Source organism: Saccostrea echinata, unplaced genomic scaffold (assembly GCF_033153115.1).
Source record: "Saccostrea echinata isolate AGI-Se365-2 ecotype Australia unplaced genomic scaffold, CSIRO_AGI_Sech_v1 ptg000028l, whole genome shotgun sequence".
NCBI classification, from domain to species: Eukaryota; Metazoa; Mollusca; class Bivalvia; order Ostreida; family Ostreidae; genus Saccostrea; species Saccostrea echinata.
Window position 1 is genome coordinate 17,944,225 of NW_026889777.1, and position 72,089 is coordinate 18,016,313.

The 72,089-nt window shown below is 33.7% G+C and overlaps 2 protein-coding genes and 3 long non-coding RNA genes across 5 annotated transcripts; all 5 read left to right on the forward strand.

The window, feature by feature from the left end:
* Window positions 1–4,584: 4,584 nt before the first annotated feature.
* On the forward strand, window positions 4,585–6,799 carry LOC133193844 (uncharacterized). The gene is made up of 3 exons (XR_009722023.1): window positions 4,585–4,851; window positions 5,639–5,759; window positions 6,558–6,799. It is a non-coding gene; the product is annotated as an uncharacterized LOC133193844 (long non-coding RNA).
* A 16,935-nt stretch (window positions 6,800–23,734) lies between these two features.
* LOC133194203 (uncharacterized) lies at window positions 23,735–25,831 on the forward strand. The gene is made up of 3 exons (XR_009722055.1): window positions 23,735–23,770; window positions 24,195–24,274; window positions 25,810–25,831. It is a non-coding gene; the product is annotated as an uncharacterized LOC133194203 (long non-coding RNA).
* Window positions 25,832–32,264: 6,433 nt separating this feature from the next.
* LOC133193589 (collagen alpha-1(IV) chain-like) lies at window positions 32,265–35,375 on the forward strand. The gene is made up of 9 exons (XM_061329549.1): window positions 32,265–32,284; window positions 32,372–32,379; window positions 32,501–32,553; window positions 32,992–33,088; window positions 33,196–33,318; window positions 33,486–33,791; window positions 34,336–34,505; window positions 34,987–35,024; window positions 35,285–35,375. The coding sequence occupies exons 1-9, from the start codon at window positions 32,265–32,267 to the stop codon at window positions 35,373–35,375; spliced, it is 906 nt and encodes a 301-aa protein (XP_061185533.1).
* LOC133193590 (uncharacterized) lies at window positions 35,286–51,131 on the forward strand. Its single transcript, XM_061329550.1, has 9 exons — window positions 35,286–35,737; window positions 37,259–37,464; window positions 37,739–37,835; window positions 43,814–43,994; window positions 45,216–45,301; window positions 46,361–47,154; window positions 48,342–48,481; window positions 49,127–49,314; window positions 50,335–51,131. The coding sequence occupies exons 1-9, from the start codon at window positions 35,572–35,574 to the stop codon at window positions 51,129–51,131; spliced, it is 2,655 nt and encodes an 884-aa protein (XP_061185534.1). The 5' UTR covers window positions 35,286–35,571.
* Window positions 40,350–42,293, forward strand: LOC133193845 (uncharacterized). Its single transcript, XR_009722024.1, has 3 exons — window positions 40,350–41,016; window positions 41,641–41,709; window positions 41,826–42,293. It is a non-coding gene; the product is annotated as an uncharacterized LOC133193845 (long non-coding RNA).
* Window positions 51,132–72,089: the final 20,958 nt, after the last annotated feature.

A 72,089-nucleotide genomic window follows, 5' to 3' on the forward strand; every position in this document is an offset into this window, starting at 1 on the left:
TAGAATGTTTCCTGTCAGTTTGTCTATGTAATCAATACCTAACTATTTTTGCAGTGTTCTAAGGATTTATATAGCGTAAGCATACTATGCCAAAATAGTTCACAGCTGTCTTTTTGAAAGGAAATGTGTAAAGCTCAAAGTTGGGTGTCGAACTTGCGATTATGAGATTGTCTGTCCCACGCATTACCATTACGCCACAAAAACCTATCATTAACCAAATGTATTTATAGCTAGTATATATACATAGTTTTCATAGTGACATTTGACACCAAAAAAAAATAAAAAATAAAAAATCAAAATAATGATATCACTGACAAGGATCTTGAAAAAAAATATCAAATAAATACTTAAATTAATGTATCAATATTCAAAATTGCAATGTAACAGGAGTCATTAATTAAAAATGCTTTTAGATATAACACTTGTTGAAAGAATTTAATGCATGTTCAAGAAAATTTTCATTTAGATTTAACATCCGCAAACAGCTTTGGGATTGAGAATTTTTATTAAATTGTCATATACAAACAACAGTCAGCATTATAATCAAATTAGTGTTATTATTTAGATGTACTTTGCTGAAATAGTAGTCAGGGTTTGACACATAATGCACTCTGATTTCTGGCTCGTGCATAATGTGTCAAACCCTGACTACTATTTCAGCATTGTACATTCAAATAACACATATATTATTATATTATATATTATATAAATATTGCATGTAGTTGAGTGTAACATTGAAAATTTTCTCCCATGGAAAACCATTGTCAACCGAGGCGCAGCGGAAGTTTACAGTGGTTTTCTTGGGGTAAAAATTTTCAATGTTACACTCAACTACATGCAATATTTATTATATTATACTGAATGTTTTATACAAAATTTAATACAATCATATAACAGTGAACCGTGCGCGCATAAATTCTGCGCAGTCACTGTTTTTTTGGAATATCACCCGTCATCAAGCAATGTTGACAGTTGCTACGCTGGAGGGCGTGGCTTCATCATTCAGCGGGTAATGGTGTTTTTAGCTGAAGGCTCAAGTAAGCTTTTCTGATCACTTTAAATTTTATCAGGCGTCTGTCTGTCTGTAAACTTTTAACATTTTCGACGTCTTCTCAAGAACCACTGGGCCAATTTCAACCAAATTTGCCACAAAGTATCCTTGCATGAAGGGGATTCAAGTTTGTTCAAATGAAGGGACACGCCTTCTTTCAAAGGGAGATAATAAAGAATTAGCGAAAAATTAATAGCATCTTTTATAAATCTTCTTCTCAAGAACCACAGGGCCAGGAAAGATGAAACTCATGTGGAAGCATCCTCAGGTAGTGTAGATTCAATTTTGTTCAAATCATGACCCCCGGGGGTAGGGGGGGCCACAATGGAGGATCAAAGTTTTACATAGAAATATATATAGGAAAACCTTTAAAAATCGTCTTCTCAAGAACAGCAAAGCCATGATGAGTCATATTTATATGGAAGCATCCTCAGGTAGTGTAGATTCAAATTTATTCAAACATGACCCCGGGGGTACGGTGGGGCCACTATGGAGGATCAAAGTTTTACATAGAAATATATAGGAAAATTTTTTAGAAATCTTTTCAAGAACAGCAAAGCCCTGATTGATCATATTTATGTGGAAGCATTCTCAGGTAGTGTAGATTCTATTTTGTTGACCCCCAGATGTAGGGTGGGGCCACAATGGAGGATCAAAGTCTTAAATAGAAATATATATGAAAATATCTTCTTCTGAAGAACTGCAAAGCCATGATTAGTCATTTTGATATGGAAGCATCCTCAGGTAGTGTAGATTCTATTTTGTTCAAATCATGACCCCTGGGGATAGGGTCGGGCCACAATGGGGGATCGAAAATTTTACATAGGAACATATAGGAAGAGATCTTCTTCTTAAGAACTGAAAATCATGTTTAGTCATTTTGATATGGAAGCATCCTCAGGTAGTGTAAATTCAATTTCGTTCAAATGATGACCCCAGGGGTAGGGTGGGGCCCAATGGGGGATCGAAAGTTTTACGTAAGAACATAGAAAAAATATTTCTTCTCAAGAACAGAAAAGCTATGTTTAATCATATTGATATGAAAGCATCCTCAGGTAGTGTAGATTCAAGTTTGTTCAAATGATGACCACTGAGATAGGGAGGAGCTACAATGGGGGATCAAATTTTTACAAAGGAATGTATGGGAAATTTTTTTAAAAATCTTCTCAAGTACAACAAAGCCATTTGTTATATTGACATGGAAGCATCATCAAGTACTTTAAATTCATGCCCCCCCCCCCCCCCCTCGGTAGTCTTTTCAGTACTGAACTGATTTGTGCTTTTGCCTAGTGATGTGGGCCATGGGCCTCTTGTTTAAAAAATGTTTCTCAACGAATTAGATTCAACTTATTTACATGAAAGTATAATATAATATAAATATGAATGACTCATAAAATGTGTTATCTGTAGAAAAGTAGTGACTTTTTAGCTCACCTGGGCTAAAAGCTCAAGTGAGCTTTTCTGATCACATTTTGTCTGTAGTCTGTCAGTCTGTCTATAAACTTTTCATATTTTTAACTTCTTCTCCAGGAACACTGGACCAATTTCAACCAAACTTGCCACAAAACATCCTTTGGTACATTGTAAAGGGGATTCAAGTTTATTCAAATGAAGGGCCACGCCCTCATTCAAGGCAGGGTTCGACACTAACAGTAGCCCGCTAGCCTGGGACACCTGAAAATTGAGGTCAGGCTACTAAACGTCTTTGAGCTTTTCCTGCAGGGCTACTGCAATTTATTACCAAACACTCGCTCGAAGCATGTAAAAATTAATTTAAAAACGCAAAAGTCCTGATTTTGTTACTTTCCGAATCACCCCGTGTTTCGCGATTCTCGGTAACTAAACTTATCGCTGTACATTGCACGACACACGACACAGGTAGGTGTGACGACCAACCAGTTATCAAAAGACTTATCAGATACAAAAAAATAGAGATAAACATTATGTGTTAATTAAAAAATTAGCAATTTAATTGATTTAAATTATCCTTATGGAAGAAATATTTGTGTTGAAAACGTTGCATGGTTTTCCTCATCCATGTCATAGCATTGTTGGTGGGTGAAACACGATGCATTAGGAATTGACAGATTGATAGAACGGCAATTTTAAAAGCTTCCATGAGCATTTATTGTTTTTGACAACACCTCAATATTAAAAAAAAAAATACTGCATTTGTGGTCCCCTACAGTTTGGGTTATTTGAATCACATGTATACATGACCGCAACCGAACAAATTGCTGAGTATGAGGGCGACTATGGTTTTAAAAGTTATTGTCGATCCCTGCAAGGGGAGGTAATTCAGAAATAGTGAAAATTTGGTGGCATGCTTTAAAAATGTTCTCAAGAACCACAGGGCAAAAAAAGTTGAAACTTAAAGAAAACCTTCTTTACATAGTGTAGATTTAAGTTTGTTCAATGATGACCCCCAGGGGTAGGGTGGGGCCACAACAGGGGATCAAAGTTTTATATAGGAATATATATAGAAAAAAATCTTCTTCTCTAGATGTTTAGTCATATTGACATGGAAGCATCCTCAGGTATTGTAGATTCAAGTTTGTTCAAATGATGATCCCTTAGGGTAGGGAGGAGCCACAATAGGGGATCAAATTCTTACAAAGGAATTTATAGGAAAAAAATCTTTAAAAATCTTCTGAAGAACAGAAAAGCCATTTGTTTTATTGATATGGAAGCATCCTCAGGTAGTTTAAAATCCATCCCCATCCCCCTTATGTAAACTTTTCATCTGTCTGTAAAATCTATAGCAAAGTTATTTAGCAGTTTGATTCTTACAGTTTTGGTATTTTTGGGCATAATTTTCTGTAAAGATTCATCTTTCTTGATGGCCTTTCTGGCATTTTCAGCAAGATGCCGAGTGTCGACAAAACGTCGCAGTTCGTCTGATAGTTTGCCCTCGGCATACAAAGACTCAGCGGCCTTGAATATTGTACTGTCAGGGTCTGATGTAATGTCCTTGACATTTAAATCATTCTCGAGAAGGTCTTCTATGCCCTCTTTGGCCCAGGTGAATTCGTCACCAATGTTTTTGGTCATGGGTATATTTGCCCCAGGTCTGCTCAGTGCACACATGGCTTGGATTGTTCTTGAGGTGCTGTCGCTCAGGACATATTTTGTTTTTGGTCACTAAAGATATTATCTCGTGACTACTGGTCACATCTTCTGCAATTAAGAAGACGGTCTGTGTAGCAGGCTGGAAGGGTGTTTCCCCCACCCCAGAGTAGAGGGAGTTATCATACATTCCATCGCACTGAATTCCTATATTGTTTGGGTTTGGGGCCCCCTGCAATTTATTAATATGAACTAATTTCTTACATCTTTTTTTCATATCATCTTTTTTCTTATTTAGGGTAACTACTTTTTGCATGATGGTGTTACTTGTTTTTTGTAGTGAAGACTCGGCCGGAGGCGGAGTGTTGGTGGCCATAAAAATTTTGTGTACAGATGAACTGCCAATGGGGGTTTGACTTAGACCTACTTGTAGGACATAGTTTATTGTTGCTGCTTTCCTTCCCTTGATTTGGATTGCACTTCCACATAGAGGTTGTGCATTTCTGAAATGTAAGGGCACCTGCTGCATTTCAGCTGTAGTCGAGTACCCAGGCCACGCCTCTCCTCAGAGTCCATGTCCCAGGTCAGGTTGCCATCACATCCTGGATTGGTCTTCCCATGTTTTTTGAAGGCTGTATTGAACATCCCACTTGTCTTTTGAAGATGGAGCAGTCTTTGGGAGTCTGTATCACACCTGCCGAAACCAGTTTTATATCTGATCACTTCCTATCCAGGTAAGTTCATTTTCAGAAATTAGAGTTACTCCCCTTAGACTATACTTGTTTTCAGAATTGAGACAAAAGACTCATCACGGTCTAGAGAAACTGGTTTTGTAACTTTTTTCCTCAAAGAAATGATCAATTTTAAAAATGTTACTATAATTTAGAGATATAATTAATTATGAGTTAGGGATGTGTGATTTTATCGGTATACCGGTATATCGCAATTCTTTACTGTGTGATACGTATCGTGATACGGAGACTAAAATACCGGTATTTTTCACATTACCATAATTCCGGAAATTGTTCATTTATTTGTTCAAACTATTGAATGACAATTACAGGAAATGTAAAAAAAAAATGTTGAAAACAGTTAAACAACGGCATCCAAACATGCTTTATATTAAAGAAATAAAAAGTTAAAAGTAGAGTTATGTTTTTATAGCATATTTTTAAGAACTATTACGGAAATTCATTTGAAATTGTAGTAAAAATTGTGTGTAAAAATATCACGATTTATCGTGATATTTTTTGGGGAAAATCATGATATATCACGATATGAAATTTTTGCCGATACCCACCCCTTTTATGAGTTAAATTACGCTGATTAATTTGACAGGATCTTAGGTATACCCCTTATTTCAGGCAAATTGGCCTTATATGGGCCTATTTTAATAATTAGAAAAATTATTTATTAATTATAGAGGTTTAATTTCATTATTTATTAAATTTTAAAGAACTGTAGTTATTACCCCAAGGGTTCAGCCTGCATCAAAGCCTCAGGATTCTCTTTCTTTTTCAGAGGTCTTGGCTGCAGCAACCGGTGGCACCCATGTCACAGCATCATTTCCTGTTCCTCACACACAGAGGGTGGATGCCTCACCACTTCCAGGTTTCCCGGTCTACTCTTGTGAATGGTGCAGGTGAGTTTTCTTCTTCTTTATGAAGTAATTTTCCCTTGTTGTGAGGCACTCATATTTGGGTTTAAAACCTTAATTATCCTCTTTTTGAATTTTCCCATCTTTGAAACTTGACTGAAAAATTTACTATGGATACTGTATGTGTCTGAAGTGAAATTCACTTGTGATGTGCTTTTTCCATTGCTCCATCAGCATCATGTCAAGTTAAGGTGTTATCATGCAATAATTTGTTATCATGATAGGAATTAGCCAGCAACCCTCGCTGCAAAATGTAGGTGTATTGAAGGGGGTAATGACAGTTTTACTGCTACAGAGAAAAAACAACACTACTAGATCAAATTATTTCTCATCTCTTTTGAAAACCTTCTCTTAATTGGCTGTCAGCTGCTTAGTGATTTCATTTTGAATTGTAAAATTAAATACATGTTAAAAACATTTTTTCTCAATAATTTGAGTTTTTTTGGCTATTTTTTTTAAAATCGGGTACAATATACTCTGAATGTGAAAATTACATGTAATCCCTCAAATCCTCTTGAAAACATAAGAAATAACATTGTTAGTTAATTACATATTTTATTTCAATAGTCACTTTAAAAAGTCAATATGAAGTTAACTTTCAATACATCTTCATATCACGGTTGCGTTCGTTTTGTGTAGGGGGGTTACATTGAATAGATAGTCATAATTTACATTTTTTTACATGTAATTTCTTCATGTTACATATTTTAAATGTACTATATACATGTTATCTGAAAATGTCAAATTGGGCACTTTTTCACTTTGTTATCTATTTGGTTATAGGAAGAACACCAGAATTGCCTAGGTAGAGGGGGCCGCCATTTTGGACACCCAAAGTTGTGCGGAGAAGAAAAGCTGACAGGAGTCCTGATTGGTCATTAACAGAAAATCTTTGTGGTGGAATTCGACAGTGAAATATAAGTGATAAAAATTATATGTGACTTAACAGAATGTGTAAAAAAGATATAGGACTTATAAAGGAAGACTTGAGATGAGGGGTGATATTTTGCTGGACAATTTCATTCAGTGCGAATCTATACCAGTTGTAAACAGGCCAAAATTTAAAGGATAAACACAATTTCATGATATATTTTTCGTGGTGGAATTTCGAAGAAGAGGTGTTGAACTTTGCTTCACAGTGACTGATTTTTTGAATATTGATTATAAAAATAAGTGACAGTGATTGGAATTTGTATGGAAGTCTATGGGAAAACATTTGTTGGTGTTTGTCCAGGTATCAAGAAAGTTTCCAAAGGAAAATGGCTCAGCAAAACATTGTCAAAATAAAAAAGAAGTGAGCTTTAACAAATGTGTAAATACTGAAAGTTTGTGTCAAAAAGACCCCCCCCCCCCCAAAAAAAAACACTGTCGTCGTCTGCTAGGCGGCCTGATGAACTCTAACAGAGCGAAACAGTGTATTTTAAAGTGTTATGTGATAAAATAAAGAGCTTACAAAATTTATAATTTTTTTTTCATGTCTTTAATGTTCATTAATCACATAAATCTACCATTGGTCACTGGTAGGTGTAATTGGTCAATAAATAATATTAATAATACCAAAGATAATTGATTATTAACATTAGAGTAATTTTAGTCATTTTTTCTGGCGTGTTTTAGAAGAGATGACTTAAAATTGATTTCACAGATATTTTGTACTATACATGAATTAAATGACTGTCAATATTTTTGGAGGAACTTGTATTAATTATGTTGCCTGTTTTTCTATACAGAGAATAAATATGGAGACTATTATTTAATGAATATTACAATATATATATATATATATATATATATATATATATATATATATATATATATATATATATATATATATATATATATATATATCTATGTATATAGATTATCCAATAAAAAGTCTCAGTGGTCAGAATAAAATACTTAACATAAAGAAGAAAAACACAAAAAACCTCAGTAAAGCTTTAGGCCTTTCATTCTATCTTCAGAAGCTTTACAAAATAAACAACAGTAGTTACATAGTAACGTTACACAATGATACGCGGAGTATATGACGTCGTAATTGTGAAGTCAAATGTACTATGACATCATAGTCAATTGCTCTTTGCGTTCAGGTAAAAAGTTCGGGAAAACTTCAATAAAAATACAGATATACATATGCATGCATCATTAAATTGATATATATACTAAATCAGATTGTTTAGCTTTGGTTTCAACGTACAAATAAAATGTTTTTCTTTTTGACGTCTACAAATATCATTTCCTCCTGTTACTTTATAACAAGGAAATATCTTAAATTTCTTTTGTCCACACACTTCTAAATGTTCACTAAGTGGTATCTGTCTGTATTCTGGCGTGTTGATATGCTGTTTATGAATATGAACCCGAGTACGGAGCGTGTTACTGGTCTCGCCAATATAATATTCACTACACCCTGGACAGGTTATAACATATAAAACATTTTGAGTATCACACGACATATTGGCGTTCACTGTAAATCTTAGGCCGTTAAAGTTATAACAAGTTCCTTCAGTTAGATGGTCGCAGGTTCCACATCGAGGATTTTTACATTTAGTCACTGAATAGTTTTCTTCAAAATTAGAGTTACATAGTAGTCTTTTCAGGTTCTTTGGTTGACGTCTACTTGAGATAAATTGTACGTTTTCATAAATTGGCTTTGTTGTTTGGTCCTCTTTGAGAATGGTGTTCAGTTGGTTAACAATGGAGTTGATGTTCTGATTCTGAGGATTATGAGTATGTACAAAGGGAATAATATTCTCGTTATCCTCACGTCCTTTGGTTAATAGTAATTCTGATCTTTCATGTTCCTTGGCTTTAAGTATTCCATTGTCTATAAGTTGGACTGGGTATTTCTGTTTTAAAAGATAGGTTTTAAGTTCACATAAACGAATGTCCCTTGTATCTTTTTCACTGACAATGGCGCATATACGTCTGGCGAGGTTATAAGGAATGGATGTTTTGGTATGATGTGGATGACAAGAACCAAAATGTAAGTATTGGTGTGTATCCGTCACTTTGTAATATATATCAGTAATGATCCTTTTGTTCTTTTTTAATAATGAGAACATCTAGGAATGGTAATTGATTTTCACTGGTATCTATAGTAAATTTGATGTTGGCATTCAATTCATTTAATATTTTATGGAAGACTTCTAATTTTTCGACACTTTCATCCCATAAAATAAAGCAGTCATCCAGGAATCTTTTCCATTTAGATTTAAGGCTGCTGGCTATATCTTCTCCCCATAAGGTTATGAGTTGTTGGTTAGTTTGTATTCTAGGTAACCTAGGGTAAGTGTTGCGTATGTTGGTGCAACTTTTGTTCCCATGGCAGTTCCTTTAGTTTGTAAAAAATGACTATTACCAAAGGCAAACCTATTATTTTGAAGTACTATTTTATTTGTACGTTGAAACCAAAGCTAAACAATCTGATTTAGTATATATATCAATTTAATGATGCATGCATATGTATATCTGTATTTTTATTGAAGTTTTCCCGAACTTTTTACCTGAACGCAAAGAGCAATTGACTATGATGTCATAGTACATTTGACTTCACAATTACGACGTCATATACTCCGCGTATCATTGTGTAACGTTACTATGTAACTACTGTTGTTTATTTTGTAAAGCTTCTGAAGATAGAATGAAAGGCCTAAAGCTTTACTGAGGTTTTTCGTGCTTTACTGAGGTTTTTCGTGTTTTTTAAGTATATATATATATATATATATATATATATATATATATATATATATATATATATATATATATATGTTAAGAGCGTCTTTGGTGAATATATCCATCGGGAATTTAATGTCCCCTTGGCAGAGTTATCCGGAATGTCCCCAAAGAGCGACTAATAATCTATGTGTGTCTGGATGAGCAATTAATGTTCGAAGTATTTTGAACGTGTAAGATCTAGAGGTGCAAGTTGACATTGAGGATAACCAATTACTTAAAGAATGCAGTCATTATGTGGAAATAGAATAAGAGAGGTATAGAAATATTCTGAAAAATGACAGAATATGAAATTTTTCTAATTACAAAAGGTATTCTTTGTATATGGAAAATAAAGTCCACTCTATGGAGTGTTGTGATTTATTACATTTTCAACAGTGAAATAGTGGGATTCATTTATTGAATAAAAGTGATATTCTCTCACAGTGTGAAAGGATACCAAAGTGATATTCTCTCACAGTGTGAAAGGATATCAAAGTGATATTCTCTTACAGTGTGAAAGGATATCAAAGTGATATTCTCTTACAGTGTGAAAGGATACCAAAGTGATATTCTCTTACAGTGTGAAAGGATATCAAAGTGATAGGATATCAAAGTGATATTCTCTTACAGTGTGAAAGGATATCAAAGTGATATTCTCTTACAGTGTGATCAAAGGATATCAAAGTGATATTCTCTTACAGTGTGAAAGGATACCAGAGTGATATTTTCTTACAGTGTGATCAAAGGATATCAAAGTAAGTAAAATATAATTTCTGGCCTGTAATAAGATAGAGATAGTAACTAAACCATCTTGATAGAGATTAAAACTGCCAATTTCTTCCAAAATATGTTGCTAAAATCCATATTACAATGTTTTTCATCTCACAACTGCTAAGCCTTGACGTCTCAAATGCTCAACTATGACGTCACAGCCTATTACATTGTGTTTTAAAAGAAAAGACAGAGGCAAAGGGAAAATCATCGAAAATGTAATAAATAGAAAATTCAATGTTTTGTAGTTGGATATGGAATTTATTTCACGAGTGGGACAGGATTTTTTGATATTTTCACGCAAACACGTCCTGAAGACGTAATTCGTGAAAATAGTAGCACTCGGGATCGAGATTCCGAAAATTCCATGAGAATAATTCGCCAAAAATTTTAATGGATGATTCATCTAATTCTTCAAACTCCATTTTGTCACCATGCTCATCCCCTTCAGCATCAGAACTAATGCGGAAAAGGGGAAGATCATTAAGATCAAGCTCAGGCGACGACAGTTACACGTCCGGAGTGAAATGTGGGAGGTTTTGCTGAAGACTATGTTTCAGAATGGGATATTTGTAGATTAGAATCTTTTGGAATCTTTTATGTTGGAAAAGCAACAGAATTGTCTGATTTATATGAATTAGCCCTGAAAGACTTGTATTTGGTACCTAGGTATCAAAGTTAAACCGAGTCCGTAGGACAATATCATTTTAACGATAGAACGTTCTATCTAGGTATCAAAGATCATGCTGCATTGTGGTCTAATCTGGAATTTCTGGTGGAATCAACGAAAAATTGCTTGCAGAGCTTAGACATCGATGAAGAATTTTCTGAACTTGATTCAATGGGTCTATTTGCTGTTGTAAAAGAAAGCGAAAAATGTTTACAAGCAATAGCAAAAATTAAAGAGGAAATGTCAACAAAAGGATCTACATCATCAGTGGATTATCTCTCCTGGTATGATTGCATTTATAATAGTCTTTTACTCTTTGTTCTGTATTCTATATTTCACTGAAAGGGGGGGGGGTATTTATTATCGAAATTTTTAAATTGACATTTGTTCTGACAAAGTTAATCGTACTGTGTGAAGTTTTGTCAGACCAGTTACATGCACTGAAAGGAAAATAAATAATTGCACTAAATTGCCCTTTATTGTTTTCAACAGCATTCCCATCTCACAATTTTCTTTTCTTTATAAGGACAGAGAGTCTTCAAGGGTCCTCCACATACACCCAGTTTATATTCTCATATTTCTGAGCATTACTTTTAACAAGCATATTTATCAACCTATAAAACTGGCTAGGAATTGAAGTATAATTAATTTAATTTATACTGATTTTTTTTTAGTTTAATTTTTTAAGTTTTAAGATTTTTTTTCCCATCAAGTTTTGATAAATAGCACAACAAATTTTGTTTTTTTTTTTTCGTGGCAGATATTTTTAAGCTCACAAAACAACCATGAGAACTTCATTTTATCAATCAACATTTTTTTTTAAAGAAATTAATAAAAGTTCTAAAAAAAAATCAATACATGTATTACTCATTTTCTCTAAAATACATGCATGAAAAATTAGGGAAGATTCCTGGTAGTATACATGGTATAGAAGAAACATTAATGAATTAAATTACTACAAGAAATCAAATAAAAATCAATTTTATTGATGTAGAAAAATCATTTTCAAAAATGTTCTTTTTCAGATTTATCTTTCCTGTTACATTTATAGAACTTAAAAACTTTGGTAAGTTTACACACATGTCATCATACTCGTGTTACACATTATTTGCAACTCTGAACATCTCTATATCAGTGAGCATACTCATGTTACACATTATTTGCAACTCTGAACATCTCTATATCAGTGAGCATAACTAGAAATGCACACTATCAATATTTCTGAACACATAATGAGATAGGTATTACTGAAATGCACAAATCAGTCTGCAAAAATAACAACTTTCACAACAGACTTTGTTGATGATATCACAACAGATTGATTAGCCTGAAAGTGTAAATGAACTAAAACGTTTTCTCATAGATATATACCTGTTATTTACAAATTATTATGCTACAAAAACTCAAAGGACTGCTGTTTTTTTTTTAATGATTTATTTCTTTTGGTCATGCCGTGATCATGCCATGTGTCCATTGTTTATGTGATTAGGGTGTCACTCTCAGTTTACTGCATATTTTTCACTTGAAAAACCTTCATCTTCAAGTGTGAACCAAGCCGGGCACCACGTTAAATCGAAGATTGCAACTGTCGTACCTTCACTCCTTTTTTATGTAGTAATATATGACATTTTTAAAACTTTCTTATTTCAGAGATTTTTTTTTTATTCTTATGTTATCGAGTTTATTCAGATACAGCTAGAAAAAAAACCCATAATACACAGAATACACCATCCTGAAACCAAGCGCCTATGGAAAAAAGAGGAACTTGCAATGGCATATTAAAATGATTTTAATAATATTGATCATTTGTTTCACTTTCAAAATTTCAAGATAATAGCTGCAGTTAAACTCAGTGTTACATGTGAACTCAGTCTTCAAAAGTATTAGGAGTTACGAGTGATCACCTTCACATTAAACATAAAAAACCACATGAAAAACCATCACATGAAAAAACACCTTCACATGGAAAACCACCATCACATAAAAAACCACCATCAAATTAAAAAACCACCTTCACATGAAATAACCACATAAAAAAGCACCACTTTCATATAAAATAACCACAGCATAACATAAAAAAGCACCACCTTTTCATGAAATAACCACATAAGGCAGCTATGGCGTTCCATACAGAACTGTAGCATTATGGTTTTATATTTTAGTCTTTGACCATAACGCTACAGATCCCATAATGTAAATAAAGTGTAATTTACAGCGCAAAATTTTCTGCGCATTTTCTAGACATATTCTATAACCAAACTGTATATTTTATCCACCACCATTTATAGTCGTCTCTACAGACCAATAAACTCGCTTGTTGCAAACTTGTTGTCAGATGGCATAATGAGTAGAGTGGAAAGAGTGCCATGTATTGCATTAAAAATTTCCAAACAATTTAGAGGAATTTTCTAACCCCTCCTGAGTTTTAACAGTCAATGTTTTTTTTCCTGGCTTATCATTTTTTTTTGGTGGCTGCCCCTTACCCCGTTTGATAAATGTTGCTACAGGCCTGTCTTGTGTTGATGACTCCCTCACACTATGATCCTCAAGAAAATAAATTACTTATTAGGTTTGTTACTGACTGTCTACAGAAATATATCAAGTTGATCAATTCAATAAAGAAAAGATTTTATTACCAATTCAACATATCGTGATACATATCGTATCGTGGCTCAAATATTGTGGTACGTATCGATACAGAAAAAGTTGTATCATCCCAGCCTTACTAATATAGGAAAACATTAGTAATCCAAGGTAAGTTTTGTAATTTAATTAATACTTCTGAGAACATATTGGTAGTCATACTTGAAGAAAAAATGCATATTGCGAATATTGAATATATTTACTTTAATAAGCCTAGGAATTCATTATATGATAATAAGGAATTAGGGAAATAGTGAAGTAAATTCACAATTAAGTCCCCACGACTTCGCTGTGACCAAGTTTTAGTGTACAATAACTGTTACAGTTATATAATTTATCATTAGTGGTCAAGAGTTTCACCACAGTCTAATATAATTTTAGTGTCTTTTTACATGAAGGTGGCAGAGGATAGTATCGGATTAAGTACCAGTCAAAAATTAGAAAAAATAGAGGAACCTTAGGTTTGAATGTATATTATTAATAGGTAATTTTATTGCTAGAATATTTTATGTGTGCATTTGGAGGGAATTGGTGGCCTTGTATATTCTAATGATATATGACACTTTAGTGTCACAACTACTGTTAATGGGATATGGACTAGAAATATGAAACTAAGATCAAAAATCACTCTTCCGGTATTTCACCAGAAAAGTGGGGTGGGTTCATAGGATGAATTGTAGCTTGAAAATGAGGTGGTTGAGCCATTATCTCTTGCTGTTCAATGGTTACTATGTACAAGTGTTGGTCTGCAATTTGTGTGGTAGCTTAGGGCATTAGCACGGGCCTGGAAGCAGTTGCGGATCCGGCGAAATAGTGAAAATAGGCTTAATTTACATGAAATTTTGAGATTGTCCCTGTGCCATCATTAGGGCTCATTGTGTAAGTTGTACATGTTTTATTCCTAAAAGCTTCAAATTCCTCAAGGGACTGGACCATACTATTATTACATGTAGAGAGAATTTAAAATTTTTCAATGGACATTTTAAAAGCAGCTCAATATTAAGGAAGCCGTCAGTCAAACGTTTTGATTGCCAAAAAAAACTGTAATCCTCTGCCACCTGAAAGATAGTCATCCCAGAAGAAAAGCAGACTAATAGAAAACTAATATCTATCCTCATTTCAATATCAACCTAAAAAAAATTCATTGAATCTTGCATTTCATCATGTTCATACTATATTTTCATATACTTTATTGGTGACTTAACGGTAATGTAAAATGATTTTTATTTTTACAGGCACATTTTTAGCATTTGGCATACTGGAATTTTGGAGTACGTTGAGTATTATTCTGACCTAATAAAAGAATTGAGGTTTCGTGGAAGATGTGGAGTGGAAGGGGAATTCAGTCAGCTTCTAATATTCTTCAGCAAGATATTCCTGTTGAATGCTATGTGAGTTTGTGTAATGCTTGAAACAAATTCAAAATTTAGTTAAACACTTTTGAGGCATATATCTTGTATATGTATGTTTCTTTTTAGCTCACCTGTATTGAAATCGCTAGTGACCTTTTCTGATCAGATTTTTTGGTGTCCATCTGTAAATTTTTCACATATTTTTTTTCACATATTTAACTTCTTCTCAAGAACCACTGGGCCATTTTCAACCAAACTTGGGTGAAAAGCAGGGCATAATAATAATAACCCTTGCATCCAGGTTCAGTAAAAGGACCCTGCCCCAATTGAAATTTGCTTTTTCCCCCAAAATTTTGAGTGACTCAGGTAATTATCTTAATGCTATCTGTTTTCCTCCATTGCTGTGCATCCTCGATCATCTAATGTACATTAACATTTGAACATTTTTAGCTTCTTTTCTGGGACCCTGAACCATTTTCATCCATTCTTGGCATATAGCATATATGGGTAAAGGGAAACTTAAAAATTGTGATTTTCATGGTCTTCTTTCTCCAGAGACCTGAGGCTAAAACCATCAAAATTAATTCTATCTTAAAAAAAATGTCTTCATTACTTGACATCAAGCAGTCATACTGTTAACATGATTGTACAGTAATAAGCATTGTGAAATTCATGAGTTAGGGGTATTAGAGTTGGATGGGCTCTATTGATCATATATTGAAAATCCATAATTTCTTTAAAAAGCTTCTCTTTGTTTCCCTGTATATCATGGTATATTGAACAGATAATGTAAGTACCTGGTTGAGATGTGCAAGTGTCTCTTGCAAAATTTTATGGCTCCTGGGTCAGTGGTTCTGGTTATAAGGCGGGGCTCTATTAATCATATAGTAAAACTGTATTTTATTTCTTTGAAAATATTTTTCTTTGCTTCTGGGTAAGCAAACCAGTGCATGGTTATGATTAAAGTTGTCTCTTCCAAATTTGTGTATTTCATGACCACTGAGTCAGGGGTTCTGGAGTTAGGCCAGCACTCTGTTGATTATTTAGTGATCTTCTGAAACTAAATTTTTTTTACAGTAGACATAATTAAACTGTACTGATTGGAGTTTTCTGATAATTGCTTGCTAACTGCAATAACCATGATAACAGTGCGTTGTGAAACCTGACCTATATTGTTGGCCAGGTAGCCGTATACCAGATACAGTAAAACTCGCTTATAGTGAACACGCTTATAATGAATTGACGTTTACAGCAAAGCGATTTTCATTCGCTGTGGTTTTTTAAAAATATTTTTTGAACTTAAAGAATATAATGAATTACATTTATAATGAAGCAAAATCATCCATTCCTGGCACTTCGTTATAAGCATGTTTTACTGTATATGGTACATTGTGTACCAGAATATGTCCAGAAATTGCTATAATCAATAATTTGGTACGCCCCAAAAATATTGAAAACAATACATTCTTTCTTATTTTATTGCATTCATCAGGATGTACATTTATTGAACTCATGCATCCTCTGCAAAATTAGTGCATAATTTACCCAGGATGCACAACAAAATGAATCGCTGAAAATGAGACAAAAAATACCACATCTTGTACAATAAATGATCTTCAATGACCAAGAGAGGCCAATGTGAAGGGATGTGTGATGGGTTTAGGTGCTCAAGCACAATTGTTTTGTTTAGACTGCATGGTGATAGCGATAAATGGGAGTGCAAAAGCTTTGACAAGTAAGGGCAGGTAAATAAATCTACTTTATATGTAACTGAATACTTAAATAACTATTTTGTTGATCCCTGATCATCCTATTTCTTCTGGACAAAATATCTTCATCTATCAGTTTATTTTGTTGTATTCATACTATGGACCATTTACATTGTTGTATTATACTCAAGCGACCATTAAGGCCCTTTGGTCTCTTGTTTCTCAGTATTGAGTAAATACTCATCTGTAGCAGGAATGAATTTTGTTATATAAATTTATGCCTTGTATTTTAAATGTAATGTTGTTATAAATGTTTTCATACATATATTTGTATACTGCCTTATTCCCCATATCATTTGTTTATATTTACAAACCTTCTCAGATAATAGCACGTGTTGCTTCCATCAAATCTTATGGGTAAATGTTTACGTTTGATGATCTAAATTCTCATTGGCTATCAATACGGAAGTTAACCTTTTGGGTGTTACTAATTTCAGTCAAAGTTCATACCCTTGGGCTGTATTCACTAGATTTTAAGTTAAAGTTTCTATTGTTTCCTAAGAGTATATAAACCTGTGTAACTGTTAGACACGTGGGGAAGCTTGAAAAGCATTAATTTGCTGTAAGTTCTCTCACTTTAATAAAGGTTTATTAGGTATATGTTAGTTAGGATATTTCTATATAAATAAGGGGTTTTTAGCTCATCTGAGCCAAAGGCTCAAGTCAGCTTTTCTGATCGAAATTTGTCTGTTTTCTGTCGTTGTTGTAAACTTTTCACATTTTCATCTTCTTCTCCAGAACTACAAGGCCAATTTCAATCAAACTTAGCACAAAGTATCCTTGGGTGAAGGGGATTTAAATTTGTTCAAATGAAGGGCCACACCCTTCTCCAAGGGAAGATAATTATGAAATAGCAAAAAATTAATGGCATTATTATTAAAAAATCTTCTTCTCAAGAACTAATGGGCCAGGAAAGATGAAACTCATGTGGAATTATTGTCAGGTAGTGTAAATTCAAGTTTCTTCAAATCATGACCCCCAGGGGTAGGGTGGGGCCACAATGGGCGATCAAAGTTTAACATAGGTGTTTATAGGAAAAATCGTCAAGAATCTTCTTCTCAAGAACAGCAAAGCTATGATTGGTCATATTTATATGGAAGCATCTGTAGGTGATGTAGATTCAAATTTGTTCAAATCATGACACCCAGGGGTAGGGTGGGGCCACAATGGACGATCAAAGTTTTCATAGAGTATGTATGAAAAATCTTCAAAAATCTTCTTTTCAAGAACAGCAAAGCTATGATTGGTCATATTTATGTGGAAGCATCCTCAGGTGGTGTAAATTCAAGTTTGTTCAAATCATGACCCCCAGGGGTAGGGGTGGGGCCACAATGGACGATCAAAGTTTTACATAGGAATATACAAGAAAAATCTTTAAAAATCTTCTCAAGAACAGCAAAGCCACAGTTTGTCATATTTACCTGGTATATGGAAGCATCCTCAGATAGTGTAGATTCAAGTTTGTTCAAATCACGACCTCCAGGGGTAGGGTGGGGCCACAATGAACGTTCAAACTTGTAGAGAAAAAAGTCACAGTTAGTCAAAAAATTATGTAAACATCCTTAGTTAGTGTAGATTTAATTTTGTTCAAATCATAATCCCCACTCCCTTTAGGGGTAGGTTGGGACCACTTCTGCATTTAAGCTTTTCAATACTAAACTGATTTTTCCTTTTTTCCTAGCCACAGTGCTCAGGTGAGCAATGTGGCCTCTGGGCCTCTTGTCTTAAATCCTTTGGAAGATAAATCAAATATTTTTCAAAACAATGTTCTAATTTAAATAACCTATAACTCTTGTTATTGTTTAAGCTGAACGAAGTTAGCTCCCTTTCATATCAAGTACATTACCTCCCTTCGTTCTTGCTGATGTGACATATTGTAAGTCATCTCTTGTTGTAAGTCATCTCTTGTTGTAAGTCATCTCTCATTATAAGTCATCGCTCATTGTAAGTCATCTCTCATTGTAAGTCATCTCTCGTAAGTCATCTCTCGTTATCTCTCATTGTAAGTCATCTCTTGTTGTAAGTCATCTCTTGTTGTAAGTCATCTCTCATTGTAAGTCATCTCTCTTTGTAAGTCATCTGTCGTTGTAAGTCATCTCTCGTTATCTCTCGTTGTAAGTCATCTCTTGTTGTAAGTCATCTCTTGTTGTAAGTCATCTCTCTTTGTAAGTCATCTCTCGTTGTAAGTCATCTCTCGTTGTAAGTCATCTCTCGTTGTAAGTCATCTCTCGTTGTTTTGGTAATTCGCTCTTGTCTTCATCATGATTGTATGATATTTGACTCTGAATTATAAAGTATGTAGTCTTAATTGTACCCACATTCTTGTTTAAATATGGCCATTTGGGTAACATTTTCTTCTTCAACGGTTCAATTTAACATAATATTTTCTAGCTGTTTGTAAACACCAGTGTAGTAGGTAACTACATTTATTTTTTTTTCTTTCATTAACAGCATTGTTTTCAGCATTATAAAATAGAACTATATATAGTATGAAATATTTACATTGAATATTTTTGCCTTTCTCTCTGATGAAAAACAATGGCTGTTTATCAATTGATTAACTCTAAACTCATGTTAGATCTGTTTTTTTATGCCCCGCCATGAATATGGCCGGGGCATATAGTGTTTGTCATGTCCGTCTTCCGTCCTTCCGTCCTTCTGTCCTTCCGTCTGTCCTTCCGTCACACTTTGCGTTTAGCTCTGTTCAAAGCTCAGTTTCAAAGAAACTATCCAAGATATTTTTATCAAACTTCATATGCTGATAGATATTGATGAGAGCTATGCAACTGCATCAACAGTTTTTGACCTTGACCTTTCCTTTGACCTTGACCTCACTTTTCTTGAATTAGTGTTTAGCTCAGTTTTAAAGATACCATTCAAGATAGTGTTATCAAACTTCATATGCTGATACATACTGATGAGAGCTATTCAACTGCATCAAAATTTTTTGACCTTGACCTTTCCTTTGACCTTGACCTCACTTTTCTTAAATTAGTGTCAAACTTAATATGCTGATACATACTGATGAGAGCTATTCAACTGCATCAATATTTTTTTTTTACCTTGACCTTTCCTTTGACCTTGACCTCACTTTTCTGAAATAAGTTTTTAGCTCAGTTTTAAAGATACCATTCAAGATAGTGTTATCAAACTTCATATGCTGATACATACTGATGAGAGCTATTCAACTGCATCAACATTTTTTTACCTTGACCTTTCCTTTGACCTTGACCTCACTTTTCTTAAATTAGTGTCAAACTTTATATGCTGATACATACTGATGAGAGCTATTCAACTGCATCAATATTTTTTGACTTTGACCTTTCCTTTGACCTTGACCTCACTTTTCTTTAATTAGTGTTTAGCTTAGTTTTAAAACCATTCATAATATTTTTATCAAACTTCATATGCTAATACATACCGATGTAACCTTTCAACTGCATAAACAATTTTTTTTGACCTTGACCTTTCCTTTGACCTTGACCTCACTTTTCTCAATTTGTGTTAAAATGTTGCATTATTAATATACCCTCGGCGGGGCATTCATGTCCTATGGACATATTTCTAGTTTAAGCCATGTCTTAACGTAGGTCGCGGGTTTGCTGACGTTGTTAAAACTAGGTACGCAGTTTATATGATTTTGGCGACTTTCTTGTGCACATTTGATTATGACGTCACAATGAAAAAGAAATCTGCGATGATATTCTTCAGTATATCATTAGGCCAGGTAAAATTAAACTTTAGATTCTCATCCCCGCCCGCCCCTCTCAAAGTGCCCCGCCCCGTTGTTTTTTATTTGGGTTCTTGGGTTTCAAAAGTATTTACATGTATTTTTTACTCAGCAAGAATCTGGGTCAAAATTTAAGAGTTATCTCCCCTCTGTATTAAAAGTCGCGTGGCGCTATTTATAGCACAAAAGTCATGGGAAGAATGGAGAAAAATCGGCAATAAAAGCAGTTTAAGATAATTTGCCAGGATAGAGAAGGCAGAAAAGCAAAAATAACATAAATACATTTAGATACCATCAGTGGCATGAGCAAGTTTTTAAAGAGATTTTAACCAAGTAAAAACAGACGAAGAAAATGACATCTGGTCAAGGTATAACTTAAGTTGTATGTGATTTTTTTTTTTTTTTTTTTTTTTTTAAAAATCGTCGGCAGACGTTAGAGGATAATAATGCTAAGGAAATAGTAAATCTTAAAACTGTTGAGCATAGGCTTTTCAGTAGAACATTTTACAGTTTTAGACATCCTGTTTTGCAAAAATGACATATTTTAATGTTGAACGTGTCAAGTCTCAAGAACGAAAGTATGAGGACAGTGGAAATCTGTGATATTTCACACAAAACAAAAGGAGTTGTTGATAAAACTAAAAGGTATTTGGAGAAAGGCTGATGAGAAGTCGTAATTACTACATACAGCATATGCAATTTATTGGGATCCGCACCCCATTTTGTGTGGCGTGTGCTGTATCTGTGTACTTGAAAATTCATTAATAAAAACTATAAATATTAATATTCTATAACAAGAATATTTGATAGATATTTAAAAGAATAAACAATAAAATATATTCATATTGGCATTAACATAATGTGAAAGTTTTGTGTAAGAAGGGCGTTATGTAGATATTTTCAATAATAAGAAATAAAAAATAAAATCCGCCCACCCGCCCCAATTTTTTAGCAAATTAGGATGAGAATCTAAATTTTAAATTTATGTGGCCTTATTTAGCTATAACTTTTCTTGGAATTGGTAGTTTAGTGTTATATTGTTTAAAATGTTCGACATATTAGGAAATATTAAAAAAAATCATTTAGGGCCTTTCCTGCAAGCTTGGAAAAACAAGTGGTTGTTTCTCGGCTTGTCGGAAAGGCCCGAGAAGTTGCGATTGATTTGTTTTCACTTGGTATCGTGAAACGATATGGACACAAGGTTCAACTGAACTTTTTTCCTTTGATCGTATTTGAATTATCAGTTTCTTTTAATAAGAAAGAAGCCAATATTTAAATAAATCACAAATACACCTGTTACATCAAAAGATTAAACTTTATTTTTAAAGAGGATATTTGATATATAGATGTACAAGTTTATCATAAATTAAATACTGCTAAGGTACGATGAAACATTAAGACAATTTTTTAGCGGCACTGACCTCCTGTTAGGGGACAACTATTTAATTCTGAGGGAGAGGTGTGTGTGTGGCAAATTTTACCGAGTCAGATTGTTCATTTTCATGTTGGTGAAGGACAGATTATTATTTCCGAAAAAAAAAAAAACAAGGACAGACTATTTATTTCTTCTTCACTGAAAAAAGTCTGACAAGCAAAAAAAAAAACAAAAAAAAACAAAAACAAAAAAACAAAATTGAAAACTCCCATTGGGGGAGGGGGGGGGGGGGGGGCTAGAACTAGTTTTGGACAGATTATTTATTTTCTTGCCCAGTCGAGGACAGATTATTTATTTTCAACATTTTCGAGGACAGATTATTTATTTCCAAAATCTGTACGTCCCCTGAAATGATCGTCCCCTAAGCAACAGCTTGCAATGCTGTTACATACAGATTTTATTCGCTACTTTGCTTTCCATGTCCAACAAATAGAATTAATGTTCTAAAAAAAACTGGCTGTTGATTACGTCAGATAAAATTGATTTTTAAATCCTCGTCCCATTTACATCTCTAAAAATGTGGTATTTAAAAATAAATATTTTGTTTTAATATATACTGAAAATATATTGTATTTAGCCGGGACGATATTTGGCAGAAATTCATAGATTTGAGCGCCTTGCTGAATGGTCTTAAATAAAAACATTTTATATACTTGAATCACTTGAATTAAAAGATACCGTTTTCGCCAGCACACTTGAAAAGAAAAATACACAGCTGAATGTAAAGATACGTCTAATCTACAAAAAAAAAGCAAAACAAAACAAACAGAAAAGAAACGGTAAGAAAACAACACATGAAGAAAGTAAATTGAAAGAGAGAAATTAAAGGATTGATTGTTGTTTTACGTCCCTTGCGAGAATTTTCACTAATATAAAACGTACAAAAAACCTAATCTGAAGAGAAACATGTCTAATAATCATTTCATTGTTATTGAATTATTATGATACGATTCACGGGTCACTTGAAAGCAGATAGACGTGAATTTCTTTTTTATAAAAATTATTTTAGCTTATTTTTCTGCACTGAATACCGGATAGATATTCACGACGTCAAGCATGGCGTCGCGATATTTTATGACGTCGTTCTTAAAAATGTAAAATTTTGCGATATAAAAGCAATTATCCACATTTAAATTATCGAAAACTAACCCGAAGACATATTAATTTTTTCACATTGATTTATTTCAAATCAATTCTTTGTTAAAATACCAAAGGGAAACAATTTCGTCTGCACCATTTAAAAAAGTTACTGATATTTTTTGAAACAAAATCTTGCCTCAAAACGAGCCGAAAACGACGTTTTTCTTATATAATTCAATAGAATAACGTCGAAAATGTAACGCCTACAATGGCATGTTTGGGATTTAATTACACAAAAACGATGCAGACAAATTTTATAAAATTTTCAGAGAATATAAAATGAAGGTAGAGGATTCATATAACTAATTTTCATGGTATGTTTTCGGACACTTTTGAATGGCCTGCAAACCTGCGACCTACGTTAAGAATTGGGTCTTTCATCAATGTGATGTATGGATCAATAAAACAATATTTAACATAATTTCCCCTACTTTATAGAATGATTTATACAGATTTACATGTAAACAATAACATTTATTTCTTTCTTTGTTAATATGGAGATTATCACTTGCAACCTTTGCAGAAAAAACTAAATAACCAACTATGAAATTTTTCTGCATTGTCACAACTGTTAATCCTAGTAGGATTTTATTATTTATAAATTATTACATTTATCATGTGTATATATGAAATTGTAAATATTGGTCATTCTTATAGCTTCAGAGTGATATGTTATTGTTTTAACAATTTTTTTTCTTGTTCTAGGGTTATGAAGGTTTAGAGGGACCTGTAGGGTCCACAGGGTTACCCTGGATGTAATGAGACAAAGGTATGAAATAATTTAATCATGTATCAAATGTAATGTAATCATTTAATATGTAATAAATTATGTCATGCATTGGAAATTATTATGAAAAATACTTTGAGTACTTATATGATGAAAGACAAAGTGAACAATAATTAAAGGAGAGAAATAGAGGGGTGGTATAAAAACATTTATTCTATCATAGATTTCAAAATGCAATTTTTTTTTCTAATAAAATTGGCATATGTTAGCCAATGTTTTCCATGCTAAGACATTGTAAATTTACAGCAAAATATTACATATCAAAAATTGATGTAGTAAACATGATGTTGGGAGTAGTGTGAAATTCCATAGGTTAATTAGAATTTTATTGTAAACATGAATGACACAAAGCAGTCTGTTATTACAGAATATTAAAATAAAAATGATTTGTGTTTGTTTATTTTAGAGACAAAAGGTAACCCTGGAGTTGATGGACTGCCAGGAAATCGGGGGCCTCAGGGTGTATCAGGTTTACCCGGACCCAAGGTAGGGTGTCATGGAAACAACACTCTAAAAAGATATAAAAATCTTTCATGTTTTTAAGTATTGACATCTTGTGCTGTCATTTTGTTTACTCTTTTTTTGGCAACTATATTTGCACCCACAAGCAACCCCTATTGGGCATTAATTTCAAGGCAGTATAACTGATGTCAAAAGTATCACAAGCTAATTCAGGGAATTTGTGTCCCCCGCTTCATGTTATATGAAGAGCAAGGAAGATCTGAAAAAAAAAACGCAGATTGTGAAAGAGAAAAAGATTGACATTGAGCTTTAGCTTTTGGCCTTAAAGTCATGAGGGGTCTTTCTTGATTTAAAGAAATTCAGGACCTTAATTTTCATTGCAAAAGCTTACTGAAAATTAAGTTATTATCTGAAAATTATGTATGCAATATATAACTTTCTGACTTTGGCCTTTGACCTTTTCTCAAAATCAAAAGAGTCCTCTTTAAGTCATATTGACTAAAAGTATAAAATTTTATTGCAAAACAAAGAGAACTCTATATAACACCAGGAAGCCATTATTTTCACAACATATGAATTTTTGACCTTGACCGTTTTACCTAAAATTCAAAAGGGATCTTCTTTAAGTCAATGGGAGTAATGATATGATAATATTTAATTGTAAAAGCTCAAATAAGACAAAAATTATCATCTGGAATTCAATTTTTGCAATAATTGAATTCCTCACTTTGACCTTTTGTCCTCAAAACCTTTACAGGTTGTCTTTATGTCACAAAGAGCAATCATCTTATGATAAAAAAAAGTTTTAATTGAAAAGGCTTTATGAGAACTAAAGTGATCATCTGAAAATCATTTTTTTTAAATGTATGAATTTCTTACCTTGATCTTTGACCTTAAAATCAACAGGGGTTTTCTTTAGGTGACTTGGAGGTATGATATAAATCTTCATTGAAAAAGTTCAAAGAGAAGTAAGTTTACCATCTGGAAACCATTTCTTGCAATGTATGAATTACTGATCTTGACCTTTTGACCTCAAAATTGATAGAGGTCTCCCTTATGCCATAGGCAGTTGGGCAGGGCTTTCAAAAATGTTAGAAACAGGCGGTACTTTTTCAAAAATAGGAGGTAGCTTGTGGAAGAGATTTTAATTAAATATGAGAGTTATTAAATTTTTCTCCAACGAGTATTTTGGCCGGTATATTCATAACATCAGCCGGATAAAAGTACCGTGTACCAGCACATTTCATTGCAAAAGCTCGAAAGCTCTTTGAGATATTGTCCAGACATAAAGTGTTATACACAGATAGAATGACAGACAGATGGATGGACTGATGGACAGACAGAGAAATTACTCATGTCTTCCAATCCAATTATGATAATAAGCATACATAAAGCACATAATGCACAAGTCTCTAAAGTGGCTGATCAAGTCTCAGATTGGATTTAGTGATTTTATAATGTACAATTTTGTATTTTGTTCATAAGATAATTCAAAAGATCGGCTTTAATATGTATCTTCTGGCAATAAAAAATAATAAAATGTATTTTTTAATCCACAGGGAAATCCTGGAGATGGATTTTGTGGATTTGGTTCAAAAGGTGATCCGGGTAATCCTGGACAAAGGGGTCCTAATGTAAGTATCAACACCATAACAACTGGATTTCAGACGTGTTATCTCACACTATATATAATGAAATGTAAATCTTAATGTAACTTTAACAAGTTAAGTTCTATGATTAAATTTCAGTAAAGGATCATTCTCTATAAGGCCGTTTTGTGGCCTACAATGACTTCAAATTTTCAAATAGTATTTTTTCCCTTAAAAACTGCATGAGTCAGTAGGCTAATGTTCCAATTTAATGATAAATGTTGATTGGTTAATGATACAAAAGTATTTGTTATGATATAGGGTCACAAAGTAAGGTACTATCGGTCGGTATTAGCATTAGGGTAATGGGAAAACTCAAGAGGGTTGGTGTGTTAGGTAACTCCTATACATGTCATAACCACCTTTAACCAACACCAAAATTTGCATGTAAACTTCTTATGAACATAAAAAGTGACTACCAAATTATCAACTTGGTTAAAGGTGGTTATGACATGTAAATAAAAACTTTTCGCTTCATTTTTACGATATTTGCAGGAAAAGCTAACTACTTACAATGAAGGATATCAGCTTATGTAGATTATTTCTTATTATAAACTTCCACTTAGAGTACATGTTTCTATTGATTTACTAAGAATTTATATAAGCCATGCATGTTTACTAAAAAAAGGTAAACTTTTTACTTAAAAAATCTAAAATCAAAGGACTGAAATGACTGGTTGTTATGAAATTACGTGAAGACAAGTCTCATTGAACTATCTGCTAGAAATAAAGAAATTTTTTATAGACTATAAGGCATGAATATAAGTTACTTATTATAATTATATTATTTATAAGGATAGTTTAGTTTATCTATGCTACTTCTTTGTATTTGTATTTCCTTAGGAGTACATATTTGTTATTAGTTCTAGAAATGATAAAAGCTATTTTTTTTGTAGCGGGAAGATGCATTTGCTATTTGTGTTATAAACTTAATTTTTCTATGGGTACACATGTAACTTTTATAGATAGAGAATTACTGATGGGATGGTTTCATAATGGAAATTCTCGCCTCGACCTTTTAGAAGGACACTTTTCCGTATGAGTGACATAGGATCCATGTATTTTGTTAACTGGGTGTTGAGAGGACTCAATCTATTCATCACACTTCTTTGGTAGCATCAATATAAGTTATGAGAACAGTAGTTCTGTCTTCGAAAATAAAACGCCAAGGAGGAAAGGGGTTCCTAAATGTCACGTGATTGATAATTGAATGTTGCTTTACGTCATTTTAGAATTTTTCACCCAGATAAAGAGATCATCCACTTAAGGTGAAGTGTCACAATTTTGATTTATGCATGGTTTCAGTATTGACCAACACCTACCGTGGGACAGGACCTCCTTCTTTAAGATAATTTCCAAGAGACCCATGACTTTTACTTTTAATGCTGAGGACTTAGCAAAGGAACTGTCACTACCTGTGTTAAACACCTTAGTTCTTGACGCAGCACGGAAAGAGAATTTAATTCTCAGGTTTCAAGAGTGTGAAAGGAGTGTCATCTCTTACGGTCCAATTTGTACCTGGGATGTTGTAGAACTCTATTAGTCCATGGATATACTAAAACTTCTGATATGCGTAGTGGAAGGAACTGTTGAAAATTTACTCCATTTTATGGAGTGCCGTGGGGGGGGGGGGGGGGGGGCTTGACTTTTATACATACATTTGTGTATTATAGTTAAGATAGCATTTTAAATTAAATATATTGTTTTACATGCGTAATTAAATTGAATCAAATCAACTCTTACGATGTTATTTCATTTTACGTCAATATATATATATTTAATACAGCCGTTCTGAGTTTTATATACTGACTATTAACATGTACTTGCATTGATATTTTCATCCTGTAAATTAATGAATTCTTTATTTTTTTTGCAAATGTAGACTATATTTTATAAATTACAACTTAATTTTGATTTAATCACAAACAAAATTCATTCATTGCTTTAAACATTTGATACACAACTTTTATAGTTCAAAAGAAACTTAGAAATCTCATGTCTTGCATGGGCATTTTATGCGTAAAATTGGTACCACATCTATAGAAACAATACACAAGTACAATATAAACATATATGAAATAATACTTTTAATTAAATGCTAATTAAACATTTTTCAACATCGTACGAGGTGCATTTTGTAAAGATTTACATTCAAAATATGCAAAATGTGAATGCGTCAAATTCTTGCCATAAAAAAATATCTTTAGCCTTAAATTAAACAATCTTTGCTTTTATTACTTAAGTCTGATATGTTTCCGACATAAATAAACAATTTTTGATCATTGACATCTAGAAACATGCCTGAAAACTTGATGTAAATAGACCTACCCTCAATTTTTCTTTACTTGACGGCCGTTTGTGATCTTTAAATCACGCGACTTAGGTGATAGATGTTGAAAAACAAACATCAAAATCATGAAATATAATGATTAAAGTTACATAAAATCACATTTTTAAGTGATTTTATCGTAGGCCGGAAAATGGCCCTATAGAGAATCATCCTTTAAGAGCTTTATTCCATAATAAATATTTCTGTAATTGTTCCAGTTTATGTCTGACAATGATTAAATCTTGGACATATCTATTTTTAGGGTGATCCTGGCACTCCAGGTCGACCTGGACTCCCTGAGCCTTTTGGCCCTCCAGGTCCTAGGGTAAGAAATGTTCAGTCAGTTTCTATTATGACACATGTACAATTATCAGAAGACAACAGGATCTCACAAGGAAAAAATCGATATTTTTATGCCCCCATTGTGGGGGCCCATTGCGGGTCCACAATGGAGGATCAAAGTTTTACATAGAAATATATAGGAAAAATCTTTAAAAATCTTCTTCTCAAGAACAGCAAAGCCCTGATTGATCATATTTATGTGGAAGTATTTATTGTTTTTGTCCTGTCTGTCTGTCTATCTGTTTGTCTGTCTGTCTGTTGTCAACTTTAACCCATAACTTTTGATTGGTTAGAGCTATGACTTTCATATTTCACATGTGTATTCCTTGTGACAAGACCTTTCCTTGGGTACCATCATATTTGACCTTTTGACCTTGACCTTGGAGTTTGACCCACTTTTGCAAAATTTTATGAGACTTTAACCTTGGCCATAACTTCTGAACAGTTGGTGCTTGGGGTTTCAAACTTCACGTGTATTCCTTGTGACAAGACCTTCCTTTGGATACCAACCACTTTGACCCTTTGACCTTGACATAGGAGTTTGACCTACTTTTGAAAAACTTTAACCTTGGCCATAACTTTTGAATGATTGGTGCTATGGCTTTCATACTTCACAAATGTAATCCTTGTGACAAGACCTTCCTTTGGATACCAACCACTTTGACCCTTTGACCTTGACATAGGAGTTTGACCTACTTTCAAAAAACTTTAACCTTGGCCATAACTTTGAATGGTTGGTGCTAGGGCTTTCATACTTTACATATTTAATCCTTGTGACAAGACCTTCCTTTAGATAACAACAACTTTGACCTTGACCTAGACGTTTTATTTACTTTTAGAAAACTATAACCTTTGCCATAACTTTTGAACAGTTGCAGCTAGGGCTTTCAAATTTCACAGGTATATTCCTCGAGACAAGACCTTTCTTTGGATACCAACATTTTTTACCTTTTGGCCTGGATTTTGACTTGCATTTGAGAAACTTTAACCTTCGCCATAAGCTGCCATATGGGGGCATCAGTGTTTCACAAACACATCTTGTTGTTTCCATAATTTGCTATACCTGTACAAGATTATACATGTGTTATAGTAAAATGATTTTAAGACAAATTTAATGAAACTACTTTGCTTCACGAATTACAGTTCATAAATATAGCATCAGCATACAGTAAAACATGCTTTATATATGAATGCTTGTGATTTTGCTTTGTGATAAATGTAATTCTTTATATCTGTTAGCTTCACAATAAGTTTAAAACTCTGGGGAATGAAAATGACTTCACTGTAGGCATTAATTCATTATAAGTGTGTTCGCTATAAGCATGTTTTACTGTATTTCTATTTTTATTATATAAACACAAATGTTTAAAAAGTACCATATTGATTTTTGATATAATAAATGAAAACAGTATAAGGGAGATAATTTTTCTCTCTGTACACCATTTATTGTTATTTGCTAGTTCCTGCAGGAAGTGATCAAAATACAGTCAAACCTCCTTATCTCGAACTCGATGGGACCGAGAAAAAACTTCGAGATATCTGAAGATTCGAGATATCGAGGGTAAAATACATAGAAGAATAAGTGGATGGGACTTCCAAATCGCATCGACATATCCATGGTATTTGAGATATTAGTGTTTGAGATACCGAAGTTCAACTGTAACTACATAAATTTTTTTTGATCTTGTAACGTAAGTCTAGAAATACAAGAACATGAAAGAAGATAAGTACATGTACCTGTCCCAGTGTTGAGGAATTTTTTTGGTCTGTTTTCTTTGGTCATATTTTCAAAATAAAATATATTGACATAAATTTGCTAGATCTTTATGATATCTCTTCATTATTCCAACAATGAAGCCATCAAAGAAGTGGGGTACAGGGAGGGGAAGCAGGAAATATACTAAGTAGTATTGAATATATTTTAGGGCATTCATATGATGTAGTTTTTTTTAATTTTCTTGTAGCTCAGTTGAATATTGTGGTACCTTCATTTATCATAAAATGTATCTTTTCTAATTAAATATAACTTCTTTAAAATTTTTAGGGGCCGACTGGAATTCCAGGAGGTAACCGGGCCAAAGGGAAGCATGGGAGACCAGGTTAGAAATCCCCCCAAAGGTGAAAAGGTCAGTGTTCATTGGTAGTTGAAGTTACAGGTATACTTCTGTAGATAAATCACTTATCATGCATTATAATCATTCACCACAATGTTGTTGAAGAATAGCACATGTAATGTAAATAGTCTAAGAATATTTCATGCAAAATATCCTTTATTATTTAACCAATGCTAAAGAGGCATTAGAAAGTTTATTTTGGTCACCAGTGTAAATGTAAAACATTGAATTTATCATTAAGAAAATTTTAAAACTGTGTAAAAATTCCAGGCTAATTGACCTGTTGTGTTGACCTATAATTTACATGATTGTCTGTTTGTTTTCAGGGAGAGGAAGGATTACCTGGTCTCAAAGGTCCTAAAGGCTCCATCGCAACTTTACCAGGAAACAAACCGAACGAGATTCTGATGGGAGAAAAGGGGTAGAGCCAGGTGAGGGAGGAAGACCTGGAAGACCCAGATTTAATGGAATGAGTGGTGATCCGGTTAGTGGGAAATTCCCTACTGTTACTCTCTCTGTCATAACAATCCAACTTAACTTGAAAAGAGCAAGAGCCACTTAGGGCCTTTTTTGGCCCTGAGAATTTTTGAAAAATCGAAACTGCTCAGTTTTGGTTGAAAATGCAGAATTTATAACTTGGACCCTTGGTGACCGTGTATCTATTGAACATGACGTAATTTTCTCTCTAGTCAATGCATTATGATGTCATAAAATGCATCATTTTTCCCATATCCTGTAAATTCCCTTAAAAATGGCCAAAAGTTGAGGTATTTTTTCAATATTTCATATAGAGCACAACCTCTGATCCAAAATATGCAATTACATAATGAAAGATCTGTTTCTGAAGATCAAAACATGTTTTAATTTTTGGACCGTGGGCTGTGCTCATATTTTATTTCTTTGCTGAGGATAGTCAAATACACATGTTTTCTGCAAAATTCAAGAACATTGCATTTTCTCAAAGCCTGTTTTCCAATACCTGGATTCTCAAAAAGAAATTTTGTTATAGGAAATGAAAGCACTAAGTCTCTACTTTATTTTGATATATGAAATGGGACAGAGGGTGATAGTCAATTAATTGATATAAGGGCATGGCCATTTTATGCAAAAAGTGAACCTAGCTCTTTGTCTTTTATTATTCCTTTATCTGAAGGCCATAGACATGGACAATCTGTAATAAGTTGTAGTAGAAGAATTTAATTTCATATTATATAACAATTTTTTGAAAAACATGTACCGGTAACTGAAAAAACATAGACTGAGATAGATTTGATTTATAATGTAGCTTTCATTGACTTTTACCTGGATTTTTGTTTTTAGGGATTTCCAGGTTTGCCAGGTGATAAAGGGCCTTTTGGGATGCCTGGAATGCAAGAAATGAGGGAATGCAATGATGGGGGGATCATTTTGACTCTTTATTTGCCCTTATTTTTATGGCGATTTTAATTTTATGTCTTAGGTATGGTGATAATATGATATTTTGTTTCTATGACCTTTTTTTTGGGCAAGAGAGGTAAGGACGGCCCACCAGGACCCTATGGTTTGAAAGGAGAACGGAGAAAAGGGGAGACAAGGATATGATGGATTACCAAGAGGAACAGTAAGATCCACCCCTCAAATTAACTAAGGCATAAAGGCTTATTTTAGATTTTAGTAGAATAGAGTGGCAACAAACAATAACTGATAGACTAGAAAGTTCAGATTTTACACTATTTATGGAGTTCTGAATAAGAAATTTATAATTAGATCTTATGTCACAATCAGGGTAAATTTTGTATTTTTGTCACCTTTCCTAAGGCTGTTTCTCTGCTTTTAGGGCAGAACTGGAGACCCTGGTTTTCAGGGGATGAGGGTGACCTTGGAGATCTGGTAGGTTGCCATGACAATACAATTATTTGGCAATGTTACATAATATCTTTATAATGATATTCAAATTGTTTAATATGTATAGATTTCAAAAGTAGTAGTGAATTACTTGCATCACATTAATTGCTCAGTACAGTCCTCATTTGGAAAATCTAGAATCAGACCCAAAATTGTTTCCATTTGTGAACCTTTCTCCTCAAAATTTGCATGTGATTAATTTTTGAAATTGTACATTATTTTAATCCTTCAATATTCCAAATTTGGAATATTTGGAAGCAGTTTTTTTGTGTCATTTCCAAAATATATATAAGAAAAATTATCCATACTTATTTCCAAATTCTCAATGAATAACAAATAGTTTTGATTTTACTAAATTTTAATGTTTAGAATTCAGTTAAATATTCAAGTACATGTAAATGATTTAAAAAAATGAAATTGCAGGGTCCAGAAGGAGATCCAGATGGTGCGAGTCAAGGTCGTCCTGGACCCAGAGGTCGACCTGGTGACCCTGGCCCACAAGGTCTTCCAGGATTCCCGGGTAAGGTTTAGGAATTCAATTAATAATTACTTGGTATAAATAGATGTGAGAATTAATATTTAGAAATGCTGTCAGATGATTGATCTTATAATTTGTATACTGCACAGGAAATGACGGTCTAGATGGTCAAATGGGACGTGATGGTCCCCCTGGCCTACCGGGGCCTGTTGGGATACCTGGGAGGAGAGGACCTGTTGGATTCTCCTATCCAGGAGACAAGGGAGACCAAGGTATTTTTTTTAGGATTATTATGTTGATTTGCACAAAGTACAAAAATTTAGGTTTTTTTATTTCTTTTTTTCTTTGAATAATCATAGCATTGTGCACTTGTTTGCATTTTCTCAATCCCTAATTAACATTTTCTAAGCTCAAGCAATGATTACTTATTTTATTCCAGGTGGCTTTGGTCTTGATGGAGTGCCTGGATTGCCTGGAATACCTGGATTAAAAGGAGTGCCAGGAGATTTGGGACCACCTGGAGAAACGGTTCAAGGATACACTGGTGAACAGGGCCGAGAAGGAAGACCTGGTCTTGATGGACTTCCTGGTACTAGGGGAGAACCTGGTCCTGAGGGATTTCCTGGTATCCGTGGAGATGGTCTGGATGTTACTGGTCCAAGAGGTCCTTCAGGATTTCCCGGAGAGGAGGGAGATCCAGGAATCCCTGGAGAGGATGGGCGTGATGGAATCCCAGGAGAAAGAGGTATGTCTTTTTTCTTTTCAATATATTAATAGATAGTTTGAAAGAAAATGTTGAATTTAAATAATAATGAGCTTTAATACTTTAGCACCAACTTAAAAGAATTGTTATTCCAAATCTGAATTTGAATGCTTTTACCTGTTAGACAGCTGACTATTCTGTGCTTTGTGAAGGCTAGTCAGCTGGTTCTTATCCTATGTTGGACAGCTGACTGTTCTGTGCTTTGTGAAGGCTAGTCAGCTGGTTCTTATCCTCTGATCATTCATTGACTAGTAGGCTTGTGTAAAATCAGAGCAGATCTAAACCAAATGATAGCATTGTCATGTTTGTGGATATCTTAGGACACTAAAAAGGATTGACTTAATGTTAAAAAGCTGTGTCACTGGGGTGTATGGTGATAATAGGCATTGTGGGGATCATAAACCTTTTATTCAATTACATGTGCACCTATCAAGGTTTTCCCTTTTCACCATGAATTAACTAGCTTTGTTGTAAAGCCAGTGTCTTTTTTCTTCATGCAATTTTTTCCCTATCTGTTCAATTTCAGGTAGAAGAGGTGACGACTGTGGGGTTTGTCCTGGGGGTGAGCCTGGTTTTAGGGGAGATCCAGACGATCCCGGTTTTGATGGACTTCCTGGACAACCAGGTCAACCAGGTTTCCCAGGACAACCAGGAGAACCGGGCATACCTGGAATACCTGGTCAAAAGGGCATACCAGTAAGTGAAACCAGATGAAAAACATTTCTATCCAGTGTCTTGGATTTTAAAAGTATTACAAGCTTCAGTTACCTGTAGTTGCTAGGAATACTCTTCAACAAAATATATGTTGCTCAAATCTCATCGATAACTCTCTTGTTTTTAATAAACTTACACATACCCATAGCTTGACCATTTGGATGCCATCTTTATATAAGAGGATAATTTGTTCCCATTCACATTCAGTACTTTGAAAATGCTGTAAGCAAATTAATGACGATAAAATACAGTCAATTCTTGAAATATTGCCATTTGATTCATGCCATCCTCACAATAATGCCATGATTTTTCAGGAACATTTTTCCTGCTTTGTAAAATTCTCTTTATAATGCCAAATTCACATACCACCATCCGCCACCGTTTTCACAATAAACGTCCATTCCAAAGTGTCAGTTATCTCAATATATGGTTTGTTCCCGTTTTGCACACATTTGAATTTCAGGTATTGAAAAAATGTGTGCAAAACGGGAATTTGTCCAGGTAAGATAATTACTTAATTGATATAGTCTATATCATAGTTATGAATTTGGAGAAAAAGAATCTATTGCAAGTATATGAAGAAAATTGATTAATTTTGCATTAATTATTTTTCTATTTTGATTTATTTCTGTAATTTCATAATAAGAAAAAAATATTTCAAAACATAAAAAAATTTCATAAATACTAATCAAAACTATAATAATTTATTGTAATGTACATTCATATGATACTAACTGGGCAAATTAATTTTTTTTATTAAGGTGTTTCGCTTCTGACGAATTTGAATACACCGCGCAACTCGAACTGCCGGAAATTGGTCTGAATGTCGTTTTAATAAAGAATTCAGTATGACAGAAAAATAATAGTTTATTTTAAGTAATTATAATAATTATCCGTAGAAAGTACATAATATTGATTTTTGTGCCAGAAGAAAACATATAATAACTATTTTATATTTCGCGGAAAATTAAGACATGTGAGACGGATTACGATAATGTAAGTAAAAAGCAGACGTGAAGTAACGTTCGGCGCGTAAACTTTGGTTAAGATGGTGAAACCAAAGTACAGACGCCATGGGTTCGTTTCGAAAACGAAGAAGGAGAGATATGAAAAAGTATCTGCAGGGCAATTGACCCGATGGATTAGGGGAGCTATTCTTAGAGACCACAATTACTCCGCCAGTGCAACTCCTGTTAACATTGATCATGATCAAGGTTTGTATACATACGTGTATCATATCTAAAAAAAAAAACCAGTTTGCACATCTGCATCTATGTTAGATCTATCTTAGAAATATTAAAGGAAGGCACATGATGTCCATTACAGTGCGCCGTTCTAGTCCTTATAACATTTTAAGTCATAGGCCTATATGTTAATTTTTTTATAGTTTAACCTACATGTAATAAATATATATAAGATATATTTTTTTAATTTACTTTTGCTGTTCATTGCTGTGGTTCAAAGATTATAAAATGTTAAAGCTTGATGAAATAATATACTCATTTGATCCCTTCACATTGTGATGGAAAGTTACATTACAAAACAGTATGACACAAATTATGCAAAAATGTATGAAAGGTGAAATCTCACAATATTTATCACAATACTGAGATGCAGTTCCAGTGTATCATGATACATAGCAGATGATTAATGTTTTGTAGCTGAATATGGAATTTATTTCACTAGTGGGATAGGATTTTTTTTTATATTTTCACAAGTGTCTTTGAAAACACAAATGAAAATCTATTTTTTAAAAAAAAAATCCTGTCTCATGATTGAAATAAATTCCATATACAACTACAAAACATTGAATTTTCTGTTGTTACATTTTCTTTGATTTTCCCTTAACCTTTATTCATTAATTGTTTGTATTTTCGTAACACAGTGTGAATAGGCTGTGTCATCATGTATGTGTGGTTGAGATGTCATAGCAAATAAGAGATTGAAAACAAATAAAATGGATTTCAACAACATATTTGGAGAAACTTTGGAAATCTCTATCAGCAAAGGCGGATACAGGGCCAGCTCCCCCCCCCCCCCCCCCCCCCCCCCTTTTGAATTTTTTGTATGTAGAACTTTTATGTCCATTATCTTAAAATGAAGGAAAAAACATCTCTTATTTGTAAGAATTCATCAGCTTCCAGGCCCCCACCAGGGCTTTGCCCTAGACCCACTGGGGGTCAATGCAGTCCCCCAGACCCCCTGCCTTCTACTGCGCCCCGCTGTTATGCAATTCCTGGATCCGCCACTGATCAGGATGGTTTATTTATCTTATAACAGGTCCAGGACTAAAAATAATTACTTTTTTTTTCACTGGCCACTCAGGCCATCGCTTAAATTTTTACTGGTCAATTTTTTAACTCAGCAGTCTAGTACTTTCACTGTCACATTGGGCCAGTAAATTTTAAAAAGACTGGCCCAAAACCATAATAATAGAAATAAATTGTTTATATTGTGTTACTTCTTAGTAAAATGGAACAAAACAGCAGAACTTGGATGCACAACCCTGTCAAGTTAACTATCCCAACACCATGAATGCATGAATTTTGTTATGCATATATGCACATGCTAAATAGCATATACTTACCTCTTAAATGTCAAAAATATGCTGTATATCGGCACTATGAACTGTTGTAAGTGTATCAAAAGTAGTCAACTTGTCAGCATGTGTAGATAGTAAAGAACGTTATGTGTATCCTGGTGATAATTTTTATTTATTCATTCTTTATTAATAGAATTGCCAAATTTAAATATACTGGAAAGAGAGGAGGTGGTGGATGGGGGAGAAGTGACTACATCTGAGGATTGGAAGGAGGGAAGGAGAGTGGTAGAACTTGGAGTGTTAGCTGAGGGCTTGCGGGGATGTTGTAAATGTGGCTTACCATTGCAACTTTCACACACAATTTCTGTACTGACACATGGTTTAGCTTCTTTGTTAAAGGTATAAACTCATAAATTTATGTCCAGTTAGTTAGAAAACAACTTTGAAAGCTTGAAAGGTTTTTTTTCATGGATTTTTCTCAATGTAAAATAGGCATTATTCCATGTCCTTATTAAAAGTTTTGAAAGGTTTTACAATATTTTTTTTTATCATATTTGAAATAATGCATATTGAAATTCTTTTTTTCCCCAGCATTTGATATTCATTAACGGTGAATGAATTTATTACAGTGACCTGTAACTGGGGATTCATTGGTTTTACATTCACATTTCAGGTCTGTTGCAGCAATACAAAGTGTAATCATATTAACCATGTAAAAACGGGGAAAAAACATGGAAAAGTGTGGGATGTAAATACAAAACTATCAGCAGGTGAGAAGTTTCACTTACACATCCCCTACATCAGATACACATATATTAATTTTTGTCAGGTCACAAGAGCCTAATTAAATTTTAGCTCATTTTTGTACGTATAGGTTTTTCCCCATTGTTCAAAGATTTCATAAGTGCCACTTGTTTTGCATGAACTTGAAAGAATTTATATATATATATATATATATAATGTTTAGTTCAGAATAAAAACTTGTTGAGAAGCCATTTTTAACTTATTGAAGCCAGAGGCTCATTTGAGCTTTCTGATCTAAGTTTTTCTATTTATCTGTCTGTCTGTTAACTTTACAAAATTATACCCCTGCTCCAAAGGAGAGGGGGGTAAACTGTTTTACCCTTGTGTTTTTAGCACACTCTTTGTTATCCCCTCGCGCAGCTAGTTGCGGAGAGGATATAGCATCGCTACTGTGCATATATGTGTGTGTTTGTGTGTGTGTTAGTGTGTCCGTTACAGCTTGTTGGCAAGATTTAAGGAGAACCTTTGTACTATCAAATCTCAGCTTCCACATACTTATGTGGGATTGTGAAAGGACAAATCCTATTCATTTTCAAGTTAATCAGTGAAATATTTCTTTAAATATTGCGTACCTTCAAGCCCTGAAATTTTATGTACGACTTGACAATACTCACTTCCTGTTAATCAAACTGGTAAATTCGGATCGCTTCGATAGACTCGCTTCAGTAAGTTCTACTATGTATTTGCATATTTATATTGTCATATTATTGTGCGTATCTTGAGACAATCTGTCTGAATTAAAAGTGTCATCTCTGACACTGAGTAATTGAAATAATTTGATGAACGTTGCAGTTTCATTATTAAATTTCCACATGTGTCTGTTTACAATATAGAATTTATCCTTATTTCTTCTGAAAGCTATAAAGACATTTCGCAAGTTTCATTGACCTCTCAACACTGACATATTGTTATTTTTCATTACGAAAAAATATTGCTTCCACAGGTATTCTCAGATTTTATGCATATTGCATAGGTAAATTACTGAAACTTAGAGCATACGTGATATGTTTCTGCTAGGAATAAGGGAAACTGCCCAATTACGTATGCATGTTATGCCCCCACCTCTCCCCACCAATATGATATGCACTTTTAATTTTTGTTAAAAATGGATCCCCCATCCCCCCCCCCCCCCCAATATAATATCAACTTTGACTTTTGTTAAAAAATTAATTAGTGTTGCAATACATTTTATGTACTTTACCTTATTGTAAACTTTATATAGTAATGGTGGGTGCCCTTGATAACTAGGTGATTGTATCTTTCTTAACGTCCCTCTTGAGAATTATTCTCTCGTATGGAGACATTCCCATATCAAAAAATAATACATAAAAGTATATTTTTAATATATTTTTAATACAATCATTTTCGTATTGTTTAAAATTAATACAGAAAAAATATATTATTTTTGTATCACCAACAAATAGGTAGATTATTTTTGTATTAAAATCTGACTTTGATTTTTTACGGGGTATTATTTTTGTATTTTTTGGGACTTAGATTATTTTCAGTATATCATTTTTGTATTTTTGTGGACTTAGTTTTTTTCAAGTGTATTTTTTCTGTATTAAAATTGAACTTAGTAATTTTACAGAAAATTACATACAGTTAATCTGTATTATTTTTGTATTAAAATTGAACTTAGTAATTTTACAGAAAATTACATACAGTTAGTCTGTATTATTTTTGTATTAAATTTGGACTTAATAATTTTTAAAAAAATACTATACAGTCAGTATGTATTTTTTTTATATTTATTTTGGACTTAGTGTTTTCTTTTACTGAAATTTGTATTTCTTTGAACTTAGGAAAATTTACAGAATGTCCTTGCAATAAGTCTGTTGGAATTAATATTTTTTCTCAGATTTTATTAATTAAGACCACTGCTATAAAGGTTGCTTTTATACTATTTACATTTAATTGCTATTTAGAACAGAAAATTTCAGTAGTTTAAATTTGTTAACTAAACAATTTCATTTTTAAAACGTCTTTACTAGGTGTGAAATTGTCATTTGGAAAGAGATAGATACGTCTAAGGGAACACCTATGCTGTACATGATAGTTGTAAACACGCGGTAAATTTTGAAGTTTCAGAGTTTCAGACTTTCTTTTTGTGTTGAAAATTTTACAGCGTGTTTACAACCGAGTGTTTACACTATCGCCAACAGCACAGGTGGCCACCTGCAGGCTTACAATAGACGAGTACATGTTATACTACTCAAAGAAATAGTTCATGATTTACCCGTGAAAACACATCCCAACCAAAAAACAAAAACAAACAACATGGAGAGTTCCACTAATTACAGTACCTACGATGTTTTCTTGACTATACAACTCAATTTAGTATACATTATATTTAATTCAGTACGTATTACAATTACATGGAATAGAACTATTTAATTATCCGCTTTTAAAAAAAAAATAAATAAGAAATTATTACGAAAGAATATCATAAAATAATATAGAAAATGTTGTGAAATTGGTGTAAAGGATAGTTGTTAAACATTATTTCAATCTCTGGTACCGTATGTATGAGTTAAGTTGTCCGTCAAAAAGGCTATATATTATGTATCTCCCGCTCGTTTTGATCATTATATTTGAACTTTATGGTCTACTTCACAGGTCAACTTGAATATAAAAATGGCTGCTCTCAGCGGAAATGATGACCGGAAATAACGATGTTTCGTAATCGGTAAATTCCGTAAGGAATAAAAAAATGATTCTGATGATTAAATTGAACATCGTTTTTTTCTAACATAATTTTAGGTTTGTTCAATTGATTCAAGATATTTAAAACCATGTAAATATGTTTTCTCTAACTGTTCCGATCTCAACATCGGTAATTTTCGTATATATGACACAATATGATTGGTCAGATTTTAAAACTCTTCCGTACTGTTCTCTGATTGGTCAACAATATTTCACCCACGCCATTTTGAAAATTCTTCCCGGGACGTGTTGAGAAAGCTGGAGGTGATTTTGAATAAACTCTCATTTGCTCGCGAGTAAAATGGATCGAAAAACAGAAGTTCAGCATAATCATGGTACACAGGATCATATATATGAACCAAGGAAAGCAAATACATAAGGAGACTGACGTTTTTTAGGCATCATATCCGGACTTTTCTGGTGTAAACAACGACAGTTGCGGTAAGATTATGTATATTTTAGCACATTAAAGTTTAAGTTTTTTAAATAATAACTTAGTACAAAGATAGAGGAACAAAGAATGCCTTTTTTTACCCATTTTGTAGTATTGTAGAAAGATAAAATAGTACGGTTATTGGCCATGTGGGGAACAAGGGTTTTTGTGATAAATTCTGATTGGGGAGGGAGGGGTGGAAGATGGGGGTAATTTTCAAGCCTTTGGCTTCCTATTTCTAATTCATTCCAATTTTTTCAAGTTTACCAGAGACGAATTATTTATTTTCCCTTCAAAAACAATTCTGTAATTTGTATAAACTCAAATTTTTTCGAGGGGGGGGTAGGTTGGGTTCGGGGGGGGGCAGTTTATTTAAATAACATTGTGGCACACATTTTGTTTACTCTTTCAACGTTTTCAAGGACAGATTGTTTATTACAAATATTTTTTAAAAAATATTATATAAATCAGTCCCCCCCCCTTTTTCTTCTCCAGATTGTCAAATCAAATGGTTGTCCCCTAAGAAACACCCCAGATTAAAGAAAAGTAATTTCAATGGTACAATTGTATGGAATTTGGTGAACTCCGCTGGATCTTTTGGAATTTCAATTTATAATTATTGTTAATTTCAGTCAGCAGAACATTGAAGAAAAGCTGATTAGTCATGGAGGAAGAAGATCCCTCTCAAGAAAGTATTGCAGGTGTGTGAGCTAAACAAAATCTATACAGAATTATTTTGGATGTGAAAATGTGTGTTTTGTTGAGGTAATGGTTCATTAAATTTTATTATTATATCATTCTGTTCTATATTTCACAGTGATGAAGTCAGATGAGATGACAGGTTGTGTGATTTGAAGATGGACTTCTGCAACAAAGTAAACACTCCTCTACCTTTTCCATACAAAAGAAACAGCAAAGCAGAGAGATCAAAACAGTTGGTAAAAGTACAAAGAAAACAGGATTAGTTAAACTTGTGAAAAATATCAAGACTATTGAAGAGCAGATTATATGTAAAAAGAAAGATCAAGACTAGAATTGGTAGCTGAATCAGTAGCCTGGCCACATTAATTACTTTTTAATTAGCTATTTGTACATTTAAGGTAATCTGACTGAGTTACTAAAATTGTTATTTAACAAATATTTCAAATAAATAAAAGATTTTTGAATAACAATCAATAGATGCTATTAAGAACCTCAATCTCCAACCCCTTTTCTTCAAATAACAATTTTTGCCCATGATCATTTTTGTAGTTTTTAAAACTCTGTTTTGTATTATTTTAAGCATTTAAATGTATTTTTTGTCTATCATTCTTATACTTTTTTGATATTTTTGAAATACAATCCTTCATGCTGATAAAAATACAAAAACAATACATATTAATACAAAATTAATACATTCTATATTTTTTTCATACTTTTTTGTGTACTGTATTATTTTCATATTTTATATCTTTTTTGTACTTTTAATTGTTCCAGATGAAAAAATACAAAAATAATATATGTGATACAAAATTAATATATTCTATATTTTTTTTGTATTTTAATTCTTAAAGGTGAAAAAATACAAAAATAATATATGCTAATACAAAATTAATACATTCTGTATTTTTTCTATACTTTTCTATGGACTGTATTATTTTTATACTTTGGAGAGGAAAATAGAGAAATAATACAAAAGTACAAAAACAATACGTTTTTACAGGTCATGTGTATCATTTCTGTATTATTTCGAAAAAATAAAGTATATTAAAAATATATTTTTCTGTGTTTGGCTTTTAAAAAGTCTATTATTTTTGACCTAAATTGGAACCAAGATTTAGAGGGTTCCAAATTTGGTCATTAAAAATATACTTTTTTTGTATTATTTTAGTATTTTTTTCTTGTATTATTTTTGTATTCATTTTCGATATGGGTTACCATTACTGGTGAAGTTCCTCTGTGAGGTGATGCTCCGCTTAGCGGTGCTCTTGTTTTCGCATGCCATATGGTAAGATTCATTTTTATACGAATCAGATGTCTACTTCCTGTTTATCCATGCGTCTGTCCATACCAAATTTCTGTCGCAACTGAACTTGTGTATATACAGTAAAACTCAGTTATAGCAAAGTCCAAGGGACCTGTGAAATTACTTCGCTATATCCGTAATTCGTTATATATGTATTACGAATTTGTTAAAGTATATATATTGAATTTGCAATTCATTATAAAAATTCATTATAAAAGATATAATTTTTATTATTTTTAATCTCTATGGGACACAAAATCAGTTTGCTATATCTGTAAATTCGTTATATCAGAGTTTGTTATAGCTGTAATATTTTCTTAGGATTTGTTAGGAATTTTGCTGGGGATTCCAAAAAACTTCACTATATCCGTAAATTCTCTATATCTGTGTTTCTACATGAGAACATATATTTACATCAGAGCAGGGGTATTACTAGTGAGCATTGGCTCACAGACTTCTTGTTTAGATTTGTTCTCTGAACCACTGGACTTAACAGATTTTACATAATGCAATAGTACATGGAAAAAATCTTTAAAAATTAAAAATCATCTTCTCTGTAGAAGAGCAAAGCCATATAACCATATTAATCATATTGATATTGAATCATCCCAATGTTATGTAGATCAATTTAAGTTTGGTAGCCATTACCCCTTGGGGGTTTGAGTACAGTATGGATCTTTTTTTTTTTATTTCCTGGGAATACAGAGAAAAATGAGACTCGGGTGAGTGTTGTGGTTCAAGAGCCTCTTGTTTTAATTAGATTGATATTTTTTTTTTCATTTTTGAATTTGTATTTACAGCAATGGTACATGTTGGCATTGGTGTAACTCAAGTTAACAGTCTCCTTTCTGAGCTGAATATACCACCTGTTAGTCATGCCATGCTAGACAATAGACAGAAAGAGATCGGCAGAGCTGTCCAAGATATTGCTGCAGAGTCTATGTCTAATGCTTTGCAGAAGGAACTGGGAATGATGAATGAGTGTGTATACAATATAAATTCAGTTTAAAATCTCACTTTTTATTGTGATCAAAGGGTGTCCAGCAACCATGTGTAGTGGTCATCTGTTAACTTCTCACATTTTCGACTTCTCCACACAAACCAATTTCGACCGTACTTGCCACAAAGCATCTTTGGGTAAAGGGATTCAAGTTTGTGCAAATGAAAGGTCAGGATTCAAGTTTGTTCAAATGAAGAGTCATGTTTTCTTTAAAAGGGAGATAATTAATAATTAGAGAAAATTTAATGTTATGTTTTAGAAGTCTTCTTTAAGAACCACTTGGCCAGGAAAGAGGAAATTTATGTGAAAGCTAGCTTCATTACTTAGTGTAAAAATCATGACCCCCCAGGACTAGGGTTTTTACAAAAGGTGATCAAATTTTATTCAAGAATATATAGGAAAAATGGTTTTTTTTTTAAAATAGGTTGAGACTACAATAGCGGATTAGAGTTTAATAAAGGAGTACATAAGATAGAGTTGCAAGATCACACTAAATCCTATAAATTACTAACACATATCTAAGATGTGAAGAGTAGATTTTTAAAAAAAAATTATTAGCACTGGGGTTAGAGTTGAGCCAAAATCAGAGCAGTCAAATTTTACATAATGCATGTGTAAAGGAAAAAAAACCCAGCAGGACCATGTTGATCATATTTATATTGAAGCATCCCAATGTTGTGTTGATTAAACTTTGAATAAATCATATAACTCCTTTAGTCTACATTTTGGTCCACAGCATGGAGTCAAAATATTTATAAAAAATTTTATAAAAAAATTTAATTTTGGTTGTAACGCATTATTTGATTGGATAAAATTTTTTAGTTTTTATGGTACCTTTGTTGCCTACGTCACAATGACTTAATGTACGTCAAAAACGTATCAATCCGCTTGGTGTTACTTTTAAAATATGTGCAATTTGAAGGCATTTCTGAAGGAGAAATTGTCTTATTGATTTAAAAAATTAAATTATAAGGAGTGAATTTAATAGCTACATATACTGGTATAACTTGGGTTGGAACAGTTTATGACTTTTTATATACTGCTTCACAGTTACTAGATATACTTATAAATGTTAGTTTTAGTCATCTACTGCATAATTAGTGCTGATAAATATGCAGATTGTTATGCATATTAGGGAGGTGTTCTAAAGGAGACAGGTTCACAGGCTAATAACTGATGTCTGTTATTTAACTATCTTTCAGAGAGATGAATGAAAAGGGACTAGTTGTTGCTGTAGATGCTGGATGGCAAAAACGGGGAAGTGGAAAGACATATGATAGTTTGTCAGGTAAAAATAGACAAATTTTAGGAAAATGAAACAAATATTAATGCATAGAGTGATTTATTTTGGCCTGCGTCCCCCATGAATTATGCATTAATTTTGCTCAGGACATGATTCCAATAAATATGTATGCAAACAGATGCAGTAAAGAATGGGTGGAATTAACGCCCTTTGGATCTTTTTGCAATTCCTCTACCAAGCTGTAAATGAAGTGAATCCAAAATATATTGCAAGCAATAGAAAGAGTTACGTATACATGGTTATATTAGGTAGAACATTTGTACAAAAGCAAGGCCTTTTGCCATGAATCAAAATTGAAGCAACGATACATTAGTGTCGTCTTCCGGAATTTGGCATGTACCTGGAGTGGTTTTTAGGTCACGTAATCAAATTTATAGGAGGTGGGGCTATCGATCGGCATCATTGTTGACATCTCTCTCTCCCTCTCTAGAAATTCGAATATGTGTATGGCATATTGCAGCGATGTCAATATGACCCTGATTATCTATTGATTATCTATTGATATTCAAGAAATCTTCAGGCACCATGCCTTCGATATTTATTTAGTTTACCTCAAAAAGAGTGTTTTAAATCCACACCTGTACCATGAATACACGGTTAAGATATCGGGGATTTATATGATAGAAAGAAAGAAACATTTTATGAAAAAGATACATGTATCCCAAAGTTCAACTGTACATTGAAATTTTAAAATATTCTTCCAAAGAACAGCCATTAGTAGTCATGTATAGATACAAGCATGCTCAGGTAAAGCATATTCAATTTTGTTTGAACTATGGCCCCAAGGGGGTAAGATGGAGCCACAAAAAGGGATATAATTTTTACATGGGAATTTATAGGAAAAAACTCATTAAGGAAGAGCCTTAATGAGTCAAATCAATATGCAAGCACTCTCATTAGCAATATTAGGTGAATTTTATTCAGAGGAATAAAGAAAGGAAAAACGTTTGTATAGATTATCTTCTAAAGTGTGATAACCCATTGGCATTGTTTTGAAATTGGGTGTTAAATTTTTCTTTTACTTCAAAATATGTACTTTTTTAGGTCATTGTTCCATGGTTGGCCCTCTCTCTGGCAAAGTATTGTCATATTCTGTGAGGTCAAAGAATTGCAGAGTATGCAGTGTAGCTGAAACAACCAACAAGAATCCAGCAGCCCATGAGTGCTCAAAGAACTGGGAGGGAAGTTCAAAGGCCATGGAGGCAGATATGGTTATTGAGATGGTAGAAGATTTACAGAAAAGTAAAGGAATAACCATTGACGGAATCATAGGAGATGAGGATACCACCACAATAGCAAGATTAAAAACTAATGTCAATGCTAATATCAAGAAGTTGTCTGATAAAAATCATCTGAAGAAACTGTTTACAAACTCTTTGTTTACCTTGAAGAAAGAACATTCATCTCTAACTTTGTCTGTTATAAAGTATATTCAAAAGTGCTTCAGTTACTCCATAGCACAGGGAAAAGGAAATGCTCTTCAAATCCAAGAAGACCTCTCATCAATACCATACCACATCTTTGGAGATCACGAACACTGCTCCGCACGGTGGTGCAAGTTCATCGACAACCCTAACCTGCGCTACAAGTCTCTTCCACATGGAAAACCGCTCAAAGATAGGTTCCTTCAGGATGATCTCAAAGAAGTTTTCAGTTCATATGCAAGTCATTCTGATCGTCTTTCATGTTTAGGAAGCACGCAATCAAATGAGAGTTTTAACAGAATGGTGTCTGCAAAAGCCCCAAAGACCCATCATTACAGCTCCTCTTCAAGCCTCAGATATAGAGTTGCTGCGTGTGTAGCTCAGAAAAATGAAGGTCACAGATATCTTATAAAGGTATGTTAATTTTTAGCTCAAGTGAGCTTTTCTGATCACCCGTTGTCCGTCATCCGTCTCTCCGTCCATCTGTAAACTTTTCACGTTTTCAACTTCTTCTCAAGAACCACTGAGCCAATTTTAACCAAACTTGGTACAAAGCATCCTTGGGTGAAGAAGAGCTTAAATTGTTAAAATGAAGGGCCAGGTTCTCTTCAAAGGGGAGATAATCAAGAAAATACAAAAATTGGGTGGGGTCATTAAAAAATCTTCTTCTCAAGAACCACTGGGCCAGAAAAGCTGAAACTTATGTGGAAGCATCCTGGGGTAGTGTAAATTCTAAATTGTTCAAATCATGACCCCCAGGGTAGGGCAGGTCCACAATAGGGAATCCAAGTTTTACATTGAAATATATAGTAAAAATCTTTAAAAATCTTCTTCTCAAGAACCACTATGCCAGAAAGGCTGAAACTTATTTGGAAGCATTCTGGGGTAGTGTTGTTTCTAGATTGTTCAAATCATGACCCCCGGGGGTAGGGCTGGGCCACAATAGGGAATCCAAGTTTTACATTGAAATATATAGTAAAAATCTTTAAATATCTTCTTCTCAAGAACCACTGGGCCAGAAAGGCTGAAACTTATTTGGAAGCATTCTGGGGTAGTGTAGATTCTAAATTGTTGAAATCATGACACCTGGGGGGTAGGGCGGGGCCACAATAGGGAATCCAAGATTTACATTGAAATATGTAGTAAAAATCTTTAAAAATCTTCTCAAGAACCACTGGGCCAGAAAAGCTGAAACTTATGTGGAAGCATTCTGGGGTAGTGTAGATTCTAAATTGTTCAAATCATGACCCCTTGGGGTAGGGTGGGGCCACAATAAGTACTACAAAGGGGGGGGGAATCAAGTGAAAAACAGCAAGGCCAATGGTAAAAAAAGGAGCGAGTTTAGTCCCAAGTTAGAGCTTGGGGCGGGGCCAAAGTAGCCGTAGTAAAGGTGACCATCAAGGCCCATGATCCATTTGTTTTATAATGTATGTTGTTTGCATTACATATATTCCTAACAATATTTCTACTGTGTGTACTTTTGTTATGTGAGAATATTAATCTCTTAGATTTTAAAATTCTGCAAATTTTAATCAAAAGCAGATTAATGAATGTATTGCATATTTAGTTGAACATAATGGATTCTTATATCCTTATTAAAGGTGAACAAGAAATTAGGCCTCTCTCCTGGCTACTATACTCGAAGACAGTGCATTCTGAGGGATCTCCAAAGAAAACGACAGAAGGCCATTTCAATGACACAGAAATTTAAAAGGAGAAGGAGAGAATTGAAAGCCAAGAGGTACTAGTATACTTTTATTGTCATTTGTCAGAGTGCAACAAAACTCTTGTCTAACTGAAAAGTGAAAACCAACCAAGGACAAGTGGATGTCCCTGCTGATAAGTATATATTTAAAGTGAGAATTGAAAAAAACTCTTGAATCTTACTAAGATCTATTGTTTTCTGAATCACCAAAGATTTATGCTTGTTATAAATAGTGAGTCTCTTCTGGTTGCAAATTGTCATAAAAAGTTTGATATAAGTATAAAATTAATGAAGAGGACATTTTCTGGAATGAATCAACCAGTGGTTTGATAAATATTTTTTTCCAATTCATTTGGAGGTATATTTTTCACTATATTGTTGAATATCTATTTTATATTGGAAAAGTGAGTCATATGGGACAAGCAAAATCTTCATTGAGATGAATGGTTATGCTTCATATTTATTTGCTTTGCCAAGTGGTCACTGAAATTTCTTTCACCCTGTAATGTACAAAATTGTGGTTTAGAATAGCTTGAAACGTTCTATCAGAACTGTGCAACCAGTCTTTACTAAGTAAATTTTTTTTATTGGCTGTACATCAGGTGAGTGTTTATTTTGCTAGGCCTCTTGTAAGACCTCAATTTGGAATTATTTGTTTTACAATATACAACTTCTTTACAGAATTCAAAGTCTTTCTACAAAAGAGACAAGGGAAGGTGTCAGTTATTTGACAGGATGTGATCTCCACCATGCCTCGGACATTGATGAAATTCCAGCTCCAAAAACAATTCCAAAGTATGATCATCTTCCTTCAAGTCAGTTGTTAAATGCTGAAGAGATCTATTTCGACTTGGAAACTACTGGACTCGGTAAGAACCTAAATGAGTTTTGAATGTCTAGTCAATGCTGATGGTTATGGCACTCTTCCAGTATTTCTTCTATATGCATGTCGAAGGAATAAACCCAGCATTTTGTAAACAGCAAGAAAATTTCTAATCTGTTTGTCACAAAAACCACCAAGTGTTTATCACAAGATATGGGAATCACGATCAAGTAAACAATTCTATAAAAGAAGGATCTATCATGTTTTGCGGTTGGAAATGATTGAATATGATATTCTATCTCCGAGCCTTAGCAGCAAAACTCCATGACAACACTTTCAGTCATAAACAATTGTGATATCACACCCATGTAATCTCAAAATTTATTTCCTGATTGATATCCACCAGATGTATGGGAAGCATATGCAAAAGGAATGTATGAAAACATGATTAATTTCGAAGATTTGAGACACTCATATGACCTTTTGTAATTGGTCCCTGTCCACTGTCTGCCATGTGTAAACTAATAAACATTTTTAACTTCCTGAAAACTATATGGCTCCCCCCCCCCCCCCCCCCCCCCCGATGTTTGGTATAAAGCATCTTCAGAGTAAAGAGGAATTTAAATGTTATGACTCTTGCACCTCAGAGGCCTGTGGGTGGGACAAAAACCAATGAAACTAAATGCACATAATTTATACAGAGGTAATATATGTTTTTCAAAAATTATATATTTTCTGTTGCTAATATTGAATAAAAGCAAATGCATATTTTGAAATGGCATAAAAGAAGTTTTTAAACCTCTATGATTCTGGTATTGGTAGTTGAGCATGTTTTATATCGTTCTTTCAAAACTTTACTTTTCCTAATCTGACAACACTGAATTAAAAGAAAATGCATACTCTGAAAGAGTTCAAGCATTTTCGACAGGAGTTAAGGCTTGGGGAAAGGGGGAACTAGTATTTCATTGTTTCAAAATTTTTGAAATAGTGCATATATCAATGGATTTGTTTGGATATTTTATGTTTTGAATTTCAAAAACTTGAATATACTTGTTTTTATTTTCAGCAAGGGATTCTCATATTGTGCAGTTATCTGCAGTTAGAAATGATGAGGTATTCAACAAGTACATCATTCCAAAAAAACCAATGACATCAAAAGCTACAGAAATAACTGGAATACAAGTAGTCAACAATAAAATGTACCACAATCATGAGGAAGTTGAGACAGTCAGCATTAAAGATGCTCTGATCCAGTTTATGGACTTCATGAAGATGTCGGGTCCAGATGTTGTTCTAGTTGGGCATAACTCTAAAGTGTTTGACCTTCCTGTGCTCTTCAACATTTTGAGTAAACTAATCATTTTGGAGACATTTTCATCTGCAGTCACTGGCTTCATTGATACAATTCCTCTTTTCAAAATGTCACATCCAAACCTTTCGTCATACTCGCAGTTACACCTCTTTGCAGAAATTCTACAAGACAAATACAGTGCGCATGACTCATTACAGGATGTCATAGCCTTGAAGAGATTGGTCGATCATACAGGACCCTCCCATGAAGTCAAAGTTGCTGCATCCTTCACCTTGAACTCTGCCGTTGCCGTGTTTCATCACAAGAACACAACAAAGCATCTAATGAGTACACTAAGGCCTTTATTGGACCAAAAGGTAATTTCGAATGGAATGGGAAATAAGATTGCCGGCAGTGGACTCTCCTTATCCCACTTACAACTTGCATATCAGAGAAATGGTAGGGAGGGAGTGCAGGATGTGCTGTCAGAGATAGCTGATAATAGTGTGCGTGTGACAAAATCTAAAAAAATCATTGATTCTGTTGCAGATTATTTCAGGTCTGAGCAGTAATGCAGTTATTTGTTTGTGAATGTATGATGTTCTTTGTTTGTTATTGTTTGTTTGTTTGTTTTACGTCCCTTTGAGAATTTTTCACTCAAATTGGAACCCCACGAGTTGTTGATGTCAGGATGCAAATATAGACCTGTACTCTGCTCTTGAGACTATTTGAACTAGTGAGGGTTTTTTTTACGTCCCTTTGAAAATTTTTCACTCATGTTTGGACCAACCAGTTGTCGACCGATGGCTGCAAATATAGACCTGTATTCTGCACTTGAGGCCATTGAGCAATGAGGGATCTTTCTGTGGCAGCACCTACTGCAACATTAAACCTTAGTTTATACTGTCTCATCCAAAGGACTGGTCCTCACTTCCAAAAAAGAATACAGTCATAATAAGTTATTAAGAATAGATAAAGTAATGAAGTAGGTGAGCCAATGCTCACTAGTAATACCCCCGCTCTGAGCACTGATGTGAATATACCCTCTGATGTGAATATACACAAGTTCAGCTATGGACAGACACAGGAATAAACAGGAAGTTGACACTGGATTCGTACAAAAATGAATCCCACCAAATGGCATGCCTAAACAAAGAGTGTGCTAAGATTTCAAACATCTCCGATGAGTAGTTGCTGAGAAAACTGTGATGAAAATTTGTTATGCATGGTATTGACAGACGCACAGATAAACAGGAAGTTGAAATTGGATTCGTACAAAATAAATCTTACTATATGGCATGCCTAAACAAAGTGAGTGTTAAAACTTCAAGTATCTGCTATAAGTGGTTGCTGAGAAAACTGCGACAAAAATTTGTTATGGACAGACAGACACACAAGGATAAAACAGTATATACTCCCTCTCCTTCGGAGCGGGGGTATAATTATGCAATGTACTGTTGTATATGAAACATGTTTCAATGTCTAGTGTTATTGGTAGTTTGTAGTTGAACAAAACATTTTCTTTCCATTCAAAATAAATCCAATTTAGAAACTGAATTGACAATGATTTATTGACCATACATGGGAATTTAAATTCTGTTCATTGATATTTATTGAAGAAAGCTATGTGCATAAATTGAAATATGCACAAATGAATATGAAAGGACATACTGCAAATGTATATTGTGCATGCACTATACTTGGTGGTGATTAATTTTTCAACAAGTCAAGCTAGGTTTGATTTTGGCACATTTCTGATTGTGTACCAATAAATATACACGTCATAAAGTTTGTGATGTTCTTGATATAGTGGAAGCAGCTTTCTGTCAAAGACGATAAAAAACCTTTATGTTTACAGTATACAGCAGTGCCATTAAATTTTTGTATGTTACATGTACCGGTAACAATTTGAAATACCGATAACTATCACAATGTCTGTAAACTTTTCACATTTTTGATTTCTTCTCAAGAACCACTGGACCAATTTCAACCAAACTTGCCACAAAGCATCCTTGGGGTAAGGGGATTTAAGTTTGTTCACAGGAGTGCCACGCCCTCTTTCAAGGGAAGATAATTAAGAATTTGGTAGCATCTTTAAAAAAATTTCTCAAGAACCACTGGGCAAGAGAAGATGAAACTTGTGTGAAAGCATCATTACATACTGTAGATTTAAGTTTTGTTAATCTGGGAAGTTTATATACTGTGAGACCAGCTTTGTAATATGAAAGATTAAAACCCAAAGAAGTAGAGTTTTCAGAATTTTTCCAAGAATGAAATTTAATAATCTGTATCCGGTCTTCTTGCAAATAAATATTCTGTCTTGAGAGGGCACGAAAATAATCTGACTCGATACCCCCCTCCCCCCTCTTTCCCCCTCAATATCAAATATAGTCGTTCACTAATATATTTTAATGTCCTTTTTTTAAGAGAAAGAATGAGTTTTAATACAATCATACATTCATGCAAATAGAAAATTCATCAAAAATAACAGGCTAAATAATGTAGGAAGCAAATATAATCAATCCGAATTTCCTCTGTTCAAAATTTGAGGAAAATTCGGTCAGAGGAAATTCATATGAAAATATCTTTTAAAGTAACTCATGTAGATATACAATATTTTACATTGTTTGAAAGCACTACAACTAAGAAATAATTAACTAGAAAAAAATTAACTTTTTAATTATTTCTAATTCATTTTCCAAGCTTATTTTACAAGCCCCCAAAAGGAAAAATAAGCGAATTTTTGCACAGGGGTGTGTGCATTTTTTTAAAGAATTAATTTTATCTTCGGTTGATTACCATCATTATTTCATCAATATTTATTTTCCTTATGACTACTTTTAAAAGATAACAAAAAGTCAAAATGATTTGAAAATATTTTTTAGGTTAAAGGGAATATTAAATACGTTGGACGCATTTTTGGTCTTTTTCTTTACTAAAATGAGAGATTTACCTCCCTTTGGCATAAACGCCTATAGCTTGTAAACCAAATCATATACATATGCACTTTTTTGGCTTAAAATAATTAATTATGTTTATTCTTACAATTAAAAAAGAAAAATTAAATTTTTAATTATTTTTGTTGTCAGAAGCCAAACACCTTAAGATTGAATTCATTAACTCATTCATATTATCTTCATGAAATTAAGAAAAGGGGGGACTGCAATAATTATATTTGTAGACCCGATTTATCAATTTCAGTTGGATTGGACATGTTAAATTTTCAAACTTTATTCTTTTAAATATTTATTATGATGCATTGGTGAAATATTGGTAACTCAAGGTAAATCCCAGACAGGGATCAGACTATAATTGCTATCAAAACATATTTAACACCTATTGTTCTATACCTAATTATCAAATGTGTGCAAAACGGGAACACACCCAATATACTACCACAGGTGCATGTAGTCAGTGAAGCGTTTAATTGGTTGTCGCTATCCAGATCACCATTGTAAAAACAGACAAGGTAGTTAGAGAATTAAATAAACAATAAATTTTATTAAACATTAACTGTAATTAAAAATTTGCTTTCTGTTTAATAAAAATGATATCGTCATGGCTAAAGTTCTCCAATGACTATATTGGTTTGACAATCCCTACTTCAAACGATGCAAAGTTTGCTTTAAAAACAGTGATACAGTATTAACTGTGAAAGTTTCAGCAACGACAATGCCTTGAACAAATGTATTTACAGGATTAAATATTATTGGCAATAGAACAGGACAATCCTCACTGTATTTTTTAAAAACAAAGTTATCATACATAAAAACTTATTTCAAGCATTTTCTTAATTTAAATTGAAATGTGTTTTTATATTATAATAAATACTACAAAGAAAATAAACACTAAATTTTTTATTTTCAAGAATGGTAACTCTACTTCATGTTTCCCTAAAGATGGGAAATTCAATTCATCCCAAATTTGTTATACCACATTGAATTCTAAATTACAAAAGGTGGTGGTTTATTGAGAATTTACTGTAGATGTAATGTAAGAAGTTTAATAATTTTAAAGATTGGACCGGTTTACAGTTCAATTACAAAATTGTTGGAATGCTCCCCTCAGCATTTGATTTTTTTTAGCTCACCTGAGCCAAAGGCTCAAGTGAGCTTTTTTGATCAAAATTTGTCCATTGTCTGTTGTCGTTGTCGTCGTTGTCATTGTTGTTGTAAACTTTTCACATTTTCATCTTCTTCTCAAGAACCACTGGGCCAATTTCAACCAAACTTGCCACAAAGTATCCTTGGGTAAAGGGGATTCAAGTTTGTTCAAATGAAGGGCCACGCCTTCTTCCAAGGGGAGATAATTAAGAATTCGTGAAAAATTAATGGCATCATTAAAAAATCTTCTTCTCAAGAACCACTGTTCTTGAAAATATGGAACTTATGTGGAAGCATCCTCAGGTAGTGTAGATTCAAGTTTATTCAAATCATGACCCCTTGGGGTCGGGTGGGGCCACAATGGGCGATCAAAGTTTTACATAGGAATATATAGGAAAAATCTTTAAAAATCTTCTCAAGAACAGCAAAGCCATGATTGGTCATATTTATATGGTAGCATCCTCAGGTAGTGTAGATTCAAGTTTGTTCAAATCATGACCCCCGGGGGGTCGGATGGGGCCACAATGGGCGATCAAAGTTTTACATAGGAATATATAGGAAAAATCTTTAAAAATCTTCTTCTCAAGAACAGCAAAGCCATGATTGGTCATATTTACATGGAAGCATCCTCAGGTAGTGTAGATTCAAGTTTGTTCAATCATGACCCCCGGGGGTTCGGGTGGGGCCACAATGGGCGATCAAAGTTTAACATAGGAATATATAGGAAAAATCTTTAAAAATCTTCTTCTTAAGAACAGCAAAGCCATGATTGGTCATATTTATATGGTAGCATCCTCAGGTAGTGTAGATTCAAGTTTGTTCAAATCATGACCCCTGGGGGTCGGGTGGGGCCACAATGGGCGATCAAAGTTTTACATAGGAATATGTAGGAATAATCTTTAAAAATCTTCTTCTCAAGAACAGCAAAGCCATGATTGGTCATATTTATATGGTAGCATCCTCAGATAGTGTAGATTCAAGTTTGTTCAAATCATGACCCCCGGGGGTTGGGTGGGGCCACAATGGGCGATCAAAGTTTTACATTGGAAAATATAGGAAAGGTCTTTTAAAAATTTCTTCTCAAGAACAGCAAAGCCATGATTGGTCATATTTACATGGAAGCATCCTCAGATAGTGTAGATTCAAGCCACCGGGGGTCGGGTGGGGCCACAATGGGCGATCAAAGTTTTACATAGGAATACATAGGTTAAATCTTTAAAAATCTTCTATTCAAGAACAGCAAAGCCATGATTGGTTATATTTAAATGGAAGCATCCTCAGATGATGTAGATTCAAATTTGTTCAATTCATGACCTCAGATGAGCTGATTTAATTTTTTACCTGTATAAGGGTTTATCATAATTTTGTTTTTTTGGAAACTGCACTGAAGTTGGATAAAACTTGCAGGGTTCAGATGGTTTTCCTAGGGAAGTTGGAAGGGTTGGACCTAAAGGTGAGCCTGGGGATTTGGAAGTCCCCTTCACTCTAAGAATGAAGGGGAAGCCTGGCGAGCAGGGACCAAGGGGACCAGTTGGCAGAGCATGATCACCAGGATCTGGTGGCCCCCACAGACCCCCAGGTTTCTCTGGGATACCTGGAGAAAGGGTAAAAGTCACTACTTCAAATAAGAGAAAAATCAAATTTTGTTTCATTGTCTGTTAGCTTTTGAGAAGTAGGACTTAAATGATGAGACTTTGTTGTCTGACAATTTCTTCCAAGTTCTTCTTGCTTTACGTTTTTTCAACTGTATGGATCCAGAATGATATGGAGAAACATGTATAGATAATGCACAGAATAAATGAATGAGAAAAAGTACATTGTGGATAGTATTAATGAGTTTTGTATTTACTGACACCTTTCTCTTCTAGTTAAAAGAAATCATAAAGTGGTATACAACCATTTTAGATACACTGTAATTATTAATAACAATCTGTTGGGCTTTGTTTAAAAAGATGTAATTTTTAAAATAAATGATGAATGGATGATATAATGTCAATAGTTCTAGCAATAATTGCCTGAAAATTTACAGGAAACTATTTATTTCTAAAAAGATACTAAAAAGATAACAAATCTACTTAATCTATGCTATGTCTATTGTACTCTTATCCAGTAAATCACAAAATTGAAATTGAAATCATGTCATCATGAATGAGGATAAAGATAGAATAAGAAGATGGCATTATGGAAAGAAATTTTATGGTTTGAATATATAAATATTTTTGATATTTCCAGGGTATTGTTGGAGACCCAGGACTAAAGGGCTTGGATGGTTTGCCTGGACTACAAGGGGAAGATGGTCTGCCTGGTGAATTTGGAGATTCCATTCCTGGAGAAGTTAGATGTGCTGGACCTAAGGGATTTTCTGGACTGGTTGTGAGGGCCCCCCTGGATTAAAAGGTAGAGCCTTTTTACTGAGGCAGTATATAGAATAAGTAAGGAGTGAAAGCAAGTCATTTTGTTTTTAAATTCTATAAGATGATAACATACATAAACAAATGAAAATTCACAAATACACTTTCAAATGCTCACATTTGGAAAATTGCATGTTGCTTCTTGCCATTAGTTTCGTATTTTAATGTACAAATGACAGGAATTGTTTTTTAAAAGATTTCTTTTTTTAGCTCACCTGAGCTGAAAGCTCAAGTGAGCTTTTCTGATCACCCGTTGTCCGTCGTCCGTCCGTCCAGCTGTCCGTCCGTCTGTCCATCCATCAGTCTGTAAATTTTTCTCATTTTCAACTACTTCTCAAGAACCACTGGGCCAATTTTAACCAAACTTGGTACAAAGCATTCTTGGGTGAAGGGGATTTTAAATTGTTAAAATAAAGGGCCAAGTCCCCTACAAAGGGGAGATAATCAAGAAAATACAAAAATTGGGTGGGGTCATTAAAAAATCTCCTTCTCAAGAACCACTGGGCCAGAAAAGCTGAAACTTATATGGAAGCATCCTGGGGTAGTGTAGATTCTAAATTGTTCAAATGATGTCCCCTGGGGGTAGGGTGGGGTCACAATAGGGAATCCAAGTTTTACATTGAAATATGTAGAAAAAAATCTTTAAAAATCTTCTTCTCAAGAACCACTGGGCCAGAAAAGCTGAAACTTATGCGGAAGGATCCTGGGGTAGTGTAGATTTTAAATTGTTCTAATCATGACCCAGGGGGGTAGGGCAGGGCCACAATAAGTACTAAGGGGGGGGGGGGGAGAGAAATCAGGTGAAAAACAGCAAGGCCAAAATTACTCATTATGGCCCATGATCCTTTTGTTTCTAAATTTGCCTAGGCCTTTTCCCTCGGCTAGGTTGGGCTAGCATTTCCGTATGCTAGGTTGGGGGGTGATTTTTATACGGTTGTTAGGATTTTTCTACTAGGCAGGAATTTACAGTTGTTTTTTATTTATACTATAATTTTTTTTGGTTTGTCTATTTAAACAATAAAATGGTTTCTTTGGTTGTTAGTATGGGAATTAATGTCGCAGCTGTTGCAGAAAAAAATGCGTAATCAATTATTGTATTATTGATATGTACGTCATAGTATGCTTCATTGATGGAACAGCCACTGATCAAGAAATCCATACAGGTGATATGCCTAGTGTTCTTCATGAACTATAAACGGCAATGGTTTTCTTTAGAAATAAAGAGAAAATATTCAGTGGATGTAAATATACAAAGATTAATAAATTTTGTTGTTTATTGGAGCTGGTGTTTTCATTACAATTGACATGAGGTGTTGAAATAAGGTACAAATAAGCTCGGAAATAAGACCAAGCAGAATCTCAAATCAAAATAAGAACCTGGGAAATAATAAACATGAAAATATAGGAGAATGTATACAAAAATATTCTAGAACCACTAATGAAAATGGTGTTCTAAAGTTTACTCCTATTACACATCCAATCAATTCTGAAACTATTAAGGATTGTTCCTTGCAATTTATGAATTAAAGTGGTTTCTGGAGAGAAAAAATTGGAGCCAGTTGGTCAAAGTTTGCCACTTAAACCAAACTTGTCACAAAGCGTCCTTGGGTGAGTGGGATTCATGTTTATTTAAATGAAGGACCACAAACAAAATAAGTTGTCTCTTACAATGAGACTTACAGTTAAACATTTTGTGAAAGGGTTACAGCTTAATGTTTTTGAACAGATCTTATTCCAAAGTAACTAAGCCCTATGGTGACTAAACATGTATGGATGATGCATCTAGGGATGCACACTACTAGGCTTGCTTCTGAAGCTGGATCTGACCTACATTTTTTGAATGAATAAAGTTTTTTTTTATCCCCAGCAATTGAAGATTTGGGAGTTATAAAGGAAACACCTAGTCAACAACTATTCCATAATTCTAAAAGAATATTCATGACCAAAGGATTTGTCATTTTTTAAACCAAGGTCTTTTTAGCAAGTTCAAGGTTCAAGGGGGGAGGGGGGGTGGTACTATTTTATGAGCTTGCTCATTGTACCTCTAGTTGTAGCAAGTTTCATTCCCAATAATTGTATTAAGCCCTTTGATAAACAAGCTATCATGGGAGATGCATTGATACATCTAAGGATGCACACTACCAGACTTGATGAACACTACCAGAACATTTATTTGGTGTGAGGTGAGGCTTTGCCTTATACTGGTAGATAACAGTGTCAAGGTGAACTCTTTAAGGTTAAGATGCTTAGAATAGCAAATCCCTCTTTGTTGCATGTTTAAATGAACAGCTTTCAAATTACAAAATTCAAGGACAGCATGCATGTTTTCCTATCTTTTTGTCCTCTGCTTTCACTGAAAGTGGGGGATATTAATTTGGGTCTAGCTGTCTGTCAGTCCATCCATCCAGCTGTATTTTTGTCTGTCTGTAATACTTTTGTTTCTGCGCAATATCTCAAGAACCCTTAGAGCTTTAGCAATGAAATTTTGCATAGCAACTCCCTATGGCCTAAAGAAGAACTGTATTGATTTTGAGGTCAGAAGATCAAAGGTCAAGGTCATAAATTCTGTCTGTTTTAACACTTTCATTTCCACGCAATATCTCGAGAATCCTTTGAGCTTTTGCAATGAAATTTTACATAACAACTCCCTGTGGCCTAAGGAAGACTCCTATTGATTTTAAAGTCAAAAGGTCAAGGTTCAAGGTCGTAAATTCATACATTCCGTCTCTGTGTAACACTTTCATTTCCGGGCGATATCTCAAGAAGCTTTTGAGCTTTTGCAATGAAATTTTATACCTTAACTCCCTATGGCCTCTCTGGCCCCTCTCAAAGTGTCCCGCCCCGTTTTTTTTTTATTGTATTAAAAGTCCTGGGGACTATTTTTAGCACAGGGGCATGTGGAGAGTTATTGCATATTCTATTAGAACTGTTTAGTGAAGGCTAAATTAGACACCATGTATTGACTAAAATTTTGACAATATCGAACTTGAATATAAATAAACATTATATGTGACCTAATGTTTGCATTTAATTTCTTGTATAATCAAGTGGCATCCGTGGTCTAGGGGAATGATTCTTGCTTAGCAAGTGAGAGGTACTGGGGTCAAATCTTGGACGATACCTTTTTTTTAAATTTTTTTTTTGGGGGGGGATTTACTAAATGATAGTATTCAACATGTGAAATGAAAAAGGCTTGACGTCTGGCTTGCACAAACTCATAAAATCATTATTACTGTGTGATAAATATTCTATATAAAAAGAATCTTCTATACACATATTAAAGAATAAGCAATCAAATCTTTATATCCATATTAGCATTTTCTATTTCCTTCAGTATACATGTATTCATTTAATAATTCTACAATCCAGGGATGGAGTCCCCCCCCCCCCCCCTGAACTGCGCATGCTCTTCTTTTTTCCCTAAGCGGGGGACACAAATTCTCGAATTAGATTGTGTTTTATTGTTTTCATCACAAAACAGTTTGTTTCTTTTTGAAACATTTTATGACAAATTACATTTGATGATTTTATCGTGAGTTACAAAAAAAATATTTAAAACATACAGTACCATATCTTGAAGCATATTTTATTTTATGAGACATCTTTTGAATATTATTTCTTATTTATCAAATTCTAAAAAGAAAATGGTATTTTTATTAAATGAAGTAAGGAAGTCAATTCAAATTTTGCAGGAGAGGAGATGCTTTACCGACAATGCAAATGATGCTTGGTGGAGTAGTTAGAACTAGTGTTCCAGATCTGAGATACAGGTTGAAGGGGGAATGTCACAGTGGTTTTAAAAGTTATTCATCTCTACTGACAGTGACTGTAGGAGAGGTAAGTATGAAAGTTCTAAATGCTCTCTGTTAATGATAATAATTTTGAGTAATGTATACTGTGAACATATTACGGTAAGTACTAGCTGTACTAAAACATTTAAATACAGTTGAACTTCGGTATCTCAAACACTGATATCTCGAATGTCATTGATATGTCGAAGTGATTTGGAAGTCCCAACTACTTATTCTTTCAGTATTTTACCCTCGATATCTTGAATCCTAATCCTTGGATATCTCGAACTTTTTCCTCATCCCAGCAAGTTTGATATAATGAGGTTTGACTGTATTTTGTAAATTTAATTGAGCAGTGGTGTAGTCAGCATATCCAGTTGACACACAGTGACAGTAGCTAGTTAATGCTCTCTGAGCATTGAACCCAGCTAAAAAAGGATAAATTGTGTGAAATTATCTATCAAACTGCTATGCCTACACTTCATTTGATGTCAAAACTTGCAATTGTTTCAAGATTAAAAACATCAGGCTGCATGATTCTGTACATTTAACTAGGTGCAGGTGCTTGTAAACTGTTTTCATTTATTTTTATTACAAATAAGTAGAGCTGCAGTGTCATCATAGATTTCTGGTTAATAATCAGATTTGTAAATTTTAAAACTAAGCACATTAAAAATCTAATTTCAGGTGAAAAGGTGGTCACTTTCACATGATGAAAAATCTACCCCTGATTTCAATATCAGAAACTTGAAGTTTACAGGCCAGTCTTTAGAGAGCTTGTTAGGGTGGCATGGAGGAGAGCTCTTAGTGGAATGGAAAAAGTCTGCTTTACAAGATACAAATTTAGGAATAATTTGTGTTAAGAACATGGTTAGTAAATTTAAATTAATATCAATGCTGGAAAGGCTCAATGTACTTTTCTGATTAAATTTTGTCAATTGGCCATATGTCTTTTGTTTACTTTTCACATCTTCACATTTTGAACTTTGTTCAATTGAAGAGCCACATCCTCATGCAAGGGGGGATAATTAAAAAAGGCAAGAATAGGGTGGGTGTCCTTTAAGGTCATTTAAGACAACCACTGGGCTAGAAAAGACGAAACTTTTGTAAAAATTAGCTTTTTGGTAGTAGAGTGGGGCATCAATGGGCAATCAAAGGTTGACATAGTAAAACATAGGAAAAATATTTAAAAATCTTATTCTCAAGAACAGCAATGGCATGATAAGTCATGCCATGGGAAAGGCTCAGTGTACAAACAAGTACTTATGATGTCAGTGTATGAAACATACTGAAATCAGTCCATGTAAAGTTTTTTTGTTTTCACATTTCCTTGTGTAAGATAAATATAATATGGTTATATCAATATTGCAGATCATTTTCACATGTTTGAAGTTGGACAGAGAGCATTTATCAAACTTAGCACACGGTCATTCAGTGGAAAATGAGAGAAGTGTAATCTGCTACTCAAAGCCTTACAACTTCTTTGTTAGAAAAGATCAAGAAGAAATTAGGGATACACTGTTTCATCTTGGTTTGCTCTGCAGACTTGGAAGTTTACACCTGCTTCAGGATTAGCAACACATTTTGCTTTTTTGTGTTATTAAGACCTTGAATACAGCTCAAACATTGTGAATAAGTGCATTAACATGTTAATGAAAAGTGTGATATTAAATAGAAAATAAAATGATTGGAGAAATCATTGTGCGCAGAATCAGGGAAATATTCTAGAAGACTTTTGAAAACAAACGAAAGCAGAATACATTCTAGATAAGGTGACCACAAGATTAACTGTGCCATGTATAATTATTTCTAACCATTGTATCTTTTTGGTTGTTGAAATATTGAAATTAAATACTGTATTTCTTAGCATAAAATAATATTGAATAAAAATAAAGAGGAGCATTAGTGTTGTGTAAATTGAGTGGAGTCCATGCTAAATAAGGTTATGATTTTTAGCTCACCTGAGCTTAAAGCATGTGAGTTTTTTGGCTCACCCAAGCTGAAAGTTCAAGTGAGCTTTTCTGATCACACTTTGTCAGTAGTCTGTTTGTCCCTCTGTCTGTCCATCCACCTGTAAACTTTTCACATTTTCGACTTCTTCTAAAGAACCACCGGGCCAATTTCAACAAAACTTGCCACAAAGCATCCTTTGGTGATGGGGATTCAAATTTATTCAAATGAAGGGTCATGTCCTCATTCAAGCGAAGATAATTCAGAAATAGTGAAAATTTGGAAGCATGTTTTAAAATTCTTCTTCTCAAGAACCAGGGGGGCAAAAATGTTGAAACTTATATGAATCTTTCTTTATATAGTGTAGATTTAAGTTTGTACAAATGATGACCCCTGGTGGTAGGGTGTGGCCACGATGGGGGGTAAAAGTTTTACATTGAAATATATAGGAAAAAATCTTTAAAAATCTTCTTCTCAAGAACAGCAAAGCCATGATTAGTCATATTGATATGGAAGCATTTTCAGGTCATGTAGATTCAGGTTTGTTCTAATCATGACACCTGGGGGTCAGTTTTAACCAAGTTTGCACAAGGTATCCTTTGGTAGAGGGGATTTTAAAAATTGTTCAAATGAAGGACCACAATGGGGGGTCAAAGTTTTCAAAGGAATACATAGGAAAAAATCTCAAAAACAGCAAAGCCTATTTAGTCATATTGATGTGGAAGCATCCTCAAGTCATGTAGATTCAAGTTTGTTCAAATCTTGACCCCCAGGGGTAGGTTGGGCCACAATGGGGGATCAAAATTTTTCACAGGAATCTTTAAAAATTTTCCACTCAAGAACAGCAAAACCATTTGTTAAATTGATATGGAAGCATCCTCAGGTAGTTTAAAATTCAAGTCCCCCCATGTAAACTTCTCAATACTGAACTGATTTGTGCTTTTTCCTAGCCAATGTGCTAAGGTGAATGATGTGGCTCCTGGGCCTTTTATTAAGCTTTTCTGAACCGAAAGCTCAAAGAGCTTATGCTAGTGGCCATTTGTGGATGAGAGGTGTGCAATGTGCATAAACTTTTTAGCTCACCTGAGCTGAAAGCACAAATGAGATTTTTTGATCACTCTTTGTCTGGCATCCATCTGTCTCTCTGTCATCTCTCTGTACATAAAGTTTTATCAGTAACGACTTCTCGAGAACAGGGGCCAGTTTTAACCAAGTTTGCACAAGGTATCCTTTGGTAAAGGGGATTTTAAAAATTGTTCAAATGAAGGACCAAATCCACATCCAAAGGGAGATAATCAAGAAAGGGCAAATATAAGATGGGGTTATTAAAAATTCTTCTCAATAACCACAGGGCCATAAAATGTGCAACTTATGTGAGAAATTGTTCCAATCATGAACCCCCAGAGGTAAGATGAGACCACAATAGCAAATGAATGTTATGATTTGAAATATAAAAGAAAAACTTAAATCTTCTCTAAAACCACTGGTCCAGAAAAAAAAAACTTATGTGAGACCTTCCTGAGGAAGTGTAAATTTAAAATTGTTATTTGTTGTTTGAATTTTATAGGCATACATTTTCAGAATGTTTTAGATGCATATTTTGGACACTGTGAAGCCTAGGGTTATCAATCATTGTTAGTTGATGCATTTTTAAGTCTTGCAGCACATCAACAAAAATGTAGGTCTCAGTGACTTATTTTGGATTTTCATGGCTATGCATTATTTAAGTACTCTTGTATTTCAGATATTAAGTGGCTTAGAATCATGATCAATCATCAAACTTTGTTAATATTGATGCATTCAAGGTCCTTGGAGTGTGTCAACCAAAATGTAGGTCAAGATGTTGTATTTATTGTATACATTATATCCTGTTTCTACAGCGGGTGTGAAATTTGGCGTTTTGTTTGCTCAAAGGTATGCTAATAATTTTGGCAGACACACAGTTCCGTGGCGTTGTAAAAGAGAGGAAGTTTGTTTCTTAGCGAGTTTCCAATACGTTTAATATACGTTTGGGTACCGATTTGGGCAATAGTTTGAGTAAAAACCAACACCAGATGAAAATTATTATGCTTAACAACAAACTGACCAAAGTTATGTTTCTACTATTCAGTACTTATTTGCAAGGATGCAAATTTAGTGATTAAACTATTAGCGGGCTACTTCAAAACTGCTAAAATAAGCCAAAATTAGCACCCTGCTAAAAATTCCTGCTACTGTATGTGTACAGGGTTATTTTTACCCCATGTTATTTTCGCCTTTTCACACTTGCATACAATTTTGCCCCATTTTAAATTCGCTCAGTCACAATTCTGTTTAACAAATTATACTGTTTTTTTTTTAATTTGCCCTGTTTTAAATTAGCCCACCTGTGTGTAGGGCAAAAGAGGCGAAAATTAAAATGGGGGCAAAAATTTCCCTGTATACAGTATATGGTATTTAATAAACTTGATGTCCACATCACAAATGAGAGAAAATAAAGATGCAATAAATCTCTCCAAATGTAAGAGGCCCAAGAGCCTAAAATCACTCTTCTGATAAATTTTCCACCCTATCACTTCAATTCTAGGCCACTCAGTATAAAAATTATTTGGTTGAAGCCTTGAAATTCTATAACATACTTCACTGTCACTTACTTTTTCAAATTGATATCACACTCAAGAGCCCAGTGAAGATGCATCAACTGGCAAGGTTAATTGATTCTAAGCCTCTTAATTATGATCTGAAATATGCAGATACAAAAATGAAATCCCAAAAGTAGGTCAAATTAAGTTACCTACATTTTGGTTGACATAGTACATGGACCCAAGTGGGTCAACTAACTAAATTTAATGATTTAAGGCTCTTTGTACTTTAAATATTGAGATACAACCAGAAATTTAGAGGGTAGGTTACTGTGGCCTACATTTAATTGATACTGTCTGTTGACTAAGATGTATCAACTGAAAGAATTAGATTTTAAATCTCTTTTTATCCAAAAATATTTAGATACAGCCTTAAAATTCCAAAAGTAGATACATTGTAACCATGACTTATTTCGTCATGAACAAAAATTGGTGATTGAGTTGGTGATTCTTAGCCTCTTACATGTACATGTATTAATTAAAATATTGATATACGAGTATATCTTTAAAATTTTAAAATGAGGTCATGGTGACTTATTTTGGGGGTTACACAATACAGGGAACCAAATATGCCAACTTACAAAGTTTGATTATTTGAAGCCTCAACATAGCACCCTAAATACATGTGTATTGCATTCCAAAAGTAGGTCACTAGGACCTACTTTTTAGTTGAAACAGTCCATTGACCTAAGATGCATCATCTGAAAAAATTTGATGATTTTAAGCATCTTATTCTAATTATTGAGATGAAAGTGTGAAATCCCAAAAGTAATTCACTGTGTCCTATAGCTGCTTTTTGGTTGAAATACTCTAAGGACCCAAGATGCTTCAATTGACAAGGTTTATTGGTTCTCTTAGCCTCTTGTCCAAAATATATAGCCATGAAATTTCAAAAGTAGGTCAATGTGGCCTACTTTTGGTTGATATACTCCAAGACCTTAGGATGCATCAACTGTCAAGATTTGATGATCTTAAAATTCAGTACCCAACATAAGTATCTAAAACTTTTTCAGTTGATACCTACAAAATTCAAAATGTAGGTCACTGTAACCTACAGAATAATATCTGAAGAAAAGAAAAATTGTGCAATAGTGAAGATTAAAAAATTGGTCCAATTTTCCTTTGCATCACAGTATATTAACCATTGTTCTTGCATATTTTTGTTAAATAATAAGCAATACAATTTTATATCGATTTTGTTTTTTTTTCTCAATTTACAGCAAATTTTGATTTAAGTGTACTTCATAACAATCCATTTCTGTCAACTAAAACCATGAGTAAACATCATCCTTAACCTTCATAAACTTCCATAAACATGTATTCTCCTTTGCAGTGGCAAGTCCAGGACGGGCCCGGGGCCCAGTAGTATCATTTTATCAACTTATGTACTAAACTGGACTAAAGCGAAGGTATATGCTTGTTATACAAACAAAATTTCAACAACAAAAATTAAAAAAAAAAAAAAAAAAGGGGGGGGGCGCATTCCTAGTGGGCCGGCGCTGGATCCGCCTTTGCTTTGCTCTAGTGATAAGTTGAACTCAGATATTAATCTTTAACCTTTGATAAACTACAATGCCCTGTACTCTCCTTTGCTGTAGTAACAAGTTCAACTCAGCTTTAAACTTCAACCTTCAATAATCTTTTCTCTAACTACCTTGATTTTCAATACATTTTAAAAGAACAAAAGTTGTCAATGGTTCTACTATATTGTATTGTAATATATAAGGATATATATATATATATATATATATATATATATATATATATATATATATATATATATATATATATATTATATTTCATATAATAATTAACAGTGATCAATATGTTGACATTAGTGTATACTAATATGTACTCATTTAGCATCTACATGTACGAATCTGTTAAATAAAAAACATTTCCCCCTAAATTCATTTTTTATGTAAGCATTGCTGATTAACAAATTCGCTTAAATTCAATCTGATGTACTTTATACTCGTGGTGGCTCAACGCAGACAGACTGGCAAACACAGCATTGCAAACTTCACATTTGTGACTGACAGGTCTTTCGTGTACCTTTCTGTGCATCAACATTTCTTTCTTCCTAGAAAACACCCTGATACAGAGACCGCACTCATACACAGAATTTTTGTCTGGGGACCGCGTTTGTGTTCCAGGGTTTTTAATTTCTTTCACAGTGTGGGCCTTTATATGGGAACACAAATTTATTTTTTGTATGAAAAGCTTACCACAGATGTGGCAAAGGAAAGATTTTCTCAATTTTTCTGGTTCTTTTGGGTGAGTTTTCATGTGCTTTCTCAACATTCGTGGTAGTTTGAACATTTTTCCACACACAAAGCAAAATCTATTGTGCTTCAAGTCCAAAGTTGTCATTTGATGATAGTCTAACCAATTTTTGTACCTAAATTCTTCCTTGCAGACAACATACTTATAAGATGCTGTCTGGTTTCCAGGATTCATAGTGTGAAGGTTTTTTTCCCTTTGGATAGGATTTCCTTTTGTGCATTTTAGGATCCTTTTTCTTGTGGAGAACAAAATCGGTAAAGTTTATCAAAGTCCTGACAACAGACATAACAGAAAAGTGCTGGGTTGTAATGTAATTGATTATGGATGTTAAGCTAAAGGCGATAAGTGAATTTTCTCCTACACAATTTACAAGAAAACCTGTCGGAAACTGCATGACTTTTCATGTGAAGCCTTATATAAATTCTGTTTTGACTAAATATCTTCCAACAGATAACACAGGTCTTTTCTGTCTCTTCTAGTTGAGTGTAACTATGTTTTGGTTTCATAATCATATGATATGTACCTGAAAGAATTTAATTTTTTTCAATAAACTTCTGAAAATGAGATCACAGTTAAAGAAAAAAAATATTTTGAAGCAATGTGGAAGCAATGTGGAAGGACAATCGCCTCACTGTATTTATGAATTTATTATGAACGTGTTTGCTACAATAAGCATATACTGTCTCCTAAAAACTGTATGTATATGTAACAAATCATTTCTGCTGTGTACAATTTCAGCTGTATTTCAATCCATCACAATCACAATAAATGAATAAAAAAAAATAGTTTCTTTAAGTACACTTGGAGTTTAGAGATTTCAGTAGCTTAATAATTAAATCCAATATCTTTGACAAAAATTTTAATTTGTTGATTCATACTGTAAACAGGGAAAATTTTTACCTCCGTCCTATTTTCGCCCTTTTCTCCCTACTCACAGGTGGGTGAATTTAAAACGGGCGAAATTCAAAGAAAACAGTATAATTTTTTTTAAACAGAACTGTGACTGGGCGAATTTAGAATGAGGCAAATTGTTTGCAAGACATTATTAGTTTTATCTTCCTTTATAAATACCACCAGTAGAGCTACAGTCTCGTCAGAGACTTCTGGTTTAAATCTCTAATTATAACAAGTTGAGTTTCATATCAATTAACCTATTTTCACGAAAATAATTCCTCTAAAACTTCGAAAAAAATGTCATATTTTACCGTTTTCTGCACTTTTTGCCCTTTTGGAAATAATGACTTAAAGGTAATTTTTATAATTTTGACTTTCAAGACAGTCTGAGTTTAAAAGTTTATTATTTGCCCCGTTTTCTGGCCTTTGTGCTGTGTCTTTAGATGATGAGGTAATTATGTCCTATGGTGGATTGTATATTAACATAGATGATGAGATAATTATGTTATGTCCTATGGATGGATTGTATATTAACATAGATGATGAGATAATTATGTTATGTCCTATGGATGGATTGTATATTAACATAGATGATGAGATAATTATGTTATGTCCTATGGATGGATTGTATATTAACATAGAGTAGCATGTCACTATGATCCATTTTTGCTAAAATTTATGGCCTTAGACTATAAAATGTCTTATTATTCAGAATTTTCTCTTTAAAAGTTAATGGTCCAATTTCATTAAGTTTCAGTTTGTCGTTACATTCAATTGAAGGTTACAAATTTTTTAAAGATCAGTTTGATTGTGTTGCTTCACAAGTAACTATGAAATTGTACTGCATATTTCATAAAACAAACTTAAAATTTATATTTGTCCTCAATTATAACTTATAATGATTAAAATCTTAAACATTTTGCCTATCGATAAAGGAAATTAGGTTAATGAAAAAGGTGAAGATAAGAAAGAGATAAGATAAGAAAGAGTGATTGATCTCAAAAAACCTACAGACAATATAAATCTGTGAACAGGGTATAAAACACGGACCCCTGAAAATTCGAGAGATGGGAGGTTGATTGATTGATTGATTGATTGTATGTTTTTTTACGTCCCATTCGAGAATTTTTCACTCATATAGAGACCATATACCGATGAAGGGCTTCAAATTTTGACCTTTACTCGGCACTCAGGGCCATTGAGCAGTGAGGGATTTTTATCGTGCCAACGCCTGCCGTGACACGGGACCTCGATTTTTAAGGTTTTATCCGTAGGACCCGCAACTTTCACTTCAAAGTGCCGAGCGCATGGTGAAGGAACAGTTGCTACCCATTTTTTATCGACTTCGGTCAGTCGCGGCCGAGATCCGAACTCACGACCTCCCGATCAAGAGCGAGCCCTCTACCGACTGAGCTACCGTGAACGGTCGATGGGAGGTTGAATTTGCTAACAAGATTATTATACATGTAACGACCATAGAATTTCAGAAATGCTGACTTTAAACAACTTATTTCTCAGTAGCCTGCTTCGGTTTAAAAGGTGATCGTACTCAGAGCACGTCCTTGAGTATCGTTAAACACAATATGTATATGTAAGTGATAGTGGAATATTACTACATAAATAAGGAAGTTGACGATTGAAAAACTGAAGTGATTTCGTTCGTCATGCAGTCTAGTTTAAAATGGTGTTTATCGTCTTTAGTCAGTAAAACATCCATAATCAGTAAAACATCCATAATCAGTAAAACATCCATAATCAGTAAAACAACCATAATCAGTAAAACATCCATAATCAGTAAAACAACCATAATCAGTAAAACATCCAAATATGAAACAGATATGGCAGACTTGGTTGTGTCACGTATTTCGAGTACACTGGCATATATTGAATCGACATATGAATGGAACGTAACCATAGTTAATTAATAAAACGTGGTCGATACATGTATATCTGAATGTCGAGTTGAAGGCCACAGCAAGCCTTTTTTTTCTCATGTAGTTTTTGAATAAATTATGCTTCATAGTGTATCCGGAAAAGAGAAAAATGCGACGGACCAGATCGACCGGCGTTCGAACCCGCGTCCCTTGAATCTCTAGTCAGGATATCGGAGCTCTACAAAATGAGCCATCTGGCCACCGGTGATCAAACTCGTCTGACCGCCACAATAGGAATATAAAGATAGGTTGGTGAATAAAGGAGCATAATTAGTGTCCATTGGATTTCCAACAGACTATTGGAAGACCTAGGCCTGGTCTGCAAAGACTACATAGATGTTGCCAATGACGAACTCCATCATCCTTTTAATTTCAACTTCAGAGCACTTGTGCGTAGAATCAGATTGATTTTTCAACAAATAGAGTAATTTTGTAGATGAACAATCACAAAATAAAAATATATTTCCAAGTTCTAATTTTATTAAAGAAGGAGTTGTCTTTGATATTAAAAAGACTAGTTTTTAATTTATCATGAGGATTGGTTATATAAACACGTTGAAAAGTCAAACTTTTTGATGTTACTGGCTTTTGAAAAATTGTGTGATTTTAAATTTTCTAAAAGTTCTTTGGAGTTTTTGCGAATCCACATTTGATTTACACTCCTTCTCAAACATGTTGGATCACAGTAAAGTATGTGAAGCTTCTCCTTTATATCAGTTTATATTTTTGTGAGGAGTAAGGATGAGTACTAAATAATACACAGTACCTTGGATGTATACCCACCAGGAATTGTTCCTTGATGAATGACATAATGACGATGCCAATTTAATACAGTGTGGGAAGAGCATGATAAGTGAAATCTACAAATGTATATATTTTCTTATAATTGTTTGCTAAAAAATTATACTCAATAATAAAATGGTAAGGTTTTTGTTTATCATTTCTGTTTTTTTAAAAGAATTTTCATATTTTCTAACGCAGAAAAACTTTAACCGTCAGTTGAACTGTGTTCATAACCCGCGGGATATGTTATTTGAATAATTAAAACTGGCACGTTTTTTCAAGCTCCGAGCGATCACCAGGCATCCAGAAAAGTGATAGTGTAGAACTCAAGAGGGATGACGCATTCGTTAAACCTTGTTCTTTTTTCATCATTGAAAACAAATGGGTACTTTTATGAAATAAATCATTTAATAAGAAATTATCAAACTTCTCCAAATTCAAGGCAAGACCTAATAAATGTTCGATTTTTAATCTTGTTAAGACGAAAATCTATAATCGTTATGATCATAAAATTGATAACTGTTGATAAATTAAGTAGTTCGTGCGCAATATCGCTCGCATAACAAGTGTTTCTGATCAATAATCACAGTATTTAGTCCGTGTATGTAAAGGAGAAAGACCGAAAACTGTCCATTCTGCGAGAGAAAGAACTAATCGAGGGTCGTAGGCCCGAGATTAGTTCTTTCTCTCACAGAATGGACAGTTTGAGGCCTTTCTCCTACTTAGGGATGCAGAGCAATTTGTTGAATAGCTATTG

Excerpts from the sequence above, each read along its gene's own strand:
- LOC133193589 (XM_061329549.1), top strand. The coding sequence starts at position 32,265 with ATGGATTACCAAGAGGAACA. Across the intron at positions 32,554-32,991 it reads AGGGTGACCTTGGAGATCTG|GGTCCAGAAGGAGATCCAGA; the intron begins GTAGGTTGCCAT and ends ATGAAATTGCAG. Across the intron at positions 35,025-35,284 it reads CAAAACGGGAATTTGTCCAG|GTGTTTCGCTTCTGACGAAT; the intron begins GTAAGATAATTA and ends TTTTTTATTAAG.
- LOC133193590 (XM_061329550.1), top strand. The coding sequence starts at position 35,572 with ATGGTGAAACCAAAGTACAGACGCCATGGGTTCGTTTCGAAAACGAAG. Across the intron at positions 37,836-43,813 it reads AAATACAAAACTATCAGCAG|CAATGGTACATGTTGGCATT; the intron begins GTGAGAAGTTTC and ends TTGTATTTACAG. Across the intron at positions 48,482-49,126 it reads AGAGAATTGAAAGCCAAGAG|AATTCAAAGTCTTTCTACAA; the intron begins GTACTAGTATAC and ends ACTTCTTTACAG.